General features: G+C 43.9%; 1 protein-coding gene across 1 annotated transcript; it reads left to right on the forward strand.

Annotated features, from left to right (window-relative positions):
- The first annotated feature begins 17,975 nt into the window (after positions 1-17,975).
- On the forward strand, positions 17,976-49,443 carry WNT11 (Wnt family member 11). Its single transcript, XM_063149999.1, is given in 7 exon segments — positions 17,976-18,070; positions 18,072-18,126; positions 21,333-21,451; positions 30,449-30,684; positions 31,280-31,557; positions 33,034-33,326; positions 44,050-49,443. Coding segments are annotated over 7 exon segments (1,218 nt in total). The 5' UTR covers positions 17,976-18,008; the 3' UTR covers positions 44,225-49,443.
- Positions 49,444-72,089: the final 22,646 nt, after the last annotated feature.

Consider the following 72,089-nt stretch of genomic DNA (forward strand, 5'->3'; position numbering starts at 1 on the left):
TTTACATGGCCTTCAGCCATACCCCAACATTAACCACAGCTCTTTGGTGAAGGTGCCTGGCTGTATCCACACCACCAAAGTATGCAGAGTGAAAAAGTGCTGATGACTTGCCATCCACAGTTCAGATGGCTTTTTTTTTTTTTTAATTATCTGTAGCCGGTCCTGTGGCCCAGTCTTGGTCAGCATGTGATAGGTGCTCACCTGGAGCTCACCTCATTTGTTTGGGTTTGTTGTGAACTGAAACAGGAATGCAGATGCAGACCCCTCCCTTAGTGAAATGCCGTGGTGAAGACCATGAAATGCTCTGCCCCACAAGTTCAAGTACTTTGACTTTTGATTCCACTTTGAAGTTTAAACAATTAAAACTTGAAAGCAAACCTCATCTCAAAGCTTCCCAGAAGCAGCTTCACCATTGCAGCTGTAGTGAGGCCACAGGCTCTTTGCTTGGGGTGGGGTACCTTGCCCTGCTCCGGTGCTGACACTCAGAAGAGCCTCATCTCCATCTCAAATCCCAAGTCCAGATGTTCTTTGTTTTCCCAGAGTTTTGCTTTTTTGTTTGCAACCCTCTAATAATGACATTGTTATTCCCCTGGTCATCTTCATTGATGCAAATCATACAATCATTAAGTAATGGATGGTTTGGGTTGGAAGGGACCTTAAAGATCATCCAGTTCCACACCCTGCCATGGCAAGGCACCTTCCACTAGATCAGGTTGCTCCAGGACATGCCCAACCTGGCCTGGAACACTTCCAGGGGTGGGATAGTTACAGCTTCTCTGGACAATCTGTGCCAGGGCCTCAACACCCTCACAAACAAGAATTTCTGTCCAATATCCCACCTAACCCTGCCCTCTGGCAGTGGGAAGCCATTCCCCTTGTCCTGTCCTTTTAGGCCCTTGTAATTAGCCTCTCTCCATCTTTCTTGCAGGCTCCCTTCAGTTACTGCAGCCACAATTCCCTATCCCTGGAGCCTTCTCTTCTCCAGGCTAGACACCCCCAGCTCTCCCAGCCTGTCTCCAGAGCAGAGGGGCTCCAGCCCTCAGAGCATCTCTGTGGCCTCCTCTGGACTCTCCCCAGCAGCTCCACGTCCTTCTGATGTTGGACCCCAGAGTTGGAGGCAGCTCTGCAGGTGGGGCCTCACCTGAACAGAGAAAGGGGCAGAATCCATCCACCCCATCTGCCCAAGATGTGGGATCAGCTGAGGGTGTTTGAATGAATGTCTCTGATATATTTTTTTTCTGAGGACAAGTTTTGGTGAGTACCTTCAGCTGTTACTTAAAGGTATGTTATGGATTTACTATGATCAGCACTTTCTGGCTTTCTAACTTGGCTGAAAAGCTCCCACAAAGAAGACAATCAATTGGGAGTAAATAAGTATTGCCACACACCTCAAAACAAATTTATGATCTGGATAGCCTTAGGACTTCTAAGTAAAGAGCACATGTATTTTTTTTCAATTGTTTTATTTTGGCATGTGTTCCTGGAAGACCAGGGCTCAGTGGTGGGGTTAGGAGCTGACTGAACAAGACCTGTAGTCACGCTTAGGAGATTGCCAACATTTTTAAGGCTCTTTGAGAAAACACCAAACAAATTAGTTTGAAATTAAGTTGAAGGTAATTTATCAACATTTTTTTCCCACCAGAGGCAAAAATATTTCACACAAGACTCTTGACCTTTTATTGTTCACTGATAGAAATGGGGGAACTCATTGGATGTTCACTCCTCTGAGCAAACCTGCCTCTAGTCTACCATACACTTTTAATATTAATCCTAAAAAGATTCCAGGTACAGATCTAGATACTGGAGGGATTTCAGAAATGCTTTTGTGCTGCATGCCAAAATGCTAAGAGCAGGGAGAGATTGTGTCATCAGTTTTCAGTCAAGCCCCTCTGTGCCTCTTTTTTGAAGTTGCCAAGAAAGTTACACATAAAATCATGAGCAAAGATTTTCCATACAGCTTAAAAAATGGGATTTCTCTTCACAATGGCTGTAGGTGGGGTGTTCTGATGAAGGACGTGGTCCTGTCTGGCTTCATGTGACAGTGGCAAGAGGAGTAGTATATTTTTACCTAGCTTACCTTTCACATTTGCTCTGTTTTACACCAAGTTTGATCATCATATTTTACAATTCCACTCCAAGCAGGAAATCTAGACTATGGATCAGTGACTGCCTTAATTTTTATTGACAAATCATGATCTTTATTGGTGGAATTATGAGCTAGCTGGATCTTACTGTCTTTGTGTAATGAGGCCAATATATTGTTACCAGTGTGGTGTTTAAAATTTAATGTAACAAAGAACAAAGGTGGCTTTCTTCATGCTTTCCTTCCTCTCCCTCTCCCTTTCCCTCTCCCTTTTCTTCTTTTCTTTTTTCCTTCTCTTGCCCCCCCCCCCCCCCCCCCACTCTTGTTCTTTTCCCTTCCTTTCTTCCTTTTCTGTTTTGCTTTTTCCAAAACAGAGATCCAGAATTCCAGAATTCCCCTGAAGTGCTGGTGATTATGCTAGTCTGAAATCTGGGAAAGGTTTGTTCCAGACCCCTGCAGCGCAGTAGGGACCACACTGTCCATAACCTTCAGAGGAAGGAGAGCCAACTGAATTAGACATCCACTTCCTTGAATGCTGGAGAAGGCTGAAGCAAATTGAACCTTTTGTGGGCAAGATTTCATGGTTAGGGTTGGATGGGACCAGCCATCACCTGAAACACAGCAGCTTCCAACCAAAATGCCAGTTCCAACCTCAGCTCCAGGGCTCTCAATTGCCTTTTGGAGCATCTTCTCTCCCTCCACTGACTATGGAAGTTCTAAACCATCTTAGACAATTATTCTAAGTGCTTTAAATGATCTGGTGTGAATAACCACTATTCCTTTATCTCCACCCAGTTTCTGTTGGAATCTAAACAGGAAAGTCAAGGAGAATATGGACATGAGGTGAAATCATCTGCCTCACAAGAAATTATTTAGCAGTGATAAGCTCCAGCAAGATGTGTTTCACTTCCAAAAAGTTTAAAACAAATAAACAAACAATCAATCAAACAAATAAACAAACAAACCACCACTCTTTTGGTTATTTTTTAGGGTGTTTTTTCAGGATGGGAGTGATGACAATGGTATGCAAAGGATGAGAAGGATCAGGCCCGTGATGCTGCCAGAGGTGGTGCCACAGCCAGAGGGGCACATCTGGCTTCTCTGATCCTGGGGTGGGTTGGCAGCATGAGCAGCAGGAGCCACACTTATCTGTACACAGTGCAGTGTTGTAGTGGTGCCACTGCAGCACATTAAACACTGAGTCCTGTGATACCAGTTTTACAGTCCTCACGCAGACCAAAGCCTTGCTTTAATATTACTCACATTTAATCTTTGGTTTGTAATATTTATTTAATTCCTTCTTGTTAAGAACCCCAGAGGAAGGATAGGCCAGTCTAACCTCTCCTGGATTGCAGTTCTAAGCTATTAATCTGTCATGTCAGCATATTTTATTAATACTGTTTTCCTGTGTACAGTTGGTGGAACACTTCATGAGTCACTTACCATCTGCTGTGTAACTGTGTTGTAAAGTGTCTTTCTTCCTTAGATTATTGCTTTGATAGATTAGAGTTTTGTACAGTCATGATGCCTCATCCCATCAATTTTAAGCTCTCAGGAGGATGATCATGGCTAAAGTATCTGATCATTGCAAAAGTCTTTAATGGCCTCTCACTGTGTCCCTGCAGGCTAGGGAAGTGCTGTTGTGCTTGCTTTCCAGATGAGAACATGTGTCCAGGTTTTGTGCTGCATTGCTTTAATGAAGTGTGCTTTCTCCTTCTCCTCCACCCCTTCCATCCCAGGCAAAGGGGAGTGGTAAGCAGGTCCAGAAGGGAACATCCTTTTCTCCAGACTGAATTGGGGATGGATCTGGGATTGGATGCTTTCCTAGGAGTCCCTTAGAGCATCCTAGGCACTGAGCCATCTGTTGTGCTCTTTGGGACATGTCTACCCCATCATCTTCTACACTCAGAGCTGCATCAGTGCCATGAGTGACCTACAGACCATTGAAGAGAACCATCCATGGAAGAAAAGCTCAGTGGCTGCCATCAGAATCCACCTCATCTGATTTAGCTGTATTTGTGTGCCTGAGTATAAACAATTATGTTGAGATTAAAAAAAAATTAGATACAGGGAGGCACCACATCAGAAAGGGTTTACTTCCAGGCTAGAGAAGGTATCTAAAGAAGGTGGGCTGAACTGGGGCTGTGCTTGCTCCATCCCACCTGCAAGACAGTGTCACTCCCTTTCATCAGGCCTTTTCTCTTTAGCATTTCAGAGATGGGGAATCTGTGGGCAGCTGATACATCAGCAGTTCCCATTCTGCCTTCCCTGATGCAATGTGTCCTCATGGTAGATATTTTTTCCCCAGTAAATCCTTGTCCATGAGTCAGCTGTGTCTGTGCCATGCTCAGGATCTACAGCATGAGTCCTATGAAGAGCAGCTGGGGAGGCTCCATCTGGATAAAAGGAGGCTCCTGGGGAACTTCTCACCCTCTACAACTCTCTGACAGGAAGGTGGAGCCAGCAGGGGACTCTGCTCCCAAGAAATAGAAAGGAAGAAGCAGCCTCAAGTTGTGCCAGGGGAGACTTGAATTGGATAAGAGGGAAAATTTCTTCCCCAGAAGGGCTCTGAAGCCCTGGCACAGGCTGCCCAGGGCAGTGGGAGGGTTCTCATCCCTGAAGGGATTTAAAAGCTGTGTAGATGTGGCTTCTGGGGACATGAGTTAGTGCAGCGCTGATTGGATTGGCTATTAATGGTTGGATTCAAAAAGCTCTTTTCCAGCCTGAATGACTCTGTGATTCTACTGAATTCTCACCTTAGTTTCTCCTGAGGAGACAACTGAAAGGCATTCTGATCTGGTGGAACATATGAGCCCTGACTGGATGAGTTTGGCCCCTGTTTTTCTGAGACCAGTGGTTTCTTGGGGGTTGCAGCTGCTGTCAGATCCACAACCAACCTGAACTTAAGTGGTCTTTTTGGGGAAACTCAATTTCTCTGGAGTGGGACTTAGGAAACAAGGGCTGCTCAAAGACCTGATTCAGTGACAGGGAGATTAAGGGGTTCAAGATACTTTAGAGTGACAAATATCTGGTAAAACTTAATTACTGTGGGGTTTTAAATTAATATATGCATTAAATACAGTAAGAAATTTAGTGTAAAGAGGAACAGATCAAGCATGAGATACCCAAGAGGATGTGGAATAAAGATGTCAATCAAAGGAATAAGGATATCAATTTCCCTTATCAAGTTCCCTTATTATTAAGGGAATAAGGGCCTGTAGCCCAAGAGAAGCTGAGGAGACATGGCAGTTGGGATGTAGCATTGCCCAGCTGGATTTTCCCTGCATTTTGGCTCCCAGATACTCCAAATCAAAGTGGGGGCCCACCCCTTCTTGCTGTCCCCAAAGACTCACCTCCCACACCTTGGCATGCCCAACACCCAAAGCAGTGCCCAACACCTGAAAGCAGTCAGCATGCTCAGGGTTAAATCAGATTTAGTATCCAAGACCTGGCAGCTGAATTTTATCCCAGTGTGAGTTTTTATTATCAAATTATAGACCCAATGAAAAGAAAAGAAAAACCACCACCCCCCATCCTGCCAGAGAAATCCAGTTTGAGGTTTATAATGGAAATCATGATGGAGTCATGACTGTAGTGGCAGGAACAGCATCACTGTAGGGTGGGAGGGAAGAGAGAGAGAAGAGAAGAGAAGAGAAGAGAAGAGAAGAGAAGAGAAGAGAAGAGAAGAGAAGAGAAGAGAAGAGAAGAGAAGAGAAGAGAAGAGAAGAGAAGAGAAGAGAAGAGAAGAGAAGAGAAGAGAAGAGAAGAGAAGAGAAGAGAAGAGAGAGAGAAGAGAAGAGAGAAGAGAACTACTTGCTACGCCCAAAAAGCAAGAGGAGATGGGTTCAATGACTGGATGGGAAAAGGGCTACTTGCCAAGATGAACTTTCAAAGATTAAATATTTGCTCTGGTGAAAACTATATCCACAGTATTTCTGCAGCCTTGTGCTAGGGAAGGTGAAATGCTGAAGCAAATCCTCTGCTGGGGGGCCACCATGACTCTTTGCACCCTGAGACAGGAAAAATTAAGCATATCCATTTCCAGGATATAGACAGCTGTCTATATGTGGAAAAATTCAAATTATATAGGGCAAAACAATGCTGAGCTGCAATAATTTTTCATAATGTGGGTTTAATAAGGTGGAGGTGCAGCCTTTTCCAATATTAAATAAGAAAAGAAGTAGTAAAGCTTCTGGATCTCATCTTTGTTTTTATCTGGCCATAAAGGAAGGCAAAACATTTGTGAGTTTCTTGCAAATCCCAGCTCCTGAACTGGCACTCTAGAGCCTGGGTTTGCAATAAGTTTGGTCCATTGTCTCCGGCACCTCTTAAAAAGACAAAGGAGAAACTATGTTTGGCTCCAGCAGAAAGTGAGAGTTGAGAATGAGACAATAAAGCAAAAATAGTCACATTTTATTGCCTTACTCACCAATGGTTTCTTGAGTATGGTATAACTTATGGAAGCTTTGATTTACACTGGTGTGAGTTTTATCTGCTGCTGTCTTGGCCAGTTCATTCTTAATGCTAAGACCTATGGGCCTCTGCTGACTTTCTTGGTTAAATAAATTAAAGGAAATATAAACACTAATGGAAGTCACTTAGTTTATGGCTAGATTGGAGCATTGTATCTTACACCATGGGTCTGATCCAAACCCCATTAATACAAATCTTACTGACATCCCTGAATCAGGCCCTATCTTTGGGCTTTTCCTTCTCACTATGAAATGAACAGTTAAAAATGATTTCAAATGAAATTATATCATCCCTCAAAAGCCATCCTGCACAAAACTTTCAACCCTTGTCACCTCTGGGAGGCAGTGCATTTGGGATGTTTTAGGGGCTGTTATTTGAAGGCTGAAGATATTCCTCCCACAGTGATGCTTCCCCCCCCCCTTTTCCTCTCCATGCCAACCATCCCACCCTTTAAATATCCCCTCTTGAAGCATTTTGCAATGCATCACATGCTATTTGTGGCTAAACAGATTTTTGGCTCTTCTGTATGATACAGAACCTACTTCCAGCTCTTCAGGTGGCACTTTCTCAGACTGTTTTCTTGCCAAAATTTTACTTTTTTGGCATATTTGAATGAAAGAAAGCTTTCTGCTGCTTTTATTTTTATTACTTTTTATTTTGTTAATTATTGTTTATTCAGTGATGCTTTCTGACACATATATCTCTGCCAGCAGCAAAACTGCTGCCTTGCCATTCCACTGTCTGCCTTGATGTGCTTTGATATGCTCCTTCCCTGGCTCACCCTCTCCAGTTCATAAAAAAACAACCACCAAACCACCAAACAAGCAAGAAAATGGAGCAACAACCAAAGAACATTGCATGCACTTTTTGTGCTGAAGGAAAAAAGAGCAGAAGACAGAAGAACAAGGAAGTACAATTCTTTTAAAAAGTGTAAAAATATAGGAGTTGTCCCACAGAGTATTAGGATGAGTCAGTAACTGGGGCTGTTATGTTTTCACATGGAAGTAGCAAGTTCTGGGTTGTTCTCATAGCAAAAGTCTTACTGTTATCACAGCTGTGGGAGGTATAAACAGAGCAGTGAGAAGGAGTAGTTCCTCAGAGAATATGGATTATTGTAGTTTATCAAGGCTGTGGCTTTTCACAACTGATCATGTCCTGTTGATATTAGTAGAACTTTTCCTCTGAGCCAGTCAGGGACTAGATTCAGAAAGTGAAAGACAAGAAGAAAGCCTTGGGTTAGATCTCTGTTCTGGAGAGGAGCAGGGAATATATCCCAGAATGGTTCCAGCCTAGAGCCCTCAGCCTGCATGAATGCATTCTTTGGGGTGACACCTAAACTTCTTCTTGGGTCTATAGGCAGGTGGTCCTTGCCAGCAGAGGCTGTTAAAGCATATGCATTCTTACACACATACACCCCCATGAGGGGCTGGGCTCTGGCAGGTGAGGCAGCTGTTCCAACCCAGCAAGCTGGAATAAATCACAGAGCCTGATGTCCCTGTTTAAATACCATTTACCAGCAGTTCAAGGGAGGTGATTCTGCCCCTCTGCTTGGCTCTGGTGTGACCCCACCTGCAGAGCTGCTTCCATATCCAGAGACCCCAACATCAGAAGGATACAAAGCTGCTGGGGTGAGTGGAGAGGAGGCTGTGAAGATGCTGTGAGGGCTGCAGCCCTTCTGTTCTGGAGACAGGCTGGGAGAGCTGGGGGTTCAGCCTGGAGAAGAGAAGGCTCTGGGGACACCTCATTGTTGTCTTTTTGTACTTAAACAGGGCTTATAAAAGATTTGAAGAGTGGTTTTTAACATGGCCACATAGTGATAGCAGAAAGAAAATGTTTTAAACTGAAAGAGGATGGATTTAGATCTGATATTTTGAAGAAATTGTTTACTCTGAGGACGATATGCTCTTTGCCTGTATTATTTCTCATTGAATTTAAAATGTTAGGCAGGTGGGGTGGGGTGTCCCCTGTAGGACTCATGTCCCAAGCCTCTGTGAGCTGATGAAGCAGCATTATAGCCCCAGCTAAGTCATGCCAGTATGACCACTCCCCATCAGGCACATCCTCTAGAGACATCCAGAATCCTGCTTAACTCAGCTCACAGAGATCGGTGAGGGATGGACATGGTATCAGGAGAGACAGTTTTGAGTGCTGCCTTCAGGCTTTTGTGGCCACTCCACATTGCAGCTGAGCTTCCATGTTTATCAGCACTGGTGCCTGTGAGGATATGCCCAAGTAAGGTGGCTCAAACAAGACCCGATTTCTTTTCCCCATATTTCACCTTAATGAATTTCCTGTAGTCATGCTGACAAGCACCTGACTCTATAAACAAAGTGATATATGGACATTTGGTTTTCAAATACACCTTGTATTTGGCTGAAGAGAGAACAAGCTTCATGAATGTTTACCCTACAGAGTTCCTCACTTAAAATATCTTCATGAATATTTGTTCTGTAGATCCCAATTCACAATTAAGTAATTCACAATTAAGTGAATAAGTGTTATGTAGCAGCCTTTGCTATTCAAGAGTGATGATACCAGGCAGCAAAAGCAGCAAATACCTGCCTAACCTTCTGAGCCATGCTATAATTAACCCTTGAAATGGCTCTGAAATAGAATTCAAGTAACTCAGTGCTGACTCAGGCCATGAATCCATATTATAACCTTAAAGGTGCTATAGTTTGCTCAGAATCTATTTCACAATATTTTTTATGATAAGCATACCCCAATATGGAAGACAAGCCAAACCCTGTTTGTAGGGAAACAGAAAACCTAACAGAACCATAAGGTTGAATCAGTGAGAAATCACATTAAGATTACAGAGATATCACTCAGGGGAAAAAAAAAATCTCTGCTGTCAACAAGAAGGATTCATCTCAGGTGTGTTCCTGGCAGTTTAGGATAAGAACATAACAACCAAGCCTGGCTGCTTCTCGGAAAGGATGAAAGGTTTTCATGGCATCCCCTTAAAGATCATTCTTTAATGAAACCAATTGAAAAGGAAGATAACTCAGGCTGGATATCTCAAGAATGTCTTGAGCATGTCCTAAAGAATGCCCACATAAATCAGAGACTGTGTTTTTGTGTGCTGGTCTCCCAGCAGTGCAAACAGATGAGAAGCTCTGGGTATCCACAGTTGTGTCCCAGCAGGGAGAAAATGGCACCTGGAGTATTAGCAGGGACTAAATTGGACATGCATGCTCAAAAAGTAGACCCCACTTGAGCTGTACAGATTTGCTTCAAAATTTATGTTTCCAAGTCAGCAAAAGATTGAGTGAGACAGATGTATGAATTGACTCCTGGGAAAAGCAAAGATTTCAGGTAAACCATAAAAGTCTGGTGTTGTCTATGGTTTATGATTACATGGCCCTGGGTATATTTGAGAGAGGTTTTCCTTGTCCAAATTGTTCCAGTCTGAGTTTCAAAGAATGGTACCTTCTTTGCTACCTTCTCTGCTGCCTTTCCAGCTCTTGTCAAGTTAGGTCATAAGGTGATCATGCCATTAATCTCCTTGCTGTCCTAAGTTTCCATCAAAAAGAAGATTTTTTTTCACAGTTTCAAGCAGAAATACTTGTCTGAGCTGGGGCACTGCAGGTTGCTTTGAGATCCTTCCCCAGTCTGGGTGTTGTACATTCTCTGCTCAAGGACTGCAAATAACCAAGGTGACCCATGGCCCATCTCAGTATTGATTTGCTTTGCCTGGTCTAAAAATGTGTCAGAGAACCACAGAATCACTGAATCATTTGGGTTGGAAATGATCTGTTAAATCATGAAGTCCAACTGTTCTCCCAGCACTGTCAAGCTCACCACTAACTCATGTCCCCAAGTGCCACATCCTGTTAGATCTGTTAAATCCCTCCAGGGATGGGGACTCCACCACTGCCCTGGGCAGCCTGTTCTGTTGCAACCATTTTGAAGAAGAAATTTTTCCTAATCCCCAGTCTAAACTTCCTCTGGCACAGCTTGAGGCCATTTCCTCTTGTTCTGTTGCTTGTTACCCTGAGGAAAAATGTCCTTTCAGTGGGGACATGTGTGTCTGGATCTTCAGAAATGTTAAGCCCCTTTGGTCACAGATGGGTTTGCAGAGATGTTCAGCTTCCACTTAGGCTACAGAAATCTTATTTTTTAAGCACTGGAAGCATTGGAATATCTGTTTTAGGAGACATAGTAGCATGGATGACTGCCTTAAACCCTGCAAAAAGTCCACCCTCTTTTTTGGAAGTCGTTCTTGTCTGAAGACCTCTCCAAAAGCCGTTTGGATAACCTGTCCCTCATGCTGCCTTGCAGGAGATCGTCCCAAGGCCCATGACTCAGAGCAAAACCTGGCACAGCTCTCTGCTGCTCCCTGCTTCACATCACAGAGTCAGAATGAATGTTGGGATCAGAGACTAGAATAAAATTGGGCAGAAACAGGCATGTCTAACAAATATCTCGCTTATGATGAGGTGTTTCAGCTCTCAGCCAGCAGCCGCAAAGCAGGGACGATAATGAAAGGCACCCCCTTGAACATTTTACATTGTTCCTCCTATTCTAAACAGACAATTTATGCATTTTATCCTTTCCAGCTGGTGTCATTCTCTTCGCTCTAGCAAATCACTGCTATTAATTATGCACCCACAGCTAAGCCCCCCTGCAAGGAGGATTCCAGCTCCAGCACTGCAGCAAAGGAGGCGTTACTGGACTTCTTTGGGAAGGGAAAGCACTCCTCCACCCTGAAGGGAGCGTTCAGCTTTGGAGAGAGGAGTTGACAGCTGGTTTTTATTAGCCTTTAAAAGGCAGTGTTGGGGTAGGTGTGGGACCTTTGGTCTGGAAGAGAAGCCTTTTCTGGTCAGTCCCAGGGGTGGAAGGTCAGGCTTACTTGGTCTCCAGCCAAAAGGCACAAAATTCGAGAAACTGCTTTGATTTTTCTCTGGCTGGTGATGGGAGCTGGGCTGGTGCAGTGGGACAAGAATTGGTCACTGCTGTGGCTTTAACTGGGCATGGACTGGGCACTCCTACAGCACAGATGATGAGTGATGATAATATAGACAAGGCAAGGGAGACAAAACCCATTGATATTTAGGGAAAATGGATTGTGGCCACACTTTTACAGGCAGATAATTTGGATACCACTGCACAAAAATGTCTGCTATTTAAGAGCAAGAGGAAAATGAAGGCAGAATAACTCTTCAGGCTTGCATTTCATGCTGGAAAATGCCATAATTTTCTGTAAGATGTCTGATGGAGGAGAAATTTCAGGTTGCTGCAATCTTTCTGATTTACAGAGGTGGCCTTGTATGCCAGAGGAAGGACAAAGAGTAGTCTCATCCCCTTGTAAAGCTGTCTATGCTATAGGTACAAGGCAGTTTGCATATGGCCTCTGTAGGATCTGGCCTCCATCTCTAGGGTTTGGGAACAACAAGAAGAACCACAGAGCTTTTGCCTCCTTCTGACTGCAACACCCTGGGACAAAAACCTGTGTGTTATTTACCTTAGAGCTGCCAGGCCTTGCTGAGGCACAGCCAGAGCTGCACCCTCTCCATGCATGATGAAGTGTGGCTGTGATGGATGCTCACACATCTCTCCTCTGCCTCTGCAGGGACACTCCTTGCCATCCCAGTCGCTGCTGGGTCCCTGCCAAAGTGTATTCTTTTATTAACCCACTGCTTGGCTTCAGAACAACCTCATGTTAAAAAAAAAATAAAAAGAAAAACAAATCACGTATCAGAAGCTATCATCTCCTTCCCAGAGATGTGACACTTCTCCCTGGATGCTGTACAGAGCAGTCTTTGTACCAATGTATTTGCCCCTCAGAAGTAACAATTCTTGCTGTGAGGCAGTCCAAAGCAATGACTCCTCAATTATGTTCCCTAGTCTTGATTTAATTTGGAAGAACTTCACTTTCTGAGTCCTTACTTTTTCATATATGCTCCTGCTCTTCAGCATTTTGAAAATTATTTTAGCATCAAACAGTCTTTTCTTATTCTCCCTATCAGAAAATTAGGTATGTATGTGAAAATTCAAAATTAATATTATAATAATTTGACTTATTTCTAGTAAGGGGCAGAGCCTTTTTTAAAAATGTCCCTATTAATGCTTGAAATTGAAACTTAGGAAACCAGTGAAAAAATTGTATCTGCTTAGCTAGTACATAGGGTCAAGGGTACAAACCTGGTCAGTGACCTGTCATTTATTGTCATACATGATTTCTCATCAAAAAAAAACACTCACAAAAGTCAATGCAGAGCTTGGGGATTTAAGAAAGATGTTTCCTGATGCAGAGTGTGGGTAATGGAGCTTAGTTTTCCATTCCAGTTGTGCTTTGGGACAGTAAATGGCCACAAAGTTATTTATACTTGTAGCTCAAAGTTATTTATATTTGTAGCTGGAGCCGTGCCTCAAGATGACCAGAACACTTGTTTAAAATGTAGGAATGGCATCCTGTAATATGCTTGGGAACCTTCCAACTACTGGTACCAGTTAAACAATTTCAAAACAATTAATTGGGAGCATTTATCCATGGCTTCTTTGGCTGCTGCATAAAGAACACACACTAATGCTGGGTGAAATGCTGCTCTAACCCCTTTGGGAGGATGACAGCTTTTGTAGCCCATTCATAGCACACTGCATCTTGAAATTCACTGATCAAACTGTAATACCACAGCCCACAATACACATAATTGTATCCTGTCATTAAATATTTGGAGAGTGCCATGACTCAGCACACTGCTGCAGAGATTTTTTAAATGAATGAGCATGGACCTCTGCTCCATCAGAGTTTACCGTGGAGTCCTGGATCTGCAGATGTATAATATTTTCCTGAGTCATCCATGGAGGGTCTTCTTCTGTGGCAGGGATGGAAGAAGAGAGAGAGAGGAGATACACACATTAAAAAAAAAAAGATAATTAAATGCTACTGAAGGGTGCACAGGTGGTCCTAGGGCATTAGTAACAGAAAATGCCTTTTTTGTGTGTGTGGTTGGTTGAAATCCAGTTGAGTTCAGCACCTGTGTGGTATCTTGCTCCCAATGGCAGAGTTATGGTTTATATAACACAATCTGGGAAGGCCTGCAACAGATTCAGGACTTTTGCAAGGGATTGCAGGACTCCTTGAGTGAGAGTCACTCCCGATGAGTTGCATTTGAAGTCAGGGGCAGGTGTAGCTGATGTCTGGGTGCAGAGAGTCTCACCTGTGCTGTCCATGGTAGCTTTTAAGACAGATGTCAGTCTTCTAAAGCTCAGGGGAGACCTTATCACTCTCTACAACTGCCTGAAAAGACACTGTAGGGAAGTGGGGGGGTCAGTCTTTTCTCCAAGGTATCAAGCAATAAGACCAGAAAAACAGAATCAAGTTTCACTGTGAGAGGTTAAGGTTGGATATTACAAGAAATTTCTTCTCCCAAAGGGTTGTTTAGCCCTGGAACAGGGTGCCCAAGGCAGTGTTGGAGTCCTAATGCCTGGAGGGATGTAAAAGCTGTGTGGATGTGGCACTTGGGGGACATGGATTCATGGTGGGCTTGGCAGTACTGGGGGAATGCTTGAACTTGGTGATCTTGTAGGGCTTTTCCAACATAAACTATTCTATGATTCTGTGTCTCAGCTCCATAGGCACTCTTTATAAATCCTGCATGGACTTGCTGGTATATTTGGAGAAGTCTTCACGTTTTGGAGGTTACCTGGTCCAACTGATGACAATAAAGCGTTATTTTCCAGTTCAGTTATCTTTCTGACATGATAATGAATTTCTTACAGCACCCCAAACATATTTCCAAAGTTTAGCAAGAATATGATTTTACGAACATTTCAGTCTAATAACTAGGTCAGCTAGGAAATGCAATCCAGAAAATCTCATCTAGCTGCCTCTCCTTCTGTTAATGGATGGATACAGCCACACTCCGTAAAATCTTTCTTTGCAGACTGCAAAGCCAAAGTGGGTTCTTTGCTCAACATCCACTTGCTTTCTTGGGGCTTAAATGCCAATAGAAAGCCCCAGCTCTGGTTTGTTAATTGTCACAATTGTTTGACCAGTCCTGTTTTAGGAAAATCCCATTAAAAATGGTGAATCGTTGTCTCCTGCTGATGTGAACGGTAATAGCTTTGACCCACAGAAGCAGTAGGACTCCTGACTTTTAATGACTTTTAATGACTGCTAAACTTTTAGATTTAGATTACTGGTTCAGCACCCAGGTCCAGTGAAATAAACCCTCACATGCACACCTTGGCAGCTCCCAACCTCCCAGGTGCCTCAAAGCAGCCATTCTATGCCACCAGAGAATGAGGAGCAGAAGACAAAAAACTGCAACAATTCAACCACGGACTTCCCTGATTCATCAAAGCACTTAGAACACAACATGTCCCATAAAGAGTATTTAAATATGTGCTAAAATAGTTTGGCATATCAAGCCTGAGGGCTTGACTTTGCACAAAATGTCTCAGATTAAAGGTTTGGAATGGTTTTAAATTTCCCAAGGCTCTTCCTGAATAACTTTCTGTATGCATGTGGATAGCGCAGAGCATATTTATCCAATATCCTTCATGTATGTATCCTTCTGATTTCTTACTCTTTGTCCCACCTTTTCACTTGTATCTCCTATGTCCTTCTGTCATGATGAACACATGGACAAATAGCTCCCATGGACACTGCAACAAGTAGATACTTGTACTCCAGTGCCATTTTTTAATGACTCCTCTGCATGTCAGACATGGTATAGTGGTGGCCCTGTCAGTGCTGGACTCAATGATCTTACAGGGATTTTCTAACCTTAATGATTCTGTGATTCTGAGCCTTAACAATTTGTTAGCACTCAAGAAAACCACCCAGGTTGGAACCATTTCCTTCTTTCCACATTTCTTTTTGTCTTAGGTTGCAAGATGTGGCTGGGGGTGTGTATTCTATTGCCATCTGTTAGAGGTGGGGCAATTATCTTTTGTTAATTGGGCAGTTTCCTTAATCTCTTCCATGACCAGTCCTTCTTCCAGGAAATATCTGCTGTTAATGGGCCATTGAGTGTCACTGCATGACTGATAAAATTACATCATCCCATTGTGAGATGCTCCGCCCAGGGGGAGGAGCCAAGCATTCCTACCTGGGTATAATCTGAGGGTTGGAACACCAGAGACAGCCTTTTCTCACTGGATTCCCAGAGGAGCAGCTGTCTTCTCCACTGGATTCCCAGAGGAAGACCAGGCCCGTCTACACTACCACAGGACTTTCAGAGGAAGACTACACCTTTCTACAGGGTCACTGCTTCAACAGAACCACATCTGCCACTCCAGGAGGACTGCAGCCACCATTTAATTGGAATACTACCAACACCCTGACCCACAGGGTGTCAGGTTGTGTTCTCACTCTGTCTGTGTTGTTTGGTATTGCTGCATTGTTTATTTTATTCCTAGTAAAGAACTATTATTCCTGCTCCCGTATCTTTGCCTGAGAGCCCCATTAATTTCAAAATTATAAGAATTCAGAGGGAGGGTGTTTGCATTTTCATTTCAAGGGAGGCTCCTGCCTTCCTTAGCAAACACCTTTCTTTTCAAACCAACACACTACTCCACACCATCACCTCTCAGCACCTGTTAAGGCCAGTCACCTCTCAGCAGCAATATTAAGACCATGAAGATCCTATGGAAGGACTCATCTCGCTGTGTTGTTTGCACAGTTCTGAGCACAGCAGGTGCCTACTGCATAGTCATGAGTATTACAACTGCCAAAACTTACTACTTCTACACCTATTGACTAATAACAACTGCATTAACTCTGCTGCCCTTTAAAGGTGAAGGTAATTTGGGAAAAGGGTATTTATACCGAAATCAGAGCATTTGCACAGCAAATCAGACTGTAATAGATATACCAGGCAATTCCCCCATGTAAATAATTCCTCTCTGGAGAACCCTGACAAAACCTCCTCATAGGTACACATTTGTGAGGGTCAGTGGGATGGGAGAAGGGCCAGGGAAATGGAAGTTTGGAGCAGTTTGAGCAACTGGGCAAGTGTCACACAAAGAAAGATGTACATACTGTGCAAAACAAATTATATAATGGCTTTGGGAAATTGGGATTGTGTATACAGGGTTCTTTGCAGTTCACACAGGACCTTTTGTGACTTGTTATATGAATGCAATCAGCAAAGGGACACACACACACAAAAAAAATATCCTCTATAAGTAGCTGTCCTGAAAACAGACCATAAGGAAACTGTTCTGAGTGTCTTGATCCAGAGACTAAAGCATTTATTCTCTTTCCTTTCACCTGAAACCCACAATTAAACCACATGAAAAAAAATACACAAGTACTTTTGCAACCAGCATTCATTTTTTTAGAGCCCATAGCTGACAGATGTCTTAAATTCAGACTCATGAGGCCTTAAGTTCAGAAGCCAGTTGTGCTTTTCTTTCTTACAGGGTTTTTATCTTAAGGTATTTTTCTTCTAATTTTTTTCTTTTCCTTTTGTTTTCCTTCCGCTTCCTTTTTTTTTTCTTTGTTCATTTGTCCTTTTCTGTTGCTGTTTTCTTTCTTTTTTTTTAATTTTTCCTTTTTATTAACCTCTTTTTTATTTCTTCATTTTCGCTTTTTCATTTTGGTGTTCTCTTCTCCTTTTTGCTTTCCCCCCCTTTCCCTTTTTTTTTCTTTTTTTCTATTTTCTTTTAATTTTTTCATTTTCTTTTTCTTTTCCCTTCTTGTTTTTCTTTCTCTTTTTCCCTTTTTATTTTTTTACCTCTCCTCTCCTCTCCTCTCCTCTCCTCTCCTCTCCTCTCCTCTCCTCTCCTCTCCTCTCCTCTCCTCTCCTCTCCTCTCCTCTCCTCTCCTCTCCTCTCCTCTCCTCTCCTCTCCTCTCCTCTCCTCTCCTCTCCTCTCCTCTCCTCTCCTCTCCTCTCCTCTCCTCTCCTCTCCTCTCCTCTCCTCTCCTCTCCTCTCCTCCCTTTCCCCTTTCCCCTTTCCCTTTCCCTTTTTATATTTTCCTCCCTCTTTCTCTCCCGTTAGCAGGCAATCACCAAGCCTCCAACCCCGAAACCCACCTGAAAGCAAAATCCAGACCTCCGCATCTGCTCTTGCCACCGATCACAGACGATCAGAGCAGAGGTTTGGAACCTGCAGGCTGACAGCAGGACGTGCTGAGGTACAGCTTGAGCAGGGCCTACCCTGGGCGGTGATTCCCGACCCTGGCAGAGGAGCCCGATCTCCGGGCACAGCGCGGTGAGTGTCGCTGTCCTTGTCCGGGGCAGGGCAGCGCGGGGCACCCCGGCAGCGCTCGCCTTCCGCCCAGAACACCGACTCGCTGTTTTCGTTGCTAATCGCTGTTAATCATTAACCTCTCATTAGAATAACACCGCTGGGTCCCCGCCGTGCCCTGTGCCGCGGCCGAGCCCCCTGCCCTGTCCCTGCCCTGTGGCGGGATGGGAGCGGGGAGGGGATGCGCGGAGCCCCCGGGGCCCGGCCTGCCCGCCAGGGCATCCGCGGGGCGCGGAGCCTTTTGTTATGCTAATCCGAGCTGACATCACCCCGCATATCAAAGCCGAGGGGCCGCATATAAGGCGGCTGCGGGGCCTCCCCGGCAGAGCGGCCCCGCTCCCCGCGCAGCCCGCTCCGGGCCGAGGTAAGCGGGGACCGCGGCCGTGCGAGCACTGCCGGGAGAGGTGGGAAGGGGACAGCGGCTCCGGGCAGCCCCTCGGAACGCCCAAGGTGCGGGGCTGGCCCAGAACAGGGGTTTGCGAGGCGTGGACGGAATTCCGAGGAGAGGGGATGCATCCCGGAGGATGCAGGGGAGTAGGAAGACGCGGGGGGTTTCGGCGGAGAGAGGATTCTTAGAGGCTGCAAAGCAGACCGAGGAGATGCCAGAGAGAGAGGCGGCTTGGGGACTGCAAGGGAGAAGGGAGACCCGGAGGACTGCAAGGAAAAGGGAGACCCGGGAGGATGCATGGGGCAGGGAGAACCGAGGGAATGCGAGGGAGAGGGGAGGCTGGAGACTGCAAGGGAGAGGGGATACCCGGGGGAAAGCAAGGAAGGAGGAGACTCGGAGGCTGAATTAAGAGACCTGACGCCCGGCAAGGGGAAGCGTGAGTGCAGGAGCGAGGGGAAAGGGAGACCCAGAGCGTGGAGAGACCCCTGCCCGATGAGCTGCAGGGGAGAGGAGAAACCCGAGAGTTGGATGGGACACTGGAGACCCAGGGGCTGGGGGCAGAGCGGGGACGTGGAGCTGCAAACGTGCAGGGCAATGCAAGGAGCTGCAGAGGGGAGAGGAGTCCGGGACGCTGCAGGGTGGTGGGGACGCCCAGGGGCTGCGGGGGACGAGGAAGATCCAGAAGGCAGCACGGGAGTGGTGAGACCCGGCAGCTGGAATCAGCTCCACCACCAGCTCTATTCCTTGTCTCTACTCCTACTCCTCGCTGTAGGTCATCTGGGGATGTGCTACCCCTAAACCAGGCTGCTGTGCTCTTGGAGAGAGCTACAGCCTGGCAGCAGAGTCAGGTGGATGTGTTTGTTTCCTGGATAGGAAAACTGGAAAAATGTGAGCTGAATACTCACACTTTTATGTACAGTTAAAATTGCCCGTTCCCATCCCTGAGTCCAGAGTCTTGGAAGTGTCTGGTGGGAGTGTTTTCTGTGTGCCAGAGTGCAGCTGGCTGCAAACAGCCTTGAGGTGAAAAGAGAGCTTTGAGTTAAAAGCAGCTCCTGTTTTTAGGAGTCCACAGGCCACTTGCTGTTGGTTTGATCAGTGACCCAGAGCTCACCAGAGCTGTAAACATTACATCTGCCCCAAAGTGTGTCCCACCCTTGCAAATTGCTCTTGCAAATGTAATCTGTGTTGGACTGAGTGGAAAAATGCATTATTACCTCTCCAAATAAAAGGGGTGCAATTGCATGCAAAGCTCTCAGTTCTTTGGGAGGTATGGAGAAATTAGATAATTTCTCTTCCACTCCAGGAGTTGAAAAAACCCCAAACTGTGACTTTTTCAAGGCAAGGGGGGAGAGTAGAGAATGGTGTTGGCTGGTCAGGTTTAGTGAGAGTGTTTTAGACCATCTGAGACATTTTACACCCAATTCTATGAGATAAGGGGTCTGAAATATCTAAATAGACACTGAAAGGCATGGGCAGGTTAAGGGTTGAAGGTTTCCAGTGTGCTTGTGGAGCAGTGGGAAGAAAAGGGCTCCCAAAGAGTAAAAGATACAGAAATACTCTGAAACAAGAAGCATGTGTGCCTGGATCCTCATGGGAGCAGTGCCTTCAAGGGATGCATCAAACCCAAATCCAAGCAGGCATTAAGGAAAAACAATCCATGGCAATGAAATCCTGCCTCCCTTGTAGGCAGTCAGTTTTGTCTTGGACTTCAAGGGAGCCAGGAACTCGCCCCTACAGGTTATTAAACTCTTTTGTAATAACAGCACTTCTCTAGAAACCCTTTACTCCAGGCACTGGGGCTGGGATAGCCAAAAAGCAGCCTGAATAGAAAAATATGCTGCAGATGGCAGAGAAAACACTCAGAAATATTCATTCCCCCAGCCCAATTGCTCCTCAAATGGGAATATTTAGGCAGAAAGCTGCAGCAGGGCAAATCCAGAGCTGGGGATCAGGAAGGATACTCTTTTTCCAGGGTAAGAGGTCTCCCAGAGTGAAGCTGACTGCTCCAACCATTCCCAGTCCCTTCCCAAACCTCTTTGAGGGGGTATTGTGGTGGACGAACAGTTACAGTTTGGGTTTGCCAGTCTGCTGTGCAATGGGTTGTGAGACTCCAGAGATGCAATGTGGTGGGCAGGTTTTTCTGTTTATTTTACTGTTGTCTTTCTCATGGGATGAGAAACCACTGCAAAGACCACAAAAAGCAGCCTGGAGCAGTGTCTGAAGTGAGGAACTGAAGGGAAACCCATTTACTGCTATTAATACTGCTGCTAAAATAAGCAAGCCATGCCCTGGAGACAGAGAGAACCCCTCTAAGGATTTAAGTCCTGCATCTGGTTTGTTTATCTGTTTGGCCCGAAGAAGGAAAAAACCAACACAAAGAAAAGGGGTGTGAGGGTATCCTTGAGAGCCTTTTTGTCTCCTCCAGGCTGCTCCCTGGAGACAAAAATGGGATTTTATGTTTACAAAGTTGCAGCCTTTTCCATGAGCTCCAGGTGCCAAGGGCTTGGAAGAAGTGAGAGGCAGAGTTAATGAGGTGAGAAGAAAAGCAAAAGGTAAAGAGCAAAACATATTAATTGTAAGAGATCAGAGAGAAACATCTGCAGGGCAAGGGCACCTGCATTGAGTAGGGAAATGCAGTTTTTATTATTTGTTTTCTCTACAGAAAAAGAAATCTAGAGAGAAGAAAGCGAGAGATGAATAGCTGAAGATTTTAGCTAATGTAAAGATCTATCTTTTTTTTTTCTTCTTCTTCTTCCTAAGGAGTTGCACAAACTTTTTGGAGAGAGGAAGAAAAAAACCCAGTAAAGTGAAGCAGCGAATGAAGTCTTGCCATGTGCAGGGTTAAATGGAAACACACAATCAGACCATAACTCTGTGTAATTCAACCCATACGGTTTGTCTGTCTGTTGACTCGAAAGGTTGTATCGAGGCTTGGCAAGGGAGAGGACTGAGAAGGGATAATCCAAACCTTTTCATGATTCATAAGCCACTCCTCTGCAATTTGGATAATAGATTTCTCTCTCACAGTGACTTGCTAAACTTCAGAGTTAACTGTAGTTCGGGCTCTTTCTCCTTTCAGGTTTTTCATCTCCAAGAACGAGCATTACCCAAACTGAAGGAAAATACACTGCGCAAAATATTAAGAAAACTCCTTTTTTTAAGAACAAATTTCTTTGGAGAAGCTGATTTCCTTTGGCCAGCAGGAGAAAGCGGAGAAAATGAAGCCAACTCTGCGATTTTTCTTAGCTGGTTTTCTGCTGTTGATTCTGCAGACAGGGCTTTGCTATGGGATAAAATGGATGTAAGTATCTGGCTCTATCTCTGCATTTTTGATGTTTTTGTAGGAATTGCTGGTCTCTTACCTGTTTGTACATCTGCTGCTTGAGGCATGCTGTAAACTGTTTAAAGAGCAGCAAGCACTGCAATTCTTCAGGCATTGATTGATTTCAAGTGTGTGTACTAGGGGCTTATGCTAACAATGTCTCCATCTTCTTTCTAAAATATGCATGATTTAGGCTCATTTAGGTTTTTTTCTCCTCATTGATACCAAGGGAAAGGCACACACTTGAATGCTTACATGAGCCACTTAATGAAGCTCCTAGCATTAGCTCCTGCTATGCTGGGAAACTCTCCCACCAGAGCCCCTGGCTGTGCTGAGTAGGAACTGAGAGCAGCAGGGATGGCAGCTGAGATAATGCTGCCCATCTCCAACCACAAGGGATGCTTGACAGATAACATGGCTTTTTCTGGACCTTTTAACCTTTGGATTTTGTGAAGGGTGTAAAAAATGAGGTGAGGAGGGGGGAGGAGGGTGAAGAAATACCAGGGACTGTGGTCAAGTCAGGATTGAGTTTCCTTGGAGGTAATGTACTGCAAAGTGAAAACATCACCATCTCACTTCTTTGCTTAAACAAGCAATCAGTTAGTTTCTTGCTGCAAAACAAACAAACAAACAAACAGGCCACTCCAAAGCCAATCTGGTTTCATGACCTCAATGAGTGATCTGTCTTTTCTACTTGGGTTTGGAGCTGGGCACAAAATAAGTAAGGGAATGTGGGTTTGCCTCAAAGGTGCATCTTTGGTAGAAAAAAAGGCACAATAATATACAATGCCAGGAAGACTCTGTAGTGCATTAAAGCAAAGATCTTTGGGATAGGTGGTGAAACTCAGACAAGAGTTTCCTGTTTTGCTGCTCCTTCTGCCACTTCATGCTGTGTCTAATTGCCATTCTGCTATTCCATTGTCATTTGAAGCTCTACTCATGCCACCTTTTATAAAGGCTTAAATTTGGATATCTGCAAATTAAGGTATCCCATTGGAGCCAGTGTTTTTACTCCCCATCATGCAGCCAGGGAAGAGAGGACCTTCCAGATGGCAATTCATCTTCTCCAAACAGGAATATCCAATAGAAATGTAAGTGATAGCCTCTGGTGATGCTGTGTGCTGCAGGGAGCTGCTATTAGCCACACATCTGCTTTTCATATCCATAAAGAGAAGCATGGTGAATCTCTCCACAGGGTATTTAAATGTATATGGTTAGGTGGGAGGAAGAGTCACCTACTTCAGGGCATCTTTCAAGGTGGCATGCTTGCCTGTGGCAGGAAGATAGGAACTAGATGATTTTTAAGGCTCCTTCCAACACAAACCATTCCATAATCTTCCATTTGTTGTCTCCATATTCTAAGGATCATTTGGAAGTAGAGGAGAGTAAGGATCTGGTTTGTTTTTCACTGCCTTGGCTTTACACCTTGTAGTAGTCAGCCAGAGCTCAATGACATAACCCAGCTGTTTGTTTCCACCAACTTCCTCCAGTACTTAGGCTCTCAGCTCTGCCAGTATCCAGCACCAGGAAAGGCAGGCATCTCCTTTCTGAAGGACATTTACCAGCATGTCTGTGGGACTCTTTTGCAATGTTTTATTTCTATGCAGCACAGAAATAAAGCTGTTTTGTGGCATCCTGATTCAGCAGGGCTTTTATGTGTAGAGCCATGACTGACTGGAGGGACTTGCCCTTATGCTTGGCACTGGTGTCCCACTTAGGCAAGATGTTTAATCATGAGTGAGGGGCTTGGGTTCCTTTGAAGGGCAGGGGTGAGATGAGCTCCAGGAGGAACCTGATAGCATAGTTATGGACAAGCCATAGACATGAAAAATGCTGGGAGGCAGGGAAAGGTCCCTGATAGCTTTGCTGTCAAAAGCAGCCTTTGGGCTGCTAAGTGGTTAAGCTGCAGGGGTTGCTTTTGGGGGTGAAGGGGGGGAGAAGCAGTTTGGGGGTAAGGCACCTCAGTTGCTGCTCCTCTGCTTCCCAGCAGACATATCCCCCCTATCAAAAAGTGAGTGGGAAAGATGAAAGCTGGGATTAAAGTGATATTTGAAGCATGAATGGCATGCAGATGCACCACTGAGCTCCCCTCACACCTGTTTAAAACCTGGCAGAGACTGCACTCTCTGTCCACAGCACTTTGCGACTGGGATGCTGGCAGCTGGAAATTCACAAAATTATGTTTGGTTTTTCTTTTGTTTGCTGTTTCTCTTCATTTCCCCACCCTCATTTTCCTATGGAAACACGGGCTAATTTTCCCCACTCCCACTCTTTCTTCTTGGGGCTCAGGGACTGTCCTTAGAAATTGCATGGGTAAGTTCTTGGCAAACAGAGTACCAAATACTGAGTAATACCTCAGACCTGCTGATCCCAGCTCTGGACTCATATTCTGGGTGCTGTACAATTGAAATCTGCTCCTTCCTTCTCTTGCTCATGAACAGAGAGGTGGGGAAAAAGAACATGATGAAGAAGGAGGAAAGTGCTATGTGATGTTTTCAGCTGTGGGATTTTCTCACTTGTCTGCCCACTGCATCATTTTTGTACACATGGTGCCAGAGTCGAGCTTCAAAGAGCATTTGGGAGGGGAAGGGAGAGATAAGGACGTGGGTCTCACCAGCCTGGAGATGAGGGAGTGACTGATAAGAAAGGTGATAGGAAATTTAATTTTGATTCAGTACATGATATAATTGCAGGGGGAGGGGAAGAATAAAAACAATTTTCAGCCTTTTAGGACTTCTCAGTAACACAAATATGCCCTGAAAATTAGTCAAAGCAAGGAGAAGGTAAAAAAAGAAATTATTTATTTTATTTTGCTTGGCTTATTTTTATGAGTTCTGTGGTCCAAATCCCCATCTGTTGGAAGTTGGTGCTGGGCCCACCAAACATCCAGCACGGTGTGTGGACAGTCAGCACCTTGTACACAGGTTCTTGCTCTTGTATACATTTCTCTTGCTGGAGAAATTTCATATCTTGTGCTCTTCCATCTAAGCTCCAGAGAGCTACTCAGGTGTAAAGCCAGAGTGTGGCTCCAGAGTATGGTTCCAGATCTTTGCTGGATCAGGATTGTTGTGGAGGTACAGCCTTTCTCCCTTTCTCATCAATGTATATGAGACCCTGAGTCCTTTTTTTTACAAACACCTTCCCATCCTGAGAGCAAAGCAGGTATGTGGGGAGGTCACATCATTTTGTGGTGCTCAGTGTTTTGTCACTGTGGCTGGGAAGGTGAGGCAGCCATTGGTTTCCTGAGATATGTCTGAGGGCCAATGCATCTAGTAATTCTATCACCTTCCCCATCTGCTTTTGCAATCCATTCAGCTTTCCCAGGAGAGTTTGGGTTTGACCAAGCAGGTGCTGGAGCAACTTATTTGGGCAGAACTGAAAAACAGATGAGCATTAGAGGGAGCTGCAGCCAGATGTGCGTGCCCCAAAGGTGTGCAGGTGTTGGGATGTCCAGGCACAGAGTGGCTTCTGAGGCACTTCTGCCTCCACAGGGATTGGCATCTCCTCTGTCCCTCTGTACTGAATGTCTCCTTTAATGTGGTTGTAAATAAGCCAAACACAGCAAGTGATTTGGGCTGGGTATTTTTGGGTTTGTTTTGTTTGGTTTTTGTTTTGGGGTGGGGGAGTTGTGTATTTTTTTGTTTTGTTTTGTTTCTTGGGGTTTTTTAGTTTGTTTTGTTTGTTTGTTTTTATTTGGTTGGTTGGTTGGTTGGGTTGGTTTTTTTGGTTTTTTCTTTTTCTTCATGGTTTGCAGAATATGCCCAGCTGGCATTAGGAATACTATTGTTTTTAGATGGAGCTTGGTCACTTCAGGAAGTCTCTGCCTGTCCCCATTGTGGTGACCCAATGATGTCTCATGTGCTCCGGAGCAATACCCAGCTGAGCTCCATTCCCACCTATTGCTGCACAATTCCTATGGTTAAATTGCAGCCCTTCAGAAGCAAAAGGCAGCTTAAGCACACCTTTTGGTGAACAGGGGATGTCCCCCAGCCCACCAACCTTGAGCAGCCCTTCTGCAGCCAGCAGAAAGCAGGGGAGAAAATGGAAATATTCTGTGCTTCCTGGCAGCTCCTGCCTCTCCCCTTCAATAGGCAGTGGAGCCACGGGCGCCTGTGAGGAGCCTGTCTGCCTGGCAAGGCACTGCTAGATGAGCTGCTGTGAAAGAGCTGCAGGATGGGGATGGCAGGAGGGGAGTGGGCTGGGGGTGAGGAAAGGGGAGTACCATGTCTTTGAAGTTTGCTCTTTGCTCCAGCTTCAGGAAAAGTTGACAAAGCTCCATGGCCTTGCTCAGCACTCAGTGAGCCAGCTCGCTGCTGGCATTGACTTCATTCAAGCTTGGGCATGAAGTCAACAGCCCTGTGCCCACTACTGCCAGCACTGGATTTGGCACCATATCTGAAAACAGCTCTTATTTTAAGCTTTTAGTTCAGAGTTGGTTTCCCCCACACACACACTTCTCTCCTTCTTCCTCTTCTTTCTGTTTTTTTTTGTTTTTTTTTTTTTTTTTAACCACATAAATCCTACTTCTCTGTTTGAAAGGCCCTTGCAGAACCAGGGGAAGCATTTACTAGGGGATGTGGTGTCTTTCCCAGGACTTGTGGTCCCCAGGCTGGAACTGATGCAGGGCAGGGTGGCAGGGGCATGGGCTGCCTTAGACTACCAGGAGCTTAGACAACGTTATTGTAACTCCCCTGCAAGCCTTTTCCAGATGAAAACCTGAGAAAATAAGGCTCATGCAGATTAAAAACCTTCAATGAGATCAAATACAAAAAGAAATCTTAATCTCTGCCTCTCTTTATTAACTTTTACCACATACTTCACTCTCCACAGCCATGGAATTTTGTCTAAATCTTTTTGTGTCACCCACATACCTGCAAGATTAAGGAGTTTAGGAATAGGCACTAAAAAGAATGCTTTTTCAGCAAGCAAAGCTGATAAATTGGAGTAGAGGTTCATAGTTTCACCAGCAGTCCCTTTGTGAGACTTTTGGAGATCATGTCACACAAGGGAAGATGGGGAGATGCCTTCAGAGAGAAGATTCTTCCACCCTTCCAGGGTGTTTTAAAGGACATCAATGTTTTGCTGCTCAATTGAAGGAGTTCTTCTCCCTTTGTCTTGACCAGGAGCAGTGTCCTACTCACAGGGTACCTTGTAAACCAAATAACATATGGCTTTCATTGATATCTGCTACCTTCTGAAGGTGCTTCTTCCTAACCTGCACTATGAACAGTCCTCTCGTGGGGCCCAGACATGCAGGAATGGGCCCATACCTCCCAAATGACCTAACACTGCAGAGCATTAATGCTTTCAAATGAATTTAATAACTGCCTGAGATAATTAAAAGAGTAAATGAATGTCATGATCCATCTATGCATATTTCCTCTGTAATCATGTTCATGGTTTTCTATCAGTATCCAGAACTTCAACTGAAGGACCTGCTGTGTTATATTAGATCAAGAGATGTTTGTTTTAGGCCCTGTTTATTTGAAGGGATGGATCAAAAATGTATATTTTAAAAAAAGGTGAAATAATCACCCCTTCGTTTTCTGGAGAATGAAGGATGGGGCAGGAGAATTAGGTGAGATCAGGAGGAAACAGTGAAAAACAGCATTTCCAGGGTGAAACAGGTAAAATCCCCTTTTCAGATGAAGAGTGTGAATCCACAGAAAGATGTTTGTCAGGGATCTTTTTCCCAGGTTGAGAAATGAAGGATATTCTTCTAATTATGCCCTTGAGGGCTGGATTTCAAGGCTGGCTGTGCCCCATTGGCTCCAGTTTCCCTCCCAGTGCTGGTGATCAGTGGAGACTGTGTGAAGACAGGCCAGAGACCCACCACCAAATCCTACCATGGACAAGCCTCTCCTGGGGGATGTTTTTCTTTCCACAAATGGATATTCTTTCCCAATAATGTCATTGCAGGCAGTGGGTATCCATCCCCTGATGCTGCCAGAATTTAGAAAGCAGGGAGGGGTGGCGCATTTCCATAGGGAGGGTTTAGAGTGACATGGAGTGAAGAAGATATTCCTAAATGTGGGACAGAGACTGGACAAACCTAGGTTGTCAGGGCATGGAATAGATGACCTAATAGGCTTCTCAAAATCCTGATCTGTGATTTGTAAATGCCCTTTTCAGTCTCAGCAAGTGACTACAGTAACTGAGTTTTCTTTTCCATCTCCATTACCTTTTAAGTTTTCCTCCTGATGCTTGGAGATGTTTCCAATTATAGGTTCTCACAAGCAAAGACATGAAGTTTAGGTCTGGGAGATGCTCAGAAAACACCTTCCTGCATCTTGCAGTTTTATTCTTGGTAGGCTTCCTGGAGCTCAGCTCATTCTATGAGAAACAGCCTTGCTGCCATTTACTGAGTTCTCACCGATCAGAAGGTATTTTCCCTCTTCCATGAAGTAAATGGTTTTCTTGTTGCACTATAGAACTGCTGCTCTAATGGTGATCACTTCAAGGCACCTTTTATGATACAGTCTCATTGCTTCAAATCCTGTTTTTATATGCTGAGGATGAGTTTCAGTCTGAATTCTGCTTTCATCCCTACCTGTAGATGGTTATTTGTGCTATTCATGACTTGTCTGTAATGGTGAGATAGGGGTACCTCAATGTAGCCTTCCAAGCCCTTTAAAGAGGCTGAAGACATCTAGAAAAGATCAGAAAATGTAGTGTAGACCTAGGAGATATATGCATCCTTCTGGAGGGCCAGCCAAAACATTCCAAGGCCTCTCAAGGGCCACCCAACACATCTGATTGGAAAACTGAGCTGCTGCCTCGTGGTACAGCCTCTCTCAGAGACTTGGAATGTTCCTCATTTGCCTGAAGCTCAGGCTGTGAAGTTCTCTCACTGCTCCTGCCACATCCTGCCTGTTTCCCTTCCTGCTGGGACATGCCATGCTGGAGTTTTTATTATTTATACTCTATTACTGTTGAGCTGCTTTGGCCTCTTGCCTGATTTGTGTTGCACCTCATACCTGCGAGTTGCTGATAGGCTTTCTGGGATAACTTTCCACAGATTCCTGGTGTCAAGTGCTCATATCTCATTCAAGCTCTGTGCTTATACCATTCAAATGTCTGTGCCCCTGCTCAGTGTCTGGGTTTCCTACATAGAGCAGAAAATGAGCACTTCTAAGTCATGATGGTGTCTTAGCATAGGTCCCCAAAGCACAAAAGGGTAACTACTTCCTAGATGTGGCTTTTTGCTTTCCATGAGCTCAAGAAGGATCCTGAAGGTCTGCTGTGAGGTCCCCAGTGTAGAGGTTTGCTGTCAGGTGACAGTCACACTATTCAGAGAGTCATGTCTCTACCTTCAAGGACAGAATCTCTCTGTTCAGATGTACCCAGTACATCACCAACAAGTTTTTTCTCCACCAGTTCAGGTTCACATCTGAGGCAGGGTGAGTTGCCTTCTGGAGGGGCCCCTCTCCAGACAAGGAACTTTGTATGAACACCAGTGTGTATGGGAACAAGATGAACTGCAGGGCAGAATTTCTGAGGATTGAATCATAGAATCATTTAGGTTGGAAAAGACCTCTGTGATCATTGAGTCAAACCAATAACTTAACACTGCCAAGTCCACCACTTTTTCCTTTCTCTTGAAATTCACTAGCAATGACTTCTGCTTCCAGTATTTTTAACAGACCTGTTAAATATGTGTATGAAGTATATATTTATATAGCTTTCAGAGCAGTGGTTTCCCTTCCAAGTTTGCCACTGTGTATCTAGTGCCAGAAATGCCAAACTCCCAGTCACCTGGGAATTTGTCAGAGCCAGCCTATTCATCCCCAGCAAGGATTTAATTCCTCCAGTTTTCATTAGGGCTCAATTTTAGCTCTGTTTCCATCTCATTTAACTTCTGAAGAATGTGGATGTTACAGTAATAAAGTCAAATGCACCCCAAAATGTGTTTGCTAATAAGCCAAACTAACCAAGATGTCTTGGGATGAATCTGAAAGCCAATACATTTAACAAGTACAGGAGGAAATATGTGTTAAAGTTATGTTGCCATGATCTGATGCCATCAGATTATTGATTCAGCCTGCTAGAAAGTTGTTTTATGGGAATGAATAACTTTTATGGCTACCCTAAGAAAGCCAAAAAGATACAAAGAGAGTTCCACACTTCCCTTCTGCTGATCGTTGTGGGTGCTCAGGGAAGAAGAGGACAACCCTGTGAGATGCATGTCAGCATTTGTTCTTTTTTTAACCTGGAAAAGTTGGCAATTGGACAGTGGAAGAACCACCACTGTGGGATGTTGTTCTTTTCTTTCATGGTAACATATGTGCTGGTATTCATGGATCCCTTCTCAGATTTGGCTGTGGTGCTCTCTCTGCACATTCTCCCACTGAGCTTTTGCAGTATGGTTTTGGGAGACTAGAGAAACAGACTTATCTATCTGCAACAGTGATTTAATTAGTAGAGGCCTTTGGCATTAACTTTAAGTGAAAGCATATGTTTTGCAAATTTGATGATTTTTCCCTAGGCCTTGCAGGGGATTTTCTCCATAATTAATTACACGACATTTAGCATAATCCTTTGAGAGTGTGTGAGACAGATGCTGAATACAAAATACTGATAACACCAGCGTTGCTTTTTTCCCCCAAATGCCACAGTCTTGGAGGATCCAGATTTCTTTTATCATGGAACTGATGGGTCATTTTTTACTCTGTTGGGAGGTCTGTGCTCTTCATTCTTCAGCAAACAACCTTCCCCACAGGATTTACACATCCGGTTGACTTGACATATACCCCTGGAGCTTTGTACAGCCTCCCCTCAGGAATGGAGAGAACTGCACACTGCTAAAGGGTGTTTCTTCCCACCAACTTTATATGAGATAAATCACTCTTCATGGTTGCTCATCTTTCTCACCAGCTTTATCTAAGCACTTATTTACAGAAAGCTTTAATTAAGTCAGGTGAATGTACACGGCAAGACTGTGTTCTAATGTTTTTGTGCATGTGCTTGTCTCCTCAGAGCTCTGTCCAAGACTTCTTTGGCTTTGGCCCTGAATCAAACCCAGCACTGCAAGCAGCTCGAAGGGCTGGTGATTTCTCAGGTGCAGCTGTGCCGCAGCAACCTGGAGCTGATGCAGACCATTATTCAGGCAGCGCGGGAGGTGATAAAGACCTGCCGGAAAACCTTTTCAGACATGAGGTGGAACTGCTCTTCAATAGAGCTGGCTCCTAACTACCTGCTGGACCTAGACAGAGGTAAAACAGCACTGCTGGCTCACTTGGGACTGGAATCAGTGGAGTCAGTCTGTGTGTGTGTGAGTGTGTGTTTGTGTGTACTTGTGTTTGTGTGTGTGTGTGCGCTGGAGATAGGAAGGGTCTTGCTCCTGGCAGGCCATGGAGGCACTACAAAGCCTACTTGTCCTGTTCTCTGAGACCACATTCACCATTATGGTGCCAGTCATGCCCAGAGGCCCTTGGATCCAAGACCTTGTCTACCCCAACTCTTACAAAGCAGACCAGTTGAGCAGTTCTGGTCTGCTCATCCCACTGGGAGTCATGGGAGGAGCAGAAGGAGGCAGGAGACTCACAGGAGGGCTTAACCACATGCTCCAAGAGCAAATCACACCATAATGAACAAGATGCCTAAATCCATGACTCCTTGCCCTGCTGGGATGTTGTCTTATGTTGAAGAGTTCTCTTAGATGTGCTCCAAACTAGTGGTGCCATGGGACACCTCAGCTGCAGTGAGTCGGTGTGTTGGCTGCTCTGTGGGACACAGACTGTGTGAGTCTCTTTTTGGGGAATGTGTATGTGGCCCAGGAGGCTGAGCTGGAGTTCTTGTCTCTTTCAGGCACAAGGGAGTCAGCATTTGTATATGCCCTCTCTGCTGCTGCCATCAGCCACACTATTGCCAGAGCCTGCACCACCGGGGACCTCCCTGGCTGTTCCTGTGGTCCCATCCCAGGTGAGACACCTGGACCTGGGTATCGATGGGGAGGATGTGCAGACAACCTCAACTATGGTCTTATCATGGGGTCCAAATTTTCAGATGCTCCCATGAAGATGAAAAAATCAGGATCACAAGCCAATAAACTGATGCATCTGCACAACAGTGAAGTAGGGAGACAGGTAACAAATCCACAAGAGTTATTGTACTTGTACAATCATCTGTAGTGTTGGTCACGTGGTGAGGTTCAGTCTCTCTATCAGCTAGCAAAAGGAGCAGGTTTCTCAAAGATTGCTCTGAAGTCCTTTGGCCTGCTGAAAACTGTAGCTGTGTAACTCCCCCTGTGACTCAGGGAGTCCCAAATGCTGTTATTAGCCCTGTTTCACCGTGGGTGGGATGTCTCACTGCCCCATTTGCACAGTCAGTGTGGGCTCTGGCTCTGCCTGCCCCAGGAGGTGTGCTGGGGACGGGTCCCATCGTGCTCTGCCAGGGGCATTGTGGGGGCAAAGTGCTGTGCAAACCTGGAGGATTATCATCTGCCACATGCATCCAGCAGCAATTGCCTCCAGCCATCCCTGCAGGCAGGAGGGAGGATTCTTTTTCCTTTTCAAACTGCTATGCTAGTGATTATTCTCATATCTGGCACAAGCTGCTTTTAACAGCTTGCATCCAGTGGAGGGATAATATTTACCATGTGCAGTGCCTGGTGTGCACTGATGTGCAAATCCCTGTGGCAGCTGTCCATGCAGCTGAAGAGATGGATGGGGGAGGGCTACAAAACTGACCCCTGCACCCATCTCTGAGGCTCCAGTGGTTCCACAGACTGCTCCTACTGCACAGCTTGGTCTTTCCAGGGCTGCCTGTGCAGACAAACTTGGAGCATGCTGAGCTCATTGGGAGCTTGCTGTGTAAATACAGGCTGACTCCACCTTTGCAGAGCACAACCATGCTGAAGTTTCCCTCTCTGGCTCTTTTTTTTTTTTTTTTTCTACTATTCCCACACTATTTGGTTTGTTTGCTTGGGGTCTGAGGATTTTTTAAAATTTTGTTTTATTTTTGTAATGTCTTGATTTTTTGTTTCAATTGCAAAGGGCAAATTTTTGTTTGGGACATTGTGTTGCCATGGCTGGTGCATTCAGCCCTTTCTGGCAGCATCTTGCCACGTCCCAGTGAAATGAGAACAGTGCAGAATCAAAGTAAAAGGCTGTTTTGGCCCCATGACCAGCAGAAAGGCAGGGTGAGAGTGCACTGAATTCAACAAAGCCATGACATCTCTCTTACCAAAGCCCAAAGCTGCTGGAGGTTGAAATTGATGTTAATTATCTATTTATGGAATGTTTTGATATTCATCTCCTTAGGAATTTAGAGGGTGGAAATGCAGCCCAATATAGATATCTAATCAAAATTCAAAATACTCTTCTGTCTTCTGGCTGCAAAAGAGCCCTTGTGAAAGTAGTCCTGGACTGATAGTGATCACCAAAGAGCTGTACAATCTCATTCACTTTCAAAGTAGCCATTCTAGACTGCCTGTGCAGAAATGAGAACAGTAGGACTTTTCTATAGCATCTCCTGCTAAGGAAGCACCTTCATTAGCAAGCTTGTGGGATGTTTGGCTGTAAGAGAAGGGCATTTCCTAACTCCTGCATTCCTTTTTGCAGGTCTTGAAAGCCTCTCTTGAAATGAAATGTAAGTGCCATGGAGTTTCTGGGTCATGCTCTATCAAGACCTGTTGGAAAGGCCTTCAAGAGCTGCGAGACATTGCACTGGACCTCAAAACCAAATATTTATCTGCCACCAAGGTTGTTCACCGGCCCATGGGCACACGCAAATACCTGGTGCCAAAGGATATTGATATCAGGCCAGTCAAAGAGACAGAGCTGATTTACCTGCAGAGCTCACCTGATTTCTGCATGAAGAATGAAAAAGTGGGGTCACATGGGACCCAGGACAGGTGAGGACTTTTGCAGTGGGTACTCACTGTACTCTGCCCCCAAAGAGGGGAACATGTATGAATAAGGGGCAATCAAGGAGGTGACATACACATGCAGGTAAAGCACATCTCTGACATACAATATGGTTTACCAATTCCTAACCCTGTTCATGATGGCTGTGGCCAAGACAGGGCTTGCTGACACATTTTCCATTACACAGTCAGGCACAATATACATTTCAAAATTCCCTGGGCAGCTTACCCCCATGGGAACTTGTAAGGACCAAGCAGCTGCTTTATACTGTGTTGAGTCTCAGTAATTTCTTGCAGTCACTGCTGATTAGAAGAGTTGTTATTCTAAGGCTCCCCTAAGCAGGCAAATATTAACTCAGAACCAGCACTCCTAGATTGCACAAAACCACCCCAAAAGTGCAAAGATGATATTTAATTTTTTTCTTCTACTGCTACTATATTAAAGGTCTGGGTGTGTTTGTATTGCTTATGACTCTGCAGAGGAATTTCTTTATTGCACTAATATTGGGGATTTAAGGCCATTATGGTCAAGCACAGCCTCCACTGGGCAGCATACTCTTCCCTTTCACAGGCAACAGGCATGCCTTTCTCCTCCCACCATCTGTTTAATTTCCTCCAACACAAACTAGTTCAACATTTCAACAATCTGAGCATCTCTAGGTGGGCAGACCTATCTGATCTCTCTACAGCTGAGCCATCAACAGCCAAAAAAAGTGTATGTTTCCATAATTTTCCTAATTTTTGTTAGCTGGCTTCAAGGGCTGGATTTCAACCTCTCCTGCTGGTTTACCTTTCTTTAGATAGTTCTCATAATTCTTCTTTGCTCTTTCTGTTATTTTGCGGTGGAGGCTCAGGCAAGTGGCAAGGAGTGTGTGCCTGGCCTGTTTTGGGATGCCTTCCTTTTAATGTAGTGGTGATACTTGGATTTGGACCATTATGGTTCAATGGAGAGAAGGTTTTGCTGAAATGAAATTACCCAAATGCAGACAAGATAAACTATATGTGCATCTGGGAATGGGGACACATGGGTTAATGGTAGGCTTGGCAGTGCTGTGGACTTCATTTTAGAGGGCTTTTACAGCCTCAATGTTTCTGTGATTCTGTATCAGCATGTAAGTGGTGGAACTGATCAGTAGATAAGACAGCTGAATGAGACAAGACTGTCTTTTTTGTCCCCTGATGCTTCATGACAGTCAATGTCCTCTATCCTCTGACATCAATGCCTGGAGTACTCTATAATGGCACATATCTGACAGCTCTGTGGTGGGAGCACCAGGCTGAACTTTATCACCCATTCAGCAGTGCAGCATTAATTATCAAGTGAAGATGTTTATAAGTCACTAAGAATAGCTAGGAAAAGGCATATGTTGAAACAGGTTTCTGAAAGAAAATGTCATCTTAGTGGAAGCGAAGTTTTTGTGGTTTTGTGTGGATTTTGTATGATATTTGTGCCTTGAAAATGACCTCTTTGTTCTGCCTTTCTGTTTTGCAAGGAAAAAAATTAGAGATTATTTGGAAATTAGTTTTATAGGAATTGCATTAAATGAACAGGTGTCAAAACAAAGTTGAATTCATTACAGATTTGCCAAGTAAAACATTTTCCTTGAGCTGAAATCCTTTCAAGGGACAGGAGGTGTGACTTCTTCATCTAATCTTATTTTACAGCAGATTTCAACTTTTCATCCCATCTAGGGATGAAAAATATGTCAAGGTCCTGAATGATTTTTTTTTTTCCTTCTGAGGAAAGGAAAATGTGTGTTGCAGGCGTGCATTTATCCTGAGCTGGATGACAGCCACGACTGTGAACCTGCCAGCCAAGGGTCCACAGGAAGTGAGATGGAGTGGGGATTTAGAGGACCAAGATATTAAGGTGGGAGGGGATGACTTTCAAAAGGAACTTGTCAAAAAATACTCCTCATTCTCAGATGTGCAAGATGGTGAAGGCCATGGGAGGGGAGGAGGGTGAGACAGTCCCATGCTGAGCTTCAAGCACCACTCAGGCCAAGTTTTTAAGGTCATGTGTGATGGGACTTGTTTTCATTACAGTCCATCTGCAGCGTCTTGAGAAGATGCATGGTGTTTCAAAATTGGCATGTGTTATATGAGCCGTAGCAACTCCTTTCCTGAACTAAATTACTAGTGGAAATTAATGTAAAATACACACAGTGTGTTTGAAGATTGGTCCATGCTCCCTGGGGGGAGCTGAGAAAAGGAGATCTTCCCTAGTCTCCTCCTCCCATGGATGCCTTTTTCTCTTTGCAATTTTTCTCTCATGAAGAGAGCACGTAAATGGATTTGAAATGTGGTGCCTCTGTTCCAGCCTGCCACAGGGCTGCAGAGATAATGTCTAGTTAGGGATAAGGTAGAAGGAGCACAAAAGGAATGCTGTTAGAGAGAGGGCATGGCAAAATGTGTTTTATGCTTCAGAATGATGTAAAAATGCTCACATGGGAATAGCTCAAACATGTTTTTATTTAATGACTCATGTCTTGGAGGCATTTGAACATTTTATCTTTATGTACATAAAAATTTTCTGAAGGTAGATCCCACTGTTTCCAAGTAGTCTAGTTTTTAAGCCAGTCATGCCAGTGAAGTAAAAAAAGGTTGTTTCTTTTTGTTGTGGTCCCTCATTTGGTCTACTCTGTCTTCAACCATCTTCCCATATCCTTGCTGGCCTTTTTTTGGGTACAGAGGTCAGTCCATGCCTGGGCTGTATAGTGCAGTCCCCTATGTGCACAGCTCAGGGATCTCTGATCTGGGCATCTTCAGTATTTCCCAGCCCTGCTTTCTGCCTCCAAAGAGATTTGGAGGGGGGAATATGCCACTAACACCCCCTTTTCCTGTTCCTTGATTAAAATATTCATATTGATGCATTTTTTGTGACAGAAAATGAGCAGTTTTGCAGCAAATCCAGGGAAAGTCCTTTTCCTCCTCCCTCTCCCCAAGGTCTGGTTCTTGCTCATAGCATGCTGGAAACAGGATGGAGGTTGATGGTTAAGTTGCAACACCTTGGATGTGTTGGAGTTTGCTGTATGCTGTAGGAATCAATCCTGCACTGCCAGGTGGGAGGAAAGGATAATCTAATTGGTGAGGGGTCATATTATGCAGAGTTATTGTGTGTTTTTCAGGCAGGAAAAGGAATTAGTTGTAGATGAACCATATGAAAATCCACTCAGAAAATGAGCCCCCTGTCCTTTTAGAGCTCTTTCCTGAAAGGATTTCAAAGCCTTCTTCAGAACAAGCCTGAAACATTTTCTAAGACACTTTGGACATTCTTAGCTTGTTGAAATTTAGAAATGGTTTGGAAATATCCATGCCTCCAGGAGCTCAGGGTATGTCCAGATTTCAAAGTCACAAAACTAAACTCAAACCTGAGGTTTGAGGCCTCTTTGAAGTGCTGAAAAGCTGATTAAGGAGCTGATTTTTGCAACTGGTATCCAAGTCTCCTGCAAACAAAACTTACTGCCACACTGACTCCAGCCAAACTCTGCTTATATACCACCATCACACTTTCATAACCAATTAAAAATGGTCTGGAGAAAAGTCTAAAGAAGCTGATCTGTTAAGCTGCAAGTAAAACTTTCGATACAACAAATCAACCACTGGGAAAGAAATGTAAATATTCCCGTTCTTAAAGATTTCTTGGACAAAAGCACTTTTTTATCTTTTAATTAAGTAGTTCAGTTGCTCCTGCCTGAAAAAATCACTACCAGCTTTGAGTAAATGAAAAATAATGGCAGATTAGAAAATTGAGATCTCTTTGGTGAGAAAAGAAGCAAAAATATGAATCTTTTTTATAAGCAGGGTGCAATGTATCATGTTTCAAAGACTATTTAAGTCTCCCTAATGAATCCAAGGAAAGGGAAATTCTGCCATGCATGCAAAAGCATCCAGCCCCCAAAACCTTGCAGAGATAACAGAGCTGTTTATTACTGATCCTTCCCAGAGCAGTCTTGGAATCAAGCCAAATGTGGGAAGGAGCTCTCTTAGGCTGCAGAAATCAGGCTGTAGCAAACTATGGGCTGCAGCCTGGCTGGGTTGGTTAGTCACCATTCCTCAGCTGACTCCCTGTGGCAACGAATGTGGCCACTCTGGTGGCTGCTCCTTGCTCACATACCCTTTCTTTACTCCAATATAAAATATTAGTCACAAATGTCTTAGGCTGGCATGTTTTCTTGGATATGAACATACACGAAGTTGCCTGAGCATGCTGCTCAGTTTTCAGTGTTCAGTGGCAGCTCTTGATACCACTTCTTTCCTGCTACCCCAAAAATATGCTTTGTATTGTGTTATGGGGATTTTTCAGCCTGTGGAAGGGAAGGCTCTAGGGAGACCTTAAAGCCCATTCCAGTTTCTTTAGGGGCTCCAAGAGAGTTGGAGAGGGACTTTGGACATAGGCCTGGAGTGACAGGACAAGGGGGAATGTCATCCGACTGCTAGAGAACAGGGTTAAGATGGGATGTTGGGAAGAAATTCTTCCCTGTGAGGCTGTTCCCTGGAACTGGTTGTTTAGAGAATTTGTGCCTGCCCCATCCCTGGACGTGTTCCAGGCCATACTGGATGGGGCTTGAGACAACCAGTGGAAAGTGTCCCTGCTCAGGGCATGGGGGTTGGAACAGGCTCAACTTGGACTCCATTGTCCCCCTGTACAAGCACTGGTGAGGCTGCACCTTGAGTGCTGTGTTGGTGTTACTGCCCTTGTTCCAAGGCAGACTTTGAGGTGCTGCAGTGTGTCCAGAGAGGGGCTGTTGGAGGGGTCTGAGATATAAATCACACAAGGAGTGACTGAGAGTACTGGCATTGCCGAGTCTGGAGAAGAGGAGGCTCAGGGGACACATTATCACACTCTACAAATACCTGAAAGGAGATTGTAATCTGGCCATGGTTGGTCTCTTCTCCCAGGAAACCAGCACAAGGAAATGGCTTCAAGCTGCCCTGAGGGAAATTTAAAAGATTTTCTTCAGTGCTGGATTCATTCAGCATTGAAACAGCCTTCCCAGGGAAGTCACCAGCCCTGGAAGTGTTTAAAAATGAGTGAACATGGCACTTTGTGATATGGTTTAGTGGACTTGGTGGTGTTGAGCCCAGGGCTGGACTTTATGATCTTGGAGGCTTTTCCTGACCTTAATGATTCTATTCTATGATGCTATGATCTCCAAGGTTCCCTTCCAACCCAAACCACTCTGTGATTCTTTGTTTATGTGGGCAATGAAATTTTTTGGTAGAAGCACTCATATGAAGCTGGGGGAGAGTAGCAGTTATGGGTAGACAACAGCATTTGATGTTTGTTTTTTGTTACAGCTTCTTTTAGTTTCTGTTAGTGAGGGCACAGGATAAGATGAGCTTTGAGTGAGTTATAATGTGTTCAATGATAGTTGGTTTTGGAACAGTTAGCAGATGTGTTACCAATTTTTTATGAGATCTGACAAATTCTGAAAAAGAAATAGCAAATAATGCTTTTGTGAGTGTCCCAGAAGAACTGGAGGAAATCTGCTCTAGATAAAAATGCCTTTGTACATAGCAGGGGGCGGGTGGACTAGATGGCCTTTAAGATTCCTACCAACCCAAACTATTCCATGATTTTATGAAAGTCAGAAAAACATTCACTTTCTGTTTCTCCCACCTTGTTTAGGTGTTATTCCTTCTTTCCCAGGGCAAGATGCTTGCAGCTGGTGCCCATTTCAGTAAATAGGCTGGCCAGCTATGCATTTTTGTTATCTTAGTTAATATGTGGGGAAGATTGAATTCTTTCTACTTTGAGAGACCTGGATTTGATCATAAAGTTTCCTGAAGAGGTTTGTGAATAATAAATTTATTTGCAAAAAGAATAATTTCACACAGTAAAATTGCAATGAATAATTAATCTAGCTCTCTTAAACATATTAAGTTCCTTTGCAACCAAATGGTGTTTGATTCAGAGAAAATTGGGTCTGGGAATGATTTTCCATGGACCTTGATCTTTTCAGGAGCAAGATTGAACTGACACCACCTAGGTTGTTACTGAAGATATTTTTCTACTCTGGTCTTAAAAGCAGTTTCCCTGAACAACCTGATCTGGGGTTTTACAATCTTCAGTGTTAGGCTTTTCTTGATCAAAATTTAACTAAACATAATCTAAAATAAAACTAATAATTTCTTGTCCTCTTTCCTTGGCATATAAAGAACATTTTTTTCTCTCCCCTTGTAGCAATAATCTTTTATAGAGGGGAAAACACCTCTTTTAACATACTTCTCTAAATCAGTTCCTTCATGGTTTTCTACTTTCTGAACTGCTCCTCTGGCTCCCCTGGAAACATTCCACATTTAGCTGGATCTTTCTCAAAGTGTGCTGCTTACTTTGCACTTTAATGCACTGTCACAAAATATCCTCAACTCCTTCTTCCCTAGCATTGTCCCCAAATTTTTAACCTCACTCTCAACTTCTCATTAATGAAATACAAGTTAATTCCAGGATCGCTCTTGACATCTCCTCACTGACATATGCTGATAACTCTTTCTTGTACAGTTGTTTTGTGTCAGTCTCCAGTCATTCCTTGTGGACGAGAATGCAATTTAAAAGTAGATAAGATTCTTCCCTCAAAATCTTACATGAAGCTGTGACCTTGATGTATTTTCAGGAATGTCCATTGTGTTATATATCTCCTGAGGGATTTGAATTATTTTTCTCTTTCTTTCTTTTATATACTGCTGCATTACTTGACATTACCAGAGCAAGGGGCACCAAAGAAATAAAGAGGAATTTGATTTAAAAGAGAAAAAAAAAATACATAGCAGTACTGTGTTCTGGGATTTGGGACTGCTGGAGTTCATGAAGGCAGATGGCAGATGGTTTCCCTGTGGTTGGAAGGGGCTGAGGGAATCACACAGCCAAGGGAATGAGATGTCAAGAAAGGAACATCCCTTCCATCCTCCCTAATGCAGCAGCCCAGGTGCTGGCAGAGTATGAGAAAAAGGACTACAGAAAGTGCTTAGATTTATGTTTTACTCCTGCAACAGCATCTCCCTCATCTGCTGGGAGATGCACTGGGCCAGGATGGCAGTTGCTGTGCCCCAGAATGACTTTTTTAATATCCTCCTTAATAAGTCCTTATCAATAGGACTGATGGAGTGAGGTCCCATCAGGTATCTCATTCCTGTCAATATATGTCATAGTCGTGGGTGACAGCATAGAGTTGGCCTCAGTTTGGATCCCAGGTGCCAGCTGTGCAACCAAAACAAAATATGTGTCCTATCTGCTGATGGGACAGAGTGAATAAGGATTCACAATGAAGCTGTGTGACATTGCTAAATTGGATTTCATCAATCTTAGAGGTCTTTTCCAGCCAAAATAATTCTATGATCTCCCCCTTTTAAAATTAAAATCCCTACTCTCCATCTGGGGGAAGACTCTTAGAAGTTCTGGGGTGTCCTTCAGCTCTGCTGAGTCTGTGTGGTGTATTGCAGTGCTTCTGCAAATGAGGGCTGGAAAGGGGGCATTTGGGCCAGGCATGTTGAGTGGGAGTTGTCTAGACAACCCTGCTGACCTTGTGACAATGGTAAAAGCCTGCTCTGGAGCCAGAACCTTGGCTGGGATTACAGCTGAAGGATAATTTCTCAGCAGTGTTCCAAGTGCTTCTCGAGGTCGCAGTGTTGTGTTACGGGGCAGTCGCCTGCCTTCGTGTTTTCTCTCCAAGGCTCAGGAGGAGGGCATTTCTCTGAGTGCTGGAATTGTGCTGGACCAGGCCCAAAACAAATGAGATTGAACTTAACCCATCAGTGGGAGCCTGGTGAGATCACAACTGCAGGCTCTGAATCTGATGTTCAGGGCTGCTTCTGTGGGTAAACTCTGGTCTTTGGAGTTGTCTTCCCCCACTGCCTGAGAAACCACCTGCTTCATCTTGTTTAATGAAAAATGAGTCTAACTCATATCCAGGCCTATGCTTTAAAACAGAAAACAAAATCTCTGCTTAGTGGCATTGTCAGGAAATCTTTCTAAAAGCCCATATAGGTTTATGATAGGGTCAAAACTTTTTGGGCTATTCAACCCACCCATTCTGAATATCCTCATTTCCTGATACCAAACTGAGGGAAGTTTGAGGATTTATTTAATAAGATTTTCCTTTTTTCCTTTCTTTGTCTCAGACTGTGGGCAATGGGGGAAGGTATATGGGAAGGCATATCTTCTTCTAGAGTCACTTCTTTTATTTTTCCCTATTTTTTCTTTTTTTTCTTTCTTTTTTTTTCCTTTTTTTTTTGGCAAACCACAGGAGTGGATGGAGGGAAAAAGAGAATCCCAGGTCCCAGTACAGCAGGTAGAGGAGTTTTGCTTTCTATTTGAATGGGGTAAATATCATTGTGGTATGCTTTGTATGTCTGGGGAGTGAATGTCCTCAGTGGTGAGCTGCAGTCAGAGTGGACCTGTATTCCTTTTCTTGGGCATTTTAGTGAGCTCCCAGCATGAAGTGACGTGGATGCACTGCACATCCCTTGCCAGGCTTCTGCAGATTCCCCATCCTCCCTAGATGAGCCTCCAGGAAACAACATTTCCATCCACTAGCAAAGCTGAGTGAGGTTGACAAATACCCTCCCCTCTTCTAATGTCAGCACACCTATATTTGAACCTCTGCTCTGAATACTTGAAGCATTTATTAATACGTTTATGAGGAGTTGTCTGGAGATTTCTTGTGGAGGGGCCCCAGTTCACAGGGGCACTAACAAGGCCTTTGGTTCAGCTTTGGGCAAACACATTCAGTGTGGCTGCACAATTCAGCTTTGGTAGAGGCTTTAAAAGGTTTTTAAATATTTACACACACTCCTGAATGAGAGTGACTTCGGGGGCCTTTAAACATTGAGCCTGTAGAGGAATGTGAATCAGAATAACAAACAGGAGGTAGAAAAACTTAAAGAAGAGCAAGAACAAAATCTCAACGCTTCACTAATCTCATAACTTCTCCTGAAGCATTCCCTCAAGAGCAATTCCTGTAATTCTCATGGATTTGTTTTCATCTATTAACAGTTGCTTAGCTCAAGGGTCCAGCTTATGCTCCTCTCTCCTCTTCCTGCCCCAAAGCAGCCTTAGAGTGTTTCTGTCCAAAATAGACACAAAATAGCCACGTAGAATAAGATTTAGGAGAGATGTCAGCAATTACCCCACTCAATAAACCACCTCTCTTACAGCAGTTTCAAAACACCATCAAGTTCACAGTCCCATGGTGTTAGGTACACACCAAAAAGGCACAAGCATCTGACCAAACAGAAACACTTCCATCCTGGGTTGTCTTTGCAGTCTGTGGAGAAATGGTGTCTCTAGGACATGGTTCATTGCATTCAAAATTCAATGCCTGGTGCACTTTCACGTCCAGTGAATATTGGAGTATTTTAGGAGGTGGGATTGATGTTTTTTGAGGACAGATGTGAAATGGTAATCATTGGATCAATGAAAGAGATTCCTCAATTAAGGGATTGCTTCTGAAAACCTCAAACCATTCACTGGCAAGCTGACAAAATTAGGGAACCCAACACAATACCTGATTTGTCCCACTGAGCCTGTCTTTAATTAAGAGCAGAAGCAAAACAAGCTGTGCAAGTCTGTGTGGTACTTGGTGACTTGTCATCCTACCCTGTGCTCCTGCCACACTTCCTGTTCCTGGGTCAGGAATAAAGGTGTTTTGGGGCCAATTGCCCAGCTGATCATGCCATGTGGGAGAAAACCAAAGGGAAAAAGGTGCACAGCCCAGCCCTGCTAGTATTGATGGTGATGTCCCTGATAGGATCAGTGCTGTATAGTGCCTGTAACAGCCTGCTCAGCATTCTTCCCAGCCTGGGATCCTTGGCATGGAAACTGTTCAAATACTATTTGGCTGTAGGGTTCCTCCTTTGCCCTTTTCAGGTTAGGCAGTGGTGGACAAATAGCAGTGTTTGTTCTTTAGGGTGTCATCTTCCTCTGTGGTGGTGTTTGCAGGGGTCCTAGGATGAGGGAAGAGATGAGAATCCTGACTCCATGTTTCAGAAGGGTGATTTATTATTTTATGATATATATTATATTAAAAGAAAATGATATATTAAAACTATACTAAAAGAATAGAAGAAAGGATTTCATCAGAAGGCTAGCAAGGAATAGAAAGGAATGATAATAAAATCTTGTGACTGCTCACAACCTCAACACAAGTGGCTGTCATTGGTCATCAAGTAAAAACAATTTCACATGCTGGGTAAACAATTATCCAGATCACATTCCAAAGGAGCAAAACATGGAGAAGCCGAAGCTTCTCAGAAGAAAAGATTCTGGCAAAAGGATTTTTCACAAAATATGTCTGCGACATTCCTCCATCTCCTTTCAGACAGTTTTGGAGCCTGCCTGGGAACACTAATTGTTTGGAATTTTTATTATTATTATTATTATTATTATTATTATTATTATTATTATTATTATTATTATTATTATTATTAATTCCAATAGCTTTGCTTGTCTGCTCGTGTGGGAGCAGGCTGGCCTAGCAGACAAGCAGCCTGGATGCTGCCAGGCCCAAACTGAGAGTCAGAACAGGAGTTTCATGTTATTTTGGGTGTCCTAGCAGGTGATTGCAGGCACAGGGGCTGTTGGCTGGGTGCTGGCTGTGCTGGCTTCACCCAGAGCCCTGCAGAGCTGTCAGGCCCAGCAGCACCACACAGCAGGGGTTTGGGAAAACCCATCAGGAATTTGCACTTGCTCACAGCTTTTTCCTTCTTCCAGGCAATGCAACAAGACTTCCAATGGGAGTGACAGCTGCGACCTGATGTGCTGTGGCAGAGGCTACAACCCCTACATGGACAAGGTGGTGGAGCGTTGCCACTGCAAATACCACTGGTGCTGCTACGTGACCTGTAAGAAGTGCGAGAGGACTGTTGAGAGATATGTGTGCAAATGAAAACTCTCCTCTGCACACCTGGGAGCTCAGACTGCAGCAGCAGCACCCCAGCACTATTCAGAGAAGACATTTCCTTGACCAGACACCGTTTATCTTGTAAAGACACTTGAGGAGAGATGGTAGGAGGAAAAGCAGCAATCTCACCAGTAAAAATAAGAACGTAAAAAAAACCTCCCAAAAAGCAACAGACCCACAAATGTTTCTCCTCACCAATAAAATGCTCTCTGAGAAGACAAAACTTCATTTGGGATGGTATCTTCTTCCAAAATATTTCCTGTGGCTGCCAATGATGTCCAGCGATCAAGTGCCTTAGTATTCTGAGAAATAAATATGGAAACTTTCCCTGGGGGAAAAAAAAGCACCATTTGTTTGACAGTCACTAAGGCTCACACCTGCCTGTGCCTTCTAGCACAGGTACTGAGTCTCCATTAGGACCATCCCACAAGGGAAAATGCTACAACTTTTCAGCAATACCTGCCTCTGTTGCCAAAGACTTAATTTTCAGCAAAGAATCATCCATTCTGAATGATAAAAAAGTGGAAAGATTTCAGGTCAATCCCCTGAAATGAACAACTAATTTTAATCTTTCTTTTACACAGGTCTGCAACTTTGAGCTGATTGCTGAAGGAAAATAGATCCTTGATTTGTCCAGGCTGGACAAAATTCAGCCATGAAAAAATCCCCTGGAATTTTGGAGGCCGTGAGAGTAGGGTAGGCTGAGAAGGACTTTATGGGGTCCACAAGACAGCAGTGGAGCCTTTAGGATAAAATAACAAGGTGAAGTCCAAGTCCAGTGGGAAAGTAAAGAAAAACAGCAAGCTCCTGCTCTCTATCTCTTTGCCCTTTGGGTGTGATATCCTTAGTCACTGACATTCTTCCACACTGACCCACCAAATCCTTGGGGAAATATGCCACTAGCTTCTTTCCCCTCAAAACTATTGGTCCAACCTCAGGAAACTGCAGAGAGCAGAGCGGTCCTGGCTGTAGGGAGCGCATCCATGGAAGTCAGCAGCTGTTGGAAGTCAGCATCCACGGAAGTCAGCATCCACGGAAGTCAGCAGCCATTCACAAAAGGAAGGAATGGGAACGTGTCAGTCCTTCATGTGCCTCTGCCCTGACACAGCAGAGCACCACTATCTGTGGCTGTACATATTTTCTTTTGTATGCAGATATACCGAAATATTTATATCTTGTGCTTTCACCTACTTTACTTCCTACCTAAATATATCCTTATATTATAAACAAGCATTAACAATAGTATGAAATAAATGCTGAAGTTACTGCTGCAACAGCAAAATGTTAGATTATTGTTTCACACTTCTACTTGGAAAACAATTCTGATTTTCCTCCCAAGGATGGGAAAATAACATGGTTTGAGGCACTCACTAGCATAGGGATAGATAATTTTCTTTATTCCCTGCCTCCCCAGCCTCTAAATGCTGAGAAGAATTAGCCAAGATACAGTCAAGACAATGAAACAGAACACTTGGAGAAAGGAAGAGTCACCATTGCAGTTCTGTTTTTTTCACCAGCAGTCACTCTCATTGGTAAAATTTCTCATTGGTAAAATTTCCTAGTGCCCCTGAGGAGCTTAATAACAAACATGATTCACACCTCTCATGTCACGGGTTGTTGGCTTCTGGCTCCTGCACATGGAGAGGAGTTGCTGTGCAGGGGAGTTTTTAACATGGCCTAGGCTCCCTCATTTGCTTTTTGTTTGTTATTGTTTGTTGGTTTTGTTTGTTTGGGGTTTTTTTTGTTGTTTGTTTGTTTGCTTGGGGTTTTGGGGAGCATTTTTTGTTTGGTTTTTTTTAAGTGGTCATCCAGCTCTGTGTACTGATTATGAAAAGTGATGTTGGAGAAGGATACAGCTCCAGGAACAGAAGGCAGCAGAGCTTCTGATGTCTTTCAGATCATTCTTGAGCTCCCCAACCCCATGCAAAATGCTGTAAGCAGCCAAAAAATCACTCCTACACAAATGTAGAGGGACTCTGTCACTTTCACTAGGGGAAAATATGTCAGTAACACCACAACCTTTCTCCAAATCATTTTTCCCCACTTAGCCAGTCCATAGGGGGCAACTGCCTCTGACATGTCTGTGAGCAGCCCTGGGGAGATGGAAGAGAGAAGCATCATGTGCTATAAGAGCAAAATTAGGGTATTTTGTTCTCTTCAGCTATTTTGCTTTGCTGTAATGGGTTTGGTCTTGTTGCCTCCTTCCATCCCCCAGTTTTGAGCAGGCAAAAAAAGAACTTTCACAGCTTGACAATGGTTTGTGTTATTGTCACCTCATAAAAGCTGAGGGACTAAAAGATCTCTGCAGTGCAGTGATGAGTGGTGGGTGTCTTTAGGCTGACATGCAGACAGGCTGGTGGCACAAATCCCACTGCTCTCCAATGCCAGAATTTGGCTTCATTTGATATGTAAAGAAACCATCTACTCTTATTCTTTTAAGGAATTTTATTTCTATTTCCAGTTTCTGATGATGCCAACAAGGCACAGATGTTCTGACTGAAGAAAAATTTGAGCATTTCAATGCTATTCTGTAATGATTCTTTTTCTTGCTCCCTTGCTGATGTCATGAGTCTGCTTGGTGAAAAACTAGTAAAAAGGAAGAAATTGTCTATGCATACACTGTTTTCAGCTGCATTTCATTCCTTCCATGTCAGACCTGTGATCCTTGACTGGCTTTCTCATGTCAGAAGAAATCATCACCTGTAATTAAAAGAAGTGAGTAAACCAATTAGGCATCTACAGGTCTACCAGGTGGGAAATGAACTCACAGCAGAACTTTAGCCATGCCACAGATGTCCATTACTGAAAATGTTGACCTGAAATGGCTGAATTGTTTGGAGCTTTGCAGTTTGGGGCAGCCACGTTCAAAATCTCTGCTCTCTTCTCCAGATAATCCATCATGGGCTTCATCTGAACTTCACTTCTTCGACAAAAAAATCTGTGCGGCCCCAGCCCATGTCTTAGGCTGTTAGCCCATGAATTTACAGAGTTACACTGCTTTTGTCATAACTTCTAAATTTCAGGGCCCTTTTTTTCTCTGGAGAGCTGCATACTGCATTAGGAGTGTGCCCAGGGTAGTGTACCTTCCTGAGGTGAGAATCATGCACAGGGCAAGGTCTGATAAACTGCAGCCTCCCTTGTTGCATAGGCCTGCTTCATCCAGCAAACCAGGGCCATCTCTGCAGTTTGATGGCTTTAAGCTGAAATAAGGTAGGTTTAGATTGGATGTTAGGAAGAAATTTCTCCCTGTGAGGGTGGTGAGGCCCTGGCATGGGTTGCCCAGAGAAGCTGTGGCTGTCCCATCCCTGGAAATGTGCAAGGTCAGGTTGGATGGGGCTTGGAGCAACCTGATCTAGAGGAGAGTGTCCCTGCCCATGGCAGAGGGTGGAACTTCTAAGGTCCACCACTTCCAAGGTCTTAGGAGCTTCTAAGGTCCCTTTCACCCCAAACCATTCTGTGATTCTATAATGTCCTTCTGGATGCTCTGGCATTTCCAATTTCTTTCTGAAAATGTCGTTCTATGAGCACTAGACAGCTCTCGCTTCCTTTTAATAGGAACGAGGAATAAAGAGAGTACCTATAATACAGGGCCATACTGCTGGAACTCAGTACAATTTTCTTCTTGCAACTTGTCTCTGATGCTTCACTCCTTGCATCAGCAGCAAAGCACAGAGAGGCCAGAAAAGTGTCACATCTCTCAGTTTCAATTACGAATTCAACAGGGAACCAAAACAGAATGGCCAAGTTATTTTTGCAGTCTAGAGGAAGGTGTCCCTGCCCATGGCAGGGGGTTCAAACTGGACGATCTTCAAGGTCCATTCCAACCTGAATCATTCCATGATTCTATAATTTTACATGCACGTGCTGTGTGAAAGATATTTGGGAGAACATTTGTCCCAAACCAGCTTTGCAAGGAAAATACATCCCTCCTTCCCTTTCTCAGACCTTCAGCAAGCAGTTTTCAAGGCTTTGCTCTGAAACACTGAGATCCTTCAGCTACTACAGAAAATGTCTTTAATTACTGTGGATGCCTTTGTCAGGTGATGCTGTAGTTCCCTTCTTACAACATGTCTTACCACATCCCAGCAGCTGATATAATTTGGCCCATCTCCATGTCATGCTACACAGTACTGTTGGTTTACACTAGCTGGCAAAATAAATCTGATTTATTCCCACAAACACTATTATTTCACAGCTTTACAATATTACACCTGATGGAAACAGCAAAGCTAACCTTTAATTAATTTGAAAAAAAATCTATGATTTAATAAAACAGTTTGGACTTAATGCTATTTTCAGATCTGAGGTTTTAGACCCCATATACATCTGGCTGACTTTGTATTTTTTGATTAATCCGCCCCCTTCCTTACCCTTTTCAGTTTTATATAATTTAGGTTTCTCCATAAGGTAGGCAAATGCCATTCATTATAAAAAACTCCCATCTGATTGTGCATTTTATTCTACAAAAATAGAAAATATCTTAATTATACTACAGCAGGCAGCCTGCAATATTTCACTTGCAGCTGGAAAAGCCCTTGGTGAGGGGGAGTGAGGGAAGAAGAAAACAATCTGAATACAATTAGAAGTGTCTCTGTCAGGAAAGTGATAAAAGAGTCCCTGAGGGACCGTCCCTCTTCCTGCCAGAAAACAGATCCCTGTGGACAACAATTATTCTCCAAGTGAGACAGGCTTGTGCTGCCCAGCTCTGGGCTACCTGTTTGGGGAAGGGGCTGGGAGGAGGCTCTGGAGGTACTTGGGAATATGGGGAACAAGAGGAAAATTCAGGCCTGGGGTTGATTGTTGTTAGACCTTCACCCTGTGACAAAGGATTTGCCTTTCCCTGCATCGGACAGGGGGCTGTGAAACACCATTGTTTTATTCCCAAGAGCAGATTGGAGCTATAACAGGCATGACTTTCTCCCCTGCAAGGGAGATGGAGCAGAAAACAAGATTTGGGAGAGGGGGAGAAAGAACAGGAAACTTAAAATCCACCTGAGATTAATGACTTTAACATGCACAACATATTTTGTTTTGTTTTACTCTCAGGAACAGTTTCATCAGTCAGACAGAGTTTGATTAAATATCTCAGCAGAGCTTTGGTTTATTCATCTAAAGAACAAATTACCCTCTCTTCATGGAAGCAGCATTAACTGTGTTTTCTAATTGTGAGAGCAACAATAATAATAAAAATAGTAACAACAGAATACATTGTGTATTGTTTTCATTTCCTCTTTTGTTAAGAATAAGTGGACAGTATTTGGTCTTTATTGCAAATTAAATTAGTTTTACATTTCAAAGATACTTTCTGGGCTGTGTGGAAAGCTTCTTTCTCTTTTTTGCTCTTTTAAGTGGAATTTTTCAAGGTATTTACCCAAACCACATTGTCTTGAAATTTCTCTTAAGGCAGAAGAGGGTATCACGTAACTACACAACTGCAGGAGCTGGGATATGAAGGGATATGCTGCCAGGACCACAGAGCTTAGGAGAAAGCCACCAGATCCATAACACAGCACCAGAACTCTTGTGCTGCTGTCAGGGTAAGGATGAAATTCAGATTTAAGAATTGTCATTGGTTGAGTTACTCTGTGAAGTCTGCCCATTCCCATGATGTTGCTGTAAGACACGAAATAACACGACGTGAACATGATGCTGTTCTCAAGGTAAAAAAAGAGGGAAGTTTATTTTCTGACTCTAACATTTATAGATTTCTAAAAGTGACAGTGGATTGGAGAGTGAAAGTGCCACCTCTCCTATGACACTGGACAGACCAACAGTCCATCAAATTTTTCTTCTTCCATAAAAGAATGTAAAACAATGAGTTATTCACAGAAAGTGTGTGAGAAAGTTCATTACAAGAATGTAAACATCAGAAGACTTAAAAAATCTTAAAAATCAGGGCAACAGCATGACACATGACAACAACTCAAAAAGGGATGGCTCACGTGCTTGAGGCTAAAGGTGTATATAATAGTTTTCCTGCATTAGTGCCAAACCACTGAAAAACTTGGATTTTCAAATGTTATAAATGCCAGTTATCAATAGATCTCTATAAGTGGTAACTGCTAACAAATGGGCTTTTAAAAATAGAGACACATGTTTTTTCAGATTTTCTAATTTGCTCAGTCCGGGATGAGGTCTGGAGTGTTGCTCAGAGGTGATGAATGATGAACTGGAACTATAAAAATTAATCCAGGTAAAGTTAGGTGCTCACGATCCTGTGTTTGTCTGAAGCTCTAGGATGTGTGACAGCATAATTTCAACATCCTTGAGGATTGGCTGCCTTCTCAAAATTCATGTTGTATTTCAGAGGAAAGAGCAATTTAAGATCCATTATTCTAAGAGGCATCTTTCCTTCTTCATAGTTTCTCATCCTAAGTTTAATGTTTAAAATTTTCCTAAAATAGTTTGAAATTTAGGATAAGATGCTAAAATCTGTGCCATTATGAAAGCCATTAATACCAGCAACTGTGTCATCAGCAGAGGAAACCAACTGGAGGGTGTATTTTGAATCATAGAGTGTTTTTGGGTTGGAAGGGACCTTAAAGCTCATCTCATTCCAAAGCCCATGGGCAGGAACACCTTCCACTAGACCAGGTTGCTCCAAGCCCATCCAACCTTGCCTTGAACACTTCCAGCGATGGGGCAGTCACAGCTTCTCTGGGCAACCTGTGCCAGTGTCAGTCAAACAGCCCCAGGTCAGTGAGGTCCATCATGCAGGGGGATCCCAAACTTTCTCTGCTGCCTGCAGACACCGAAAACACACAGCAACTGCAGCTACTTTTCACTCAAGATGCAATTAATTCTACAAAACGCTGTACATGTTAACCAGGGTCAGGCTTGGGCAGAAAAACTGTTTTCTTTTCTGCTCTACTAATACAGCTCAGACAGATTAAAACCCTACTCAGTGCTCACCTCTGCAGGTGCTTCCTTCCTTGCTGTGTGTGAGCTGTGGGGTGGCAGCTGGAAGTGCCTTTGTTTTTTGGGAAAGTGGGAGATGACAGCAAGCAACTCCACACTTGAGAAGCAGCTCTTGGGTGTGACAAAAAATTGTTGAGATGACACCAGCAAAGAGTGGCCTGATTTAAGACAGCAATAGCTCCCCGGCTCACCCTGACTCCCACATACAACTTTTCCTCCACTGGATGGAAGACTCCTCTCAGCAGTTTGCAGTGAAGCATCTGGTGCCATTTGAGGTACTTCAGAGTGACCTTGTCCTCAGGAGAATTCTCTGCCCACCAGGGCTGGAAGAGGAACATCCGAGGGACACCCATGGCATTTCAAGCAGTACTGACATTTAAGCAATTCAATCGCACCCCTGCATCTGGTGATGCAAGGACTTGAGGACTGTTTCCTCCCCTCACAGCACTGGTCCCAAAGGCTCTTCCAGGTCCACCAGGAACCAACAAATTGGATGACACTCAAAAGTGAGCTGTGCAAAGCCACCAGGCTCATTCTGCCCCATAAGTGCCATTGGCACCCATAGTCCAGGTCTGACCTCCGGATCTTACAACCCTAAATCACCAAGAGGGGTTTCTGAGTTAAACAAGACCTTAGTATAAAGTCACAAGTTGTTGAATGAACTGCCCCAGCAGGAATTCATTGGGCAGGTTTTGGAGCAATCTGTTCTCAGCCCTCTGCAATAAAGATATTTTCGGAGTGTAGAAATCTGGAATGCCTCCAAAGAGAGGGTTGGGATAAGATGAATTATGTCTATTGGGAGTTAGTGTGACCCTTTCATGTTGATATCCATTGAGCAGATGTTGGAAGTCAGGTGAGGTTTATGCTCAGCCTGATACTTGTCATAGGGGTCCTTTTGTTTTGATGTTTGGTTTTGTTATAAACCAAGCTAATTAGTTATTAATTGTAGCAGGACCATTAGCATCAAAGAATGAGCCTATGTAACTCCCATGCCCAAAATTACAGCTGGTATCTGTTATGTTACATAAATTGCTTAATGACACTTCCAAATTAAACAATGAAACTCAATGAATGACATCAAACATTGTAAACATGTGAATTTAGCTGGTTAGACTTACTTTTTTCCTTTTCTCTCCATTGGAGGGAACATTTTCATCTTGGGATTTGCACAGAATTCCAAGGAAACTAAAAGAATTACTTTTCATGGAGTTTTGTAACAAAAATCAAACCATTCAAGCATACTGCTCACCTCACAGTTGCAATCAAATGTCAGACTCAAGGCCCCTGAAATTGCCTCATATTGATATTTGCACTGGTACAAACCAACTTTTTTTCCCCCAGCCATTAAGGAAGACATTTCAGATAATAAAGCATAAACAAAGAAACTTCAAAGAACAAAATTAATGCCATACAGTGACTGTGTTTTACATGAGCACTGAATTGCTGGCAGAGGATTTCTCCTTGCAAAATATTTTCCATTACTCCATATCATCTGGTTAATAGCCTAAGTGCCCAAGCTTACCTTCAGGAGATTTAGATAAACTGAGAGATCTTCCTGCACAGAAAGACACTGACCATTCTTTCAACATCATGCTTTTTCTCCTCAAAATGATCTTAGCCAGTGTAATGAGATTGACCTTCTTTCCTTTTAATATCTTGCTGGTGTTTCTGAACATTTCTGTCAGTGGTGTATGTACTGGATGAAATACATGAGAAAAAAGGAATTGTGAAGAATCATTATATACTCCAAAGGTAAAAAATCATTGGAGCTGTCAGGGGTGGATACACTCCAAGTGCCTTTTACACACCTAAATTCAGTAGTGAGAATTGAGTCTCATGAGATATATTTTGGCTTGGTTTACTCCAGAACAAGTGTTTTTTTTCCAAGTTTTATAACTAGTACAGATGTATAAATAGGCAAGATATAAAGAAATTTGGTATGGGAATTCACCAATATTTTTATTAAATAATACTCACACCCCCTTTTAGCACAACCAAATGTTGCTCCACAGATCTTGAATCCCATCCATTTTCTCCTTCTGCACCACATCCCACATGTTTTCAGCAGCTCTCATGCAGAGAGGCACCCAGAGTGAGAGTCTCTCATCTTGGAGACCCCACACGTGAGCTAACCCAGCCCTGTCTCCGTGATGGATGGGGGCAAGGAAGGGATGAACTGGCTCTGCTTCCTCTGCCATTCTGCATTTTAGCCCAGGCTGGAGCAGGAACAGATGATTTGTGTTTTAGCTGGTTTGCCTCCGAGATCTCACCAACCTCAGCCAGTTCTGGGTGATAGCTGAACCCAGGACTGGTCCTGCTGGGTTTTATGTCAAGGGGCTTTTCTCTGCTCTAGCTGAGGGTAGGTAATGGAGTTATGTTAGAAATACAGTGGAGGTGGCTTTATGTTTATCATCACCCTGGAACTATGACTGACACAAAAAAGATTAAAGCAAAAAAGACCAAAATAGAACATCTTGCAGTTTTCAGGGTTGTTTTTTTTTTTTTGAGGCACAAGTTTTCAACTAGGATTTGCCTTGACAGGATAAAGTACATTTTCAACCTCAGCTTCTTAATGGGCTACATCTGCTTAATGTAATTTTGCATCTGAGCTGTGTGTCTTGTCAGACACAGGCACAGTCAGAGCTGCATTCAGCAGTACTCACTTTCCCTGCAATCAGATAAACTCAGCCCAATAAATCAGTTTTAATGCTCTCGGTATCACCCTGTTATCATGGTGAGTTATTCAGTCTGGGCTTCTCAAACTTTCCCATTCTTTCACAATGAAAGGAACTGAACTCTCAAAATATATAAATTTGCTTCCCTCACTTTTTCTTTCTGTCTTTCCTTATTTTCTTCCCTTTCTTTCTTCTGCTCTCCCTTGCTTTTCCTGGATTTTTTCTTCTTTCTTCCATTCTCTCTCTTTCCATCAAATGGCTATATAAAGTAACTCACAGTTACACTTCTATAAAGTCTAGCTTTCTGCTCAAAGAGAAGCTATTTAATTAGACAGGTGTGACCTGTCTCTCAGCTATATAAAGTAATTCACAGTTACATTTCTATAAAGTTTAGCTTTGTACTCAAAGAGAAGCTATTTAATTAGGCAGTTGTGACCTGCCTCTCAGTGTAAATCAGAAGCAATGATTAATACCAGCTGAACATGGGAATTCTGGTGCTTGGTAGCAGATTTTTGTGGGCCTGTCTTGTTAAGTGCATTGGACTGTGTATTATATTAGCCAGAAGAACATTTTGTAAAAATACAGTTGTATTTTATGCCCTTGTTTTTTGGGGTTTTTTTTCCCTTGTGTTCCCACATTGTTTCCATGATTAAAGAAGTGAAAAGATGGACCCATCTTTGCAGAACAGACAGGAGCTGGGTGATAATGGTCTGAGTTCCCTCCTACATCATGGCCAAGCTGAGGTGCTGGATATCCCATACAAGGCACTGACAACCTTGGAAGGCCCACTGGAGCCCACAGTGCTTTACAGGGATCTCAGGGGCCTCCAGAGGCATCTGGAACTGTGATGGATGATGCAGCCCACTCAGAAGGTGGAAATAGGTGTCCAACTAGCAAAGGAAAGGATGGGAAGGACAGTATAGTGTGAAGGAAAATAGGATGCAGCATTTGGAGTATTTAATTTTCTCACCAAACTGATGGATCAGTCCACGGGACAAATGAATTCAAGGAGTGAGAATCAATATATGTACCTCTGATTAAGAACATCTGAGAACCCATGAGAATTTTCTGCTCCTCACATATGGTAAGCTTAGGCCTGGCAGAAGGTTAGGAAAGGCATGAACTCTCAGGAATGGCAATATCCTAAATATCCCAGCAAAGCTGGCCAGAGTTTGCCTCTCAGAGCCAGGAGCTGTAGGAGAAGTGGCAAGTTCTGGTAAGTTAGCAGAACTGCACTTGGGACCCTAACTTGCTAAGGATATGAGTATTTTTTAACATTCTTCTTCCATCTTCATGAATGTGGAATGTTTGTCCAACCTCCATCCTTTCAGATGCTGCCTTTTCTCCATATCCAGTTCCAGCAAACTTCAGCAGTGAGAAGTTTGAGATTTCAAGAACATCCAAGGTGGACAATATCTCATCTGCCTAGAAATGTTAGTTCTGTCATTGAGCTTGCTCATCCTGGATTCCCTTTAGGAACTGGCATCAGGTACATGTTTCATCCTTGTGTAAAATAGCCCAGATCTTCTCTGATTAAGGTAGCACACTGCCAGAGAAGTTCAGCATTAGTCTTCTAAATGATCAGTTATATTTGGGATACTTAGAAGAAAAAACCAAAGCACTTGTATTCCTTGTGGAGCTAGGGGAATTAACTTCATTATTTGAATTAATTTAGTGAAAATAATCCCAAACTCTTCGACCTGATAAACTCAGAAAATTCTGGCTAAGTCTCCTTTGCAACATGCTAAATATATGAGCCTAGAAAGTCAAAGAAACTAATTTCTCTGAAACACCAATTAATTTTCCTTCTTTCCTTTGTGCTTGGTTACAACCAAGACTTCAAATGAGTGTGCTTGAGAGTGGAAAAACCACAATATCCTTTGAATATGGTGTCCCAGCTATGTCTGAACATTCTGTTTGGACTTTGACCAAGCTGCTGGGCTCAAATCCCAGCTCTGGAGCTACCAGATGGACCACATAATCCTCACCTGCAGAAACCCCACCAGACAAACTGTTTCTACCAAAACAGGTCTGTTGGTCATGGAAGGCGTGAGGTGCTAATGGGGACACTGTGTTCCTGTCACAGGTGCCATGTTCTTTGGGTACCCATCCCAGCTTCTATTGTCCTTGTTTTTAAATTTCCCTGGATCAGAGAAAGAGGGAAAGGTCTACTGGAGACACAGCCCTGCAAGCAGCTGGAGCAAGGCCAGATGGGCATGGTTAAATGAGGAGCACTGATGCCTGAATGAGACATCTCAGCATCACAGCAGCCTGGAGTGTTCCACAGGGGAATGTCTCAGTCCAGCCAACAGGCACTGCCAAAGACAGTGACATGTGCTGGAAATCACACTTCTTTTTAAAACTCCAGTGCCTGTGCACAGCCCAGAGATACCTGCAGTTTTGGCTGCCTTTGACTAGTAAATAAACCAGGCTGGATCCTGTTCACTGGCTGCCCATGGCAAGTGGCACAGCAGAACTTGCAGCCAGATGGGTTTTATCACCTAAACAGATTACTTCACCCTCACTGACTTTTGTCATGGTCCTTACCCTTTGCTAGTATCCAACATGCCTGGATGCTGTCTGGGACTCACTAGTGCTCAGCCATGATAGGGAGTAAGCTAAGGTTTAAGCACTCTTATGTAGTCATGGAACAGAGCTGGAGACATTGTTCTGGCTCTGGCTGATTCTAGCTGGCTCTCTTGACTCTTTAATACAAATGTGGCCTTGGAAGCTTAAAGCATTTTGTAACCCTTTGATTTCCCTTTCCTGAAATTGTACATTCTCCCCTTGGGCTCCTGTCACCTTCTCATATCCCAACAGATCTTGGCTAAAGACCCAACTACTTTGTGTGTCCTGAACCTGTCTCCCAACAGCTTTATATGTTGTCCCCCAGTCCTCCTTCTACAAGAGAAGGGTCTTGTACTGAAACAGATCCCTCTTCATCCCTCCTGGATGGCCTTCCCAGACATGCTCTCATTTTCATGTAGCTATCCCCCTTATAATCCTCAAGGATGCATAACAGAGGCAGAAAAGGGATATCCTGTTATAGCTGTGGCCTGAAGTCAAGCAACACACAGATTGCAGGTCTCTCCTTTTATCCCTCCTTGGGGAACATCTGCACCTCTATTGTGCTTGTTCCTCCTTTATGAAATCCCTTTATATGTTGTTCAGAGAGAGGAGAACACAATGAGGACTGGGGACTGATCACAAAATGCTTCAGAAGTGGTTAGTTTCCTTGTCTCAGGAGCTCAGCTAACTCTGGGAGCTGTGGTTTCCAGAAGAAACTTCTGAGAGTTTCATTGCATAAGAATTACCTGGGCCACAGAGGTCCGGGCTCAGGTGGAGCTCTTAGCCCCACGCCTGAGTGCATGGAGAAGTTCAGGTTTCACAAGAAGAAGCCTGCAGGGGAAGCAGAGGCCCATCTGTCTTGAGAACTGAGCAGGAGTCTGGGGAATCAGTCCACAAGACCTTCATAGCACCACAAAACCCTGTTGGTTTCTAGCATCCTCCATTCCTGCTGCATGGATAGGAGAGCGAGGAGCTGAGCTCCTCAAGCATCTGGGGAAATGAAAAACCAACTGGCTTTTCTGGCTTCACATCAAAACAGAAACAGATGGGGTCTCTGTACTGTGGTTTTCTTCCTCACTGGCAAGCAGATGTTGTAACCTTTTCTAGAGTGGGCTGGGGACATGGGCCCTCTTCTCTGAGATCTGGCCAAGCTCCCTGCCAGGAGAAGGAATATTAAAAGTTACAGACCTCTTGCCTGGCCTGCAAAGTGGGTAGAAAAGAGTGGGGGGAAGTGGGAGGGGGACACTGACACCAGTTTATCACTGCTTGGCATCCCTGGGAAACGATCTGCAAAGGGAATAGGAGTGTCAGTCGGCTCAAGGAAGAGTTCCTCACACAGCCTGTGTGGGGTTTTGCTACTGTGACCTGGTTGTAGAAATGAGTGGGAAGTCTGGGTCATTTGTGTGCACAAAAAGGTGGGTAGTAGGTTTAAGGGTGGTCTGGAAGGCAGAGGACTGGAAACCATGGAGAAAACTAAGTGGAACAACCAAGGAAAAGAAGGGAATAAAGTCACTGATTGCTTCTCAAGATGTATTTTAAAATGTGGTCTGAATGGTTTTCAAGCCAGAAAGGTTTCAGGTCCAGTGGGTTTCCACTAATGATGGTAAAATAAGGAGGAGCATTGAAAGGAATTTGTAAACTTTGTACTTCTTCCCCAGTTTTTAAATTTTCATGAAAAGGACTTTTGTCCTTCCTGGCTTAAAATCAAACTTAGGAGTGAAAACCTGTCTATCTTCACCAAAAGAAAAGACCTTTACTCAAAAGATTTCCAATACCAGATTCGTGACATTGGAGACTTTTTTTAAGGGAGAAACATTTCTATGTTTTTAATGGTGTGACACATGGTCTATTTCTTGGGCTGGTCTTGTGCAGGGTCAGGAGTTGGACTTCAATGATCCTTATGGATCTCTTCCAACCGAGGATATTCTATGATTCTATTTTATGCAAAATTTCATGTTGTCTTCACTGATCTATATATCTAATGTGTGGAAACAGCCATTTCACAGGCAAAGTCTCCAAGGTTACATGTTTTCAGCCTCAGGAACAGACTGAGACATTTACAAGGAAAATATGACACCGCAGCCTTGACCATTTGAAAGATAACATTGCAAAATGCATGACCATCTTCCAGCTGACCTGTGCTCAACCAACTGGAGCAGTGCAGCCACAGGTCAGGGGTTGTTCAGGGTCTGCTCTCTTCCACCCACAGCTACTGCCAGAACAGCCCACAAAGGTGTGTGCTGGTGAGGTTCTGGAGCCACCACTAAGCCACATCAGTGTATTGGATCACGGGCAATTCATTGCAGCACTTTTACCACACCACAGAGCAAAGGCAACTAGAAAACAATAAGAGGAATTAGTGGGTATCTCAGCTCATGAATAAGAGGACAAGTTTAGACTAGACATTGAGAAGAAATTCTTCTCTGTGAGGGTGGTGAGGCCCTCGCACAGGTTGCCCAGAGAAGCTGTGGCTGCTCCATCCCTGGGAGTGTTCAAGGACAAATTGGACAGGGCTTGGAGCAACCTGGTCTCATAGAAGGTGTTCCCGCTCACAACAGAGGTGTTGGAAGATGATCTTTAAGGTCCCTTCTAACCTAAACTATTCTGTGATTTTGTGATAACTAGATAGCAAGTCCTTATTAGCACTAAAACAAGCACTGGGACTGTCTTAACCTAAATCACTGTCTTGGTTTGAAAAGAGAAGTGTCTGCTTAAGGAAGGCAGGAGCCTCCCCTGAAATGGAAAATGTAAACCCCCTCCCTCTGAATTGTTGTAATTTTGAAATTAAGGGAGGGCTTTCAGGCAAAGATATGGGAGCAGGAATAACAATTCTTTATTAGGCAAGAAAATAAATTAAAAAAAAAATAAACAATGCAGTAAATCAAAACAACACTGACAGAGTCAGAATACGCCTGACACCCTGTTGGTCAGGATGTTGGTAGCAGTCTGATTAAATGGTGGCTGCAGTCCTCCTGGAGTGGCAGATGTGGTTCTGTTGGAGCAGGCATCCTGTAGAAAGGGAACAGTTTTCCTCTGGGAATCCAGTGATGGTGTAGATGGGCTTGGTTTTCCTCTGGGAACCAGTGGAAAATGCAGCTGCTCCTCTGGGAATCCAGTGGAGAAGACTCCCCTTGTGTCCCAAAATCTCAATTATATCCAGTTAGGAATGCTTGGCTCCTCCCCCTAGGCAGAGCATCTCACAATGTGATGCTGTAATTTTATCAGCCATGCAGTGACACCCAATGGCCCATTAACAGAAGATATTTCCTGGAGGGAAGATTGTTTTGTGGAAGAGATAAGGAAAACTTCCTGATTAATAGAAGAAACTGCCCCAGCTCTAACAGATGGCAAATAGAATGCACACATTACCTTGCAATCCAGGACAACCACTTGTTAAACAAGTCACAGTCAGGCTTGGTGTTTCTTCCTTTCTAGAGAAGAAAATATTACTTTATCATGCTAGCAAATACCAGAGAAGGAATTGCGCACTGGGGTCCCAGGGGCATTCAGGAATGCAGAATATGCAGAGCCAGAGTCAGGGACAGAATTGCTAGAATAGGGAAAAATGCATAACTTCAACCTGGCAGCTTGATCCAACTCCTGGAGACTCAAATGTAAAGGAAGTGGAGCACCACTACTTGTGCAGAGGGAAACAGAGGGAATCAGTTCTTATGTGCTTTGTGTGGAATGGCTTGCAAGGGATTGGGTGAATCCAGCTTAATTTCCATGTGTCTTGGGATGAAATCTGTATTGAAGTCATTATGACAGCGCACACTTTTCCAGATGTGACAGGCATACATAAATGTCTGCAGGCATAAATTTTAACAGTCTGCAGGACTGGGAAGACATTTTATGATCTAGGTGGATGAGGCTGTTTAATATCTGAGCAAAAAAAAATTAATGACTAAGAGCTGCCTAACAAGCCTTTTTCTGAGTGATAGCTAGCCAGGCTAATGTGTATTTGATCATAAAACATCTGGAACATTTGGGATGTATTAGCCAAGTTTTGCATAGCAAAGGAAGGAGAAGATATAACAGGTATGTTATGATGTTGTTTAAAACTGTTGAGTTACATGGTACAAAATTTGAGTTTCTTCAACAAGGTGACCTTTGTCAGTGGTGTGGACAGGATTTACTTGAAAGGCACAGATTATTGATGTGACATTTTCTTATGATATTTCATGTGCATTTCCCTTTTATCCCCTACCTTCAAGATAACATTTTTGCTTTCTTATCTGCTTGAGGATCATTCAGCTATAACAGGAATGAGAAACAGACACCTCCAAGCATGTAGGTCCACTTTGTTTTAGTGGCAGGGCATCAGTGAATGCTTTTTCATTGTCTGAGAGGTTCTGAGTCTGAAGCTCCCATGTGAAATTACACTTTTTAATTATAGCCTTGTTTAATGGTATGATCTGTGTGAATGATCTGTGTGAAGGGCTATCAGAAGAAGTGATGGTCTTCTCTTCTGGAGTGTCCTTGTACGTGAATGTGAACAGTGCTGCTGCTCTTGTGTTTGATGAAGGAGAGCTGGGCAATCATTAAGTTTGAGATCAAATTTTATAGCACAATCTGAAGTCCTTAGCAGTCCCCATAAGAAGGTCTTTGCTGCTTCTAAGCCGTAGATGAGTTGGCTTAAATATCCCTGAACTCATTCTTGGCATTTAGAGAATATCTTTACTGCTAAGCAAGAGCGGTTCCAGGGTGTAGGCTCGGGTCTTGGAGCACTAAGGCTTTGCTGTTAGCTCACTCCCAGACCCTGCTCTCAGCTGGGAAGAGCTGAGGTGTTTGGACACAAGTTAAGCTGGGACACTGTGCCTCAGGGCCAGCGAATCAGCCCCGACCAGCTTTATTTATTAGAGTAGGTGTTGCTAATGAGACCATATCAATTTTGGCTCCCTCTTGGCCTGTGCAGTCCTTCAATACTGTCCCAGCAAGCTTTGCACCTTCGAATACCCCCACAAGTCTTTATGCCACATCTCAGAGCTCATAACACCTACCCTCAATTTTGTGTTATAAAAACACAGCTCTGGCAGGCTGCAGCACAGACCACTTAATATTTCAGACACTTTGAACTGAACCTCCCCTCCACTCCTCCTTCAGTAATTGCTATGAACTCGAGCCATGAGGCATGACACAGGACTTGGAGGAGGCCAAATGCCATGTGCTGTGGGCTAGGCAGTCTGCTGGCAGCGCTGAGCTGTGTGTGACAATGAAACCAAGCTAAGCAACTGGACTTCAAGGCAAATGGAAGCACAACCCTTTTTGCTTTAGCACTACAGAAGAAAATATTGTGGATTTAGGGGAACCATGTCCTTAGAAGGCAAGAAAGACTTTTGCCAGTAAAGACACTGGAAATAGTTTGTGAGATGTATATTCATCCAACTTCCCACTTCCCTTTTATGAGATGAAAATTGTGGCTCCAAGAAATCTTTATTTGGTAAGACACACGGCAAAACTATAAACCCAACTAGTTCCCACAAATACTCCTGATTAAGTCCCCAGCACGGCAAGTAGGGTTATATAATTATATAATAGGGTTATATAATAGGGTTATCAAATGCAGGGTAAACCATGGCAGCCACATGTGAGGTCATTCACAGCAACCCATGTTGCAGAAGTGTCTTATAATGCAGAAGTGCCCTATTCTGTTTGCCTTGCATAGAGAGGATGCATTGGTACAGTTCCTAGACCTCAGCCAACCTGCAGCAATGTCACATAGGCTCCCATAATTGGGTGATGACTTTGAGCCCCAGCATCAAACTATTCACAAATGGTGAGTTTCACCTCCACAAAGGGGCAGTAGATATGGACTGCCCTTCAAGAAAGAAAACCCAGCTTGTTTTCAAACCAGAATTCATGGGTTTAACATTCTAGGTGTACCTTGACATTGCTGCAGCTCTTACAGCAAACCTCTAGGTCCCATGCAGAATGAGCTGTTATATATCTGAATGGACCTTCTGCCATAGTGCTTGGTATCTAAATCAATTCAGCAGCCTGGATGTGGTCTACAGGAAGATGAGTGACTGTGGTGGTGTTCACAGGGGTCCCAGGAAGAGGGAAGAGATGAGAATCTTGACTCCATGTTTCAGAAGACAGATTTATTATTTTATGATATATATTATATTAAAAGAAAATTATATATTATAACTATACTAAAAGAATAGAAGAAAGGATTTCATCAGAAAGCTTGAAAGGAATAGAAAGGAATGAATAATAAAATCTTGTGACTGACCGGAGTCTGAGACAGCTGGACTGTGATTGGCCATTAATTAGAAACAATCAACATGGACCAATCAAAGATGCACCTGTTGCATTCCACAGCAGCAGGTAATTATTGTTTTTCTTTTCTTATGAGGCTTCTCAGCTTTTCAGGAGAAAAATTCTGGCAAAGGGATTTTTCAGAAAATATCATGGTGACAAGTGACTTGACTATGAAGGAAGAGGCAGGTTAGGTAGGAGCCTTAGGCAATGGACTGCTATAAAAACATGGACGCACTTTGGGGTCTGTCTGCTTAATGGGCAAACAACTGAAAATTCACTACTGGAAAAGCAATCCAGGCTGTGACTTCATCAATTTGCATCTTTTGACACAATGTTCTTGCCTGGAAGAGCCAGCCTGTGGAGGTGTGAAAGCTAACAACTCATCTCTCAGTCAGTCTGCTTCATCATCCACTTCTTTCCATCCCTGAGATTACAAGGACACTGCTGTCCCACTTCTGCAAGTGTTGCTATGAGGCACCTAAAGCTTGCATGACCCACCTGAAAGAAGACAGCTGTGCCCATATTTTATCTTCAGGCATCCTTGTGGGAAGTGTCTCCAGAGGGAGATCCCTGCTCAGATAGGGCAAAAAACGCTGCTTCCCAGCTGAGTTCATCCACAATGGTCAGAATGATGTGTCTCAGTCAAACAATATGGGAAGTTTTATATGTCTTCAGAAATCATGTGAAAGAGGAAAAGAGCCTGAAGAAAACAGCTCCTTCAGCGCCCATCTCTCTGCTGACAAGGAGATCATTCAGGGCAACTCTGGCTTTTGTAAAATGGACATATGTCTCCTTACTGACTCTAGGTAGTGAGGGGATGGCAGGTTTTCACTGCTGACGAACCAGGCTGGATTTGAACCAGCATCCAAAACATGTGCCAGCAGACTTATGAGCCCCTGAATGTCTGCAGTGCTCTGCTCTTGGAGGCCATGTGTTATTACTGTAATAAACGTTGTTCATGCTCTGTCTGCCAGGTATGCTGCACTTCAGAAATGCCACACGTATTCCCAGCCTTTAGGAATCTCCCCAAATCCTACCCATTCACAACAGATCCCACAGCTGCTTCCCCTAAAAAAAAAAAAAATCCAGCTAGCTGTATCTTCTATTGTGACCTTACAGTGATTACCAGATTTTCCTCCATTTTAGCAGAGCTGCAGCTGATACAATCTTGGCCTCTGAAGCACGAAGAGAAAGGAGCAAATAACAGGGCACAGCATTTCTTTTGGCTATTATTCCACCAAGGCCAGCTAGGCTACTGAAAGGGAAATCCCAGCACAAATTAAGGAAATTCAGATATTTCTTTCATATTAAGAGGCATTCACAAGAGACCCAGGACTTGTTTCCAAAGACATGACTGCATTTTAGCATCAAAAAGACTTTATTATGCTAATATTGACCAGCATTGAAGGAAACAGCAATAAAAGCTGTCAAAGGTGACAAAAGTTGTTTCATTTAAGCTGCAGCATTTGAAGCCAAATTTTGAATGCACAGAATCTTCTTATTGTCCAGGGCTTAGTTACACAACAATCCAGACAATGACCTGACAGGAGACCAAAATTAAATAAAGGCCTACCTGGCAGGAGCATGAAGGAGAATATTATACATTATGGACTAGTCCCAGGAATTACAAAGCTAGGTGGAATAATATTGGAAAAATGGGAGCTCCACTTCCAGTGAAGCAGATGGAAAAGTCCAAAGGAGGCCCAGGAATGATGGGACAGGAACTCAGTAATGATACACAAGTTGTAAGGTTTGAGGCAAAAGTCAGGGGTCACACAGAGGAGGGTTTAAGCTACACATCAGTGAAGGAGAGCCAAGAAGTCTGAATATTGGCAGATAAATATGTGCAGAGGGGCTGGAGGAGACATGAGCACACAGCACAGCCCTGCAGGCTGGGTAGGTGTGAGCTGGGGCTGACACTTTCTGGGCTGACACTGACTTCATCCGCCTCCACAGGAGAATGAAATTAAATCTTCACAAGCTAGGGAGAGTCACTTTAAAAATCTTCTCCACACAGACCCTTGTCCTTATAAAAGTAATGATCACAAAATTACTAAATTAAACTCTATATGCACAGTTAGTGTCCTACCCAGGTATTGCCAGAAACAATTGTCTGAAAAAGTATTCCTAAAGGCAAGAAATGACTCTTTCCTTGGCAATACCATCCTGGCTTCTGACACAGGCAAGTCTAGGGTACAGTTCTATTGTATTCCAATGCAAAAGTACCAGACCTACATTTCATTCTCTGGAACTCCTGCTGAAGCTGAAGGAGCTTTTAGCCTTAAGATAAGAGCTATTTAAACAAATATTTCCATTTTTTTCTGCTTATCTCCCTCTGTTAAATATGTACTTCCTTATGGCTCTGTAGGATATCCTCATTTATTTATAAAGAGATCTCTTCCTTTTTCCTTCAAGTTCCCCTCATCATATACATAATAAACAGCAAGGACAGTGTGAAAAATAGTTTATATCACATCCCTGAGCTGGCATATAAGTGAGAAGCCAAGGACAGGCACTGCTTCTAAGCATTGGCATATAGACAAAAATGTTCTCCACATAAGCCTAATATCTTATCTTCACTATTTATCTGTGGTGAATAAACTGTTCTCTTGCAATTGCCCTTTCCTTCCACTGACTGTAGAAGCAGGGTAGTTGGTGCTGCACCATGTGCCAGTTTGTCATGACAATCAGAAAATTGGTCCAAGAATTGACAGAGGACATGAGTTTTCCATGACCCTTGTACTGTCTATGGTCAACATACAATATATCACTTTTGAGTTCGACATCTGGGAATGGTGTCTTTACAAAATGTTATATAGGGCCTTTGGGAATGTCACAGGCCCTTCAAAGGTCATGGAGTCTGGCCCCAAAACTTGTGTTGTGGTTTAATGTCACTCAGCAAGCAAGCACTGTACAGCCAGTGGGACAGGAGAATGAACTGGAAAGGTAAAAGAGGATACTGGAAAGGTAAAAGTGAGGAAACCAATGGACTGAGATAATAATATCCCATCTAACCCTGTCCTTTGTCAGCGGGAAGCCACTCCCCTTGTCCTGTCACTCCAGGCCCTTGTCTGAAGTCCCTCTCCAGGTCTCTTGGAGCCTCTGTACACATTGGAAAGGGCTCTAAGGTCTCCCTGGAGCTGCCTTGCCTTGCCTCACCTCTCCTTCCCTCTCCTCTTCCCTCTCCCTTCCCTCAGCCTGTCTCCATAGAAGAGGTGTTCCACCCCTCTGGTAATTTTTGTGGCCCTGATACTCCTGCCATTTCCTTTTTCTTTCCCCCAGCTTTATATGCTGAGGATGATGCCCTATGGTCTGGGATGTCCCTTGGGTCAGCTGTCCAGGCTCTGTCCCCTCCCAGCTCCCTGTGCACCCCCAGGCTCCTCACCAGTACAGGGGGGACAAGGAAAGGCCTTGATGCTGTCTAAGTCCTTCTAGGCAAGAATGGGAACATCCCTGTGTTACCAAAGCACAGTTTGTGCTACTATGATGAAAATTAACTCAACCCCAGCCAAACTCAGCACATTATAACCCAGATGTCCCTGCCCAGAAAATCTGAATCAAGAGTTCACCCCTGGAAAATCATTGTCTAGGACTGTGCAGTCTCTCTGTATTCAATTTTCTTATTGAATTCACCAAAGAAAGTTTTGGCCTGTCTGGGCTGGTGCATGAGTGAGATCTGTGACTTGCAGCACTGAGTATCTCATGATTCAGGAAAATGTGATGAAAAGTCAAACAAGTACAGTAAAAGAAAATACATATTGGTGCTTCTTTTGCAACTTCCAATATTTCTCAGTGCTGCACCTTCCAAGCTGGTGAGTGGAGACCACACGCCAGCCTAGCTCCTCACAGTTCTTCCTCCCTGATTTGTTTATTGAGGTATAAAGAGCTGATGTGACTCTGAGAATTCTGTCTAACCCAATGTGGTCTCAGACGGGGAAAATATTTTATTTTACACTTGATGGGAGGCAGACACTGAAACTGGATGAAACCTTGTCCAAATGGTCTGTAATAACAGCAGGCACCAAATCAGCAAGCATATCCCCAGGACAATGCAATTTGGAAAGGAAAAGGTTGCAGTATGGGTGTTGCTTCTTCCTATGTACCAGGCACAAAGTAGTCTAGGGAGATTTAAGAATAAGTAAGAATAGTACACACACACAAACACACACACACACACACACACACACACACACACACACACACACTCAAAATGTAGTGGAATCCAGACTTGTTAAAGCTTTTTCCTTGCTGGCTCTGTCTGGTAGAGCCTGAGTTTTAAAATACCAATGCCTGTTCTTGTCACTCTCAGCTTTATTATTTTTTTTTAATCAATAAATATCCTTCCACTCCTCCATCTGGAGGATTCCATCTTCATCCCACCACTGTAAAGCTGATCAGAGCCACCTATGCAATGCCATTTGCTCCAGAACATATTTAAGTCTTGGCCCGTTGTCAGCCTCATAAATTCCTGACATGATTCAGGAGGCGTTTCTGTTGGAAAGAGCTCTCTGCTCTGCTGTCATATTTCTAGGGATTGCTGTGCCTCTGATCTGAGGCCAAACATTAGGAATAATTGCAGCAGGAAGCAGCACAAAGCTTGACATATTGTTTGTCTGGATTGTTTTAAGAGTATAGAAGTACCCCCACTTACTGATGTTAGAAGAAAAGTGAAAAAAAAATCAGTTAAAAAATTGTTTAGGAATTTTATTCTTTTTTCTTTTTATTGCTTTTGTTAGAGGCAATAAGGGAATCATTATGCTTGCTGCTGAGGACAGGGAGGTGAATTAGGCATTGAAGACTTATTAATTCAGGAATCCTGTCCCTGCAGATTAGACCAGAGGTTCCCACTTTTTATTTTCTGCTTGTTGAAACAAAGCCAGGAAATGCACACAGCTCTGCACAGACATATGTGTTTATTTGTGTATATGACAGGAGAGGAAGGGGGTGCAGAGCTGGAGGTTGGGCCCCCAGAAAACTTGTTCCACATGGCAGCTTGAGTGCTGAGCAGCACAGGCACACTGCTGCACTGACCAGGGCTAAAGCTGCACATGGACAAGGTGCTGATGGAGTTCAGATGGAGACACTCATCCAGCCAGATGATGACCTGTACTCAGGATGTGAAGTCCTTGGCTACGTGGCTCAGGGATGAAGAGCTTTTGCTGCAGGACTGGGGTGCCAGCAGCTTTCAGACACACAGTCTCTGAACTGGGGTAGCTGCCTTTGGAAGTGAGAGACACGTACACTGGAAGCCTGAGCTGAAGCCTGTGGAAGTTGATTAAAAAGCATGTTTCACTTCAGTAGGCTTTGGACAACACTGGAGGCTCATCTGAGAGGGAGGATGGTTGAAAGAGCAGCAGAAGTATACCCACCACAAGGATGCCAGGAATATGTGAAGGGGAACCATGGGGCTTCTGATGCTCAGAAACACCATTGTAACACCCTGTCTGACCACTGACAAAACTGCCAGGTAATCTGGAATGTCACTGAAGCACAGAGTGAGAAGATGAATTGAGGCCCACTACAAGAGAGTCGGAGAGGGTCTTTTTACAAGGACATGTAGTGACACAAGGGGGCATGGCTTCAAACTGACAGACAGAAGGGTTAGATGGGATATTGGGAAGAAATTCTTCCCTATGAGGGTGTTGAGGCCCTGGCACAGGTTGCCCAAGGAAGCTGTGGATGCCCCGTCCCTGGAAATTTTTGAAGGCCAGGTTGGACAGGGCTTGGAGTAACCTGGTCTAGTGGAAGGTGTCCCTGCCCATGGCAGGGGGGTTGGAAGGTGATCTTTAAGGTCTGTTCCAACCCAAATAATTAAATTATTCTATTACATCACACCCAAGACATAATATGCTTGTCTTCTCTCACTGCAGTGTTTTCTGGGTAGCATTAGTCTGATACAGCAGGGATTTAACCTTGCCTCAGCCTTACTGCTTTCAGAAGAGAGTGGTTGAAGACTTGCTTAAGTACTCATTGTTCTGGTAAAACACTTAAGAGTCTTCCTTAGGTGCATGTTGAAATATGTTCATAAGTAGAAATCCTGAGCTATTGACTCCTGAGAAAGAAAACTGACTGTGAGTTCATTGCTGGGAAAGAGCTTTAGGAAAAAAAGAACATCTCTTCTGGCACACTCTGGGCTGTGCTGGTTCAAACCTACCCCATTTTGCTGATTATGGAACTCTTAATTGAGCATGATATGGGGTAAGACCTGTCCTAAGTTCAGAGGAGAAAACTGCTTCCATAAGTCCAGCAACAGCTACAATCATATTAGCCCAACACAAGGGGATAACGCAGGGTTTTACTCATTAAAAAAAAAAAAATAATATAAGTAGCAAGAGCCAACAGCTAGGAGCTGAAGCCAAAAAAACATTGGTTACATGCAAGTGAGCCTTGTGAATTGAAGGGGGATGTTGACAGCCTGGGGTGATCTATCAAGGAATGGTTAAAGTGTTGGCCGATCATTAGGGTGCCTTCAGGAAAGACACTTTAAGCAAATCCTTGTCACTGGGCTCAGTCCAGTTTTGAGGTGAAGGCATCTGTCCTGCAGTGTGCTCAAATTCAAATTAGGAGTTCCATAGTTTCTGCCACTCTTAACATCTCTGAATAAAGAAATGCCAGGAGCAGTCATGCACTTCTTAAGCTGATAGAGAAAATGGAAATCAAGCCTTCTCACACTGTTTCTGGGACTGTCAGTGATATTGTGCATTTGTATTTTGCCCCCGGCAACCCATGAAATAGTTCAGACACAGTTTTGGAAAATACTGCAGTGGTGGAAAAGCGATCTGGAACCAGCTATGCTGCACGTCTGGCTTTAAAAGAGATGAAAGCAACCACCCCATCTGGCTGCTGACATGAAGGTACCCTTGGGACTCTCCATTGCACTTCTTACAGGAGCACCCAGCACACAGCCATAGGATCTCCCTGAGCTGAAAGGGACCCACAAGGATTAGTGAAGTCCAGCTCCTGGCTCTGCAAAGAAGTCACACCATCAGTCACCACCATTTCCTCAGATGTTGAGTCTACTGCTCAATAAAAATTGCCAGCAATGGAAGGGAGATGGAAAATTAGTGTCTTTAAGGTCCTAGAACAAAAAGAGGGCAACATTGAACTAGTTTTTGCTGTATTCACACTTGATCATTCTTGTCATGAGTTCCTACATCTCAGAGATAGGAAAGAAAGGATAACCCAGTGCAGTATTTCCTACATTATTATTTAGGGGAAAACTCATAGATATGCAGTAAGAAGTGCATATGAAAGGGTGGGAAAAGGATGGATTCATTCTAGTTTTCATCCAGGGAGCTGAAACAGCAGAAGATATAAAAGCAAGCTATAGCAAAATGGGGAATTAAACAATTATTTTGAGTCTAACCACATCTCTGTGATTCCAGTAGCACCTTTCCATGGAGTTGTCCACCTCAGCCCAAAGATGTGGACATTGCTGTGGCTGGCAGCAATGCTACCCTGGAGTCTTTGCCACAGTTAAGTCACAATAACCTCCCTCTGGGAAAAGAAGCAGCCCTGAAAAAGTTAACAAGCTCAGCATTGCCTTGAAAAATTTAAGTTACTCCAGACATGCTCAGTCTCCCTCAAAATCTGATGCTGCTAAAAAACATTCCTTTTGTTTGAAAAACGTTAAGGATAATGGGAAAATGGAATAGCAGAAAGGAAGAATGGGACAGATGCCAGAAGATCTGATGGTAATCTAATCCAGATAATGCCCAAATCCAGTATCACCTTCCCTGGGGGCTATACCCAGGACACAGTGCCAGGAGAATGTCAGTGCTGAGACTCCAGCACTGCGCCATGAGGGAAAGGGAATCTGCTAATATTTAGTCTGCCAGAAAGACTATTGCAATTAGTGGATGTCAGATTAAGACTTGAATGATTCTGAAACATGTAAGGGTTTGGACAGAGCTCACCCAAGTCACACAAGGGTCATCACTTACGTAAAATTATTAGTATTTGACAAGCATGTACATCTCCAGGCACTTTAACCAGAAACTGTTAAATTTACACTAACAGTTGTGGAATGGATCCCATTTAGCATGAATTTCTCTGTCCCCAAAGAGCTGAGCCTGAGCTGATTTGACTGTTTCTTGTCCTCTGGAAACTTGCTTGTTCATAAATAAAAACCCCACCATTGTTACCTGACATGGGGGAAGGAGCCTCTGTCACAGAGGACAGGGTGTCATCACTCAGCTGTGTCATTGCTGGCTTCAGCCAGACCCCTGTCCTAATATGGTTACAGCTAATACTTCCACAAACAGCTGTGGACAAGCCAGGACTTTTTTGGAAATGAAAGGAGAGAGCCCAAGGTGAACACTCAAGCAAAGGGAGTCATGTCAGCAGATGCAGCAGTGCTGGCATCACACTGGTTCTGGGTAGGGCGCTCCTCACATCCTCTGTGTTTTTCCACACTGCAGTTATTTTTTTTTCCTTCAAGGAAGGGCAGGGAAACCTTGGAGATCAAGGAAATGACCAAAAAAGAGGCCAAGAGCAATTGGCAGGGTAGAATTTAGGTCTCAACCTTAAGTACAGACATCAGTTTAATCCCTGTCCCAGCTCCAGAAACAGTCAGAATGTCATCAGCCATTATCCATTGTCCTGTCCCTCCAGGCCCCTGCCCAGAGTCCCTCTCCAGCTCTCTTGAAGCCCCTTTAGCCACTGCCAGGGGCTCTAAAGTCTTCCAGAGCCTTCTCTTCTCCAGGCTGAATGCCCCAGCTCTCCCTGCCTGTCTCCAGAGCAGAAAGGCTCGAGCTCTCAGACCACTTTTTGGCCTCCTTGGAACTCACTCAGCAGGTTCATGTCTAAGATATTCACTCAAAATGTTGAATACTTTGTAACATCATCTCTTGATTTTACTGTTATTGTCCCAGGAGGGGAATGAAGATGAAGCGCTTTGGCCAAGGTCACCCTTGAAGTGGGTGACAAGGTGAGACATTGAGCCTGAATCTTTGACATACCAAGCTGGTGTTCACACCATCCTAGATGCAGGAGGAGAGCACTGGGGAGATGGAAACAACCCTGATTTAGTGGTGATGTTCTGTCCAAACTACAGACAGCACAGTGTGTGCTGAGCTTGCTTTCCAGTGCCTGCCTTTCAGGCAGATCCTAGCCATGGTATTTAAAAACAGAAGTTTTAGATAGGCTTATACAAAATGCCTGTTATAAAATATGCTTTTTATGCCTGAGACTGGAAGAAAAGTATCCAAAGGTGATAGCAGAAACTGTTCAAACAGAACTAGACCAGGTGTAGCTCCACAGGCAGCAATGCAGCCTCCCTGCTTCACATCACCTGGGAATATGGACCATCTACAAACCTCTGCACCACCAAGTGCTCCCAGCTAGGAGCTCCTAGAAGTATTGTCTTAGTAACTTAATTTTTGCCCATGTCAGCATTGTGTGTAAATCAAAGTTGGGCATTTGGT

The sequence above is a fragment of the Melospiza melodia genome, chromosome 2 (assembly GCF_035770615.1).
Source record: "Melospiza melodia melodia isolate bMelMel2 chromosome 2, bMelMel2.pri, whole genome shotgun sequence".
Lineage (NCBI taxonomy): Eukaryota > Metazoa > Chordata > Aves > Passeriformes > Passerellidae > Melospiza > Melospiza melodia.